Source organism: Camellia sinensis, chromosome 2 (assembly GCF_055761805.1).
Source record: "Camellia sinensis isolate YWXY chromosome 2, ASM5576180v1, whole genome shotgun sequence".
NCBI classification, from domain to species: domain Eukaryota; kingdom Viridiplantae; phylum Streptophyta; class Magnoliopsida; order Ericales; family Theaceae; genus Camellia; species Camellia sinensis.
The window spans coordinates 98203750-98269478 of record NC_138962.1 but is presented as its reverse complement, the minus strand read 5'-3'; the positions used below and the strand labels follow the sequence as shown (position 1 = coordinate 98269478).

The following is a 65729-nucleotide window of genomic DNA, read 5'->3' as shown; positions in this document are numbered from 1 at the left end:
AATTAAAAAATAATACATACACACAACAATATAACACTAAAACATCTACATTATGACCGACTATTTAATTATGAATAATTAATTTCTCATTATTGTCTATATTATATTGTTGTAAAGATTACATATATTACTTTTGTAATATATATATATATATATATATATCAATGTCTACATATATAAATATAAAAAAAATTTATAAATTTAAATTTATATATGTTACATTATTTATACATTGTCAATCTATAATACTATATTACCATCAGATACTTTAATTTTGTAACATGCATCGCTTTAGTAATATAATTATATTTGCTAGGAAAAAATTGCGAAATTGTATATTGTTCTCCTATCAACTTATGTTCAATATATACATACATACATGTCATATAAATAAGTATCCACAATAAACACTTTTAATAACAAACTAAAACTTTGCAAAATACCCCCATCACCCCCAATAATTATACCTTTTTTTCCCTCATAGAAAAAATCACATTATTGAGAAAAATGGATTTTGAAATTCATAACAATATGATATCACTTCAAACTTTTACTCATCAAAATATTTTTATTACAATAAGTTATAATAGTGAGTAAGAAGAAAAATAAGAAGATGATGAAATAAAAACGGCAGAAGATCTATTGCAACATACTCTCTAAGCAAAGTTAGACCAGTTGAAGCATGAATTATCCTATTTCTTGTGAAATTCAAGAAAAATAATATACCTCATGCACATATTTTAGTCAAATTATAAGGAAAAAAATTAAATGATACTCAAATAATATCGCAACAACTCAATGATTAGAAAATAAGTATATCAAATAAAAAATTTTGATCAATTTTTGTCATATGTTGATTACTTACAAATGACAAAATAAATTATGTAACTTGACAGTTTCATGAAAGTGACCCTATAAACACTTATAAGTATGGGTCTATAAATATCATGAAAACAATTATGAAATTCATATATCGATCGAAATATTCGACTACAATATTATTCCATTTCTTAAAAAAATTATTTCACATTTTCTACATAAATGAAAATATACTAATGACTAATGTTATATTTTTCATCATGCAAGATATTTGTGGTATAGGAAACGAGACTTAACAACTTTTGATGTATAAAAATATATTACATATTGATATTAATGGATTCTTACACCAATAGTATGCAAATAATGTGTAATAGGAGATTCAATAAATTTGTATTATGAGATGAACTATTTAACAAAATTGTGTAATTGTGCAATTAATTTTATACATTCAGTTATATTACAGTTATGAATTATGAAAAATTGAAGTGAAAAGTTGATAGAAAAACATTTGTGTAATACTATATATTTAAAAGACATATTTATTGTTTATTATTTAAGATAAGATTGCGATCTCAACAATCTAACTATACATTAGTATTTATGTTTATAAATTTTTTCATTTATTATTTAAATTCTTCAGCCAAATATGTATTCATTTTTTACTTAGTTGTATTTTGGATATAATTAATTTATCCATACAAACTTTCATACTTTAGATACATATCACACACCAATTTAAGAGATGCATAATTACAGTACTAACAGTTGATAAAAAATCACGTGCAATGCACGTGCCCAACCACTAGTATTTATAAAGTTTTTTTTATTGATTTGTAATTTCTTTTTCAACATGCACTGATGTGATATTTTATCAATTTTAATAGATTTTGTACTCTATGATTGAAATCTATTAAATTACACTTTTATCCCTGTAATATGGTTTTTATTTTTTACTTTGCCTTTTAAATAAAAATATTTTCTCATTTTAATCCCCAATTTCCATAAAAATGGTCTAACTCAGTACAGAATCTTTTTCTCTCAATCACAATCTGCTACACATCATCTACTAAAATGTTTAGGGTCGCGTTGTAGTGTGCAACCCTTAAAAGGTTGCACACCATATGCACCTTCATTATTGACCATTAGATTACATAAGTTGATCTTGACGGTTGAATTATTTAATTTTGAAAAATTTGACACCGGAGCAACCGGTTGACAGATCTATATTCTCTTTTCTTGCATAGTATTCTCTCTACTCTCACTTTCATCTCTCTCTGTCGCCCCCTCTCTCTCTCTCTCTGTGTTGCCCCTTCCTTCCATCTCTTCCCCTCGCTCCTCTCGCTCTCTTCTCTCTCTATTGCGCTTATTCCTCTCTCTTTCTCTGGTTCGATTGATTGCAAGCCGAAGTGGTTGTTCTGTTTAAAACCCTAATCTAACCCAGCGAGCCTCTGTTTGGTTTCTAAGAAAATAAAGAATTTTTTTTGGAAGAGCATTCAACAAGGTATGCCTCCCTCTTATTATTTCTGAAACCCTCCCTCTTCTAAAACTCTGTTCTTTTCCAATTTTTACTCTGTTTTCTCTCTCTGAATTTGTATTCCAATCTCTCCTGTTTCACACTCATTCGAAATTTGTACGAATGAGTGTCTGTGTCTGTGTAACTTGATTTTGATTTTCATTCAGTTGGTAAATAGGAGAAATTATTCAATGCTCGTGGAGCAATGGTAAATAGGCAATTCAAGTTGTTCTGAATCAAGTTCCTTCAAGTTGTTCTCAATCGACAGCCGACGATCTTCTGGAGGTGCGAATTGCAAATCTCTCTCTCTCTCTCTCTCATAACGAACAGAGCTTTGTTCCCAATCTCTGTTATTGTACATTTTCGATGTCATCGAAGATGCTTTCAAGATCACACTGATTATCTGTGCGTGAGATGAGTTCTCGTTGATTCATTCAAATTTGTTCGATTTTTATCATTTTGATTGCTGTTAAGAGTTTAATTTTAATTTATATTTTGGTCGATTGATGCTTATTTTATATTAATCTATAAATCTGGAGTGTTCTTGTTCTGTTTCTTTAGGTTTTGTAAGTTGATTTTGTGTGTATGTTTTTTCAAGTGTTTGGTATAGAACACAAAAGTTTCTAGGGATTTGATTTTGGTTTTTTAATTTTGTATAATTTTGAGTTTTGAAAGCTGTTAATTGATGAAGCTAGGGTTTATGAGGTTAATTTGATGAAGCTAGGATTGGGTGGATGTTAATAGGGAAGGTGCATTGATACTTACACAACTATGGCTTTAGTTTTCGAGTTTGAATAAGACTTTTTGACTGGAAAAATAAAGCCCTAAGCAAGTGCATGTGGGTTTTCACACTTTGTTGGGTTGCTTTGACTTCATCCACTAGCATTTTATAATCTCCACCTCTACTTTTATTTTTGGGAAGCCATTCCAAAATGAAAGATAAAATTGAATTCATAAATTAAACTGTATCTAGGACAACTTGATAGTTTCTAACATTGATTGTGCCCTATGATGACGTTGAGGTTGTTCACTTCGTAAGATGACACTGCCTTAATGAAATTCAATTTTTTTTTTTTAATTTTTTGATAAGTACATCTATTAGGATAGATAAACAAGTGCTATAATGACTATGTTTCCTTGGTGGAGGCCCGACCTGCATGCTCTTTGCTTTCCAAACTAAACCTTGGGGAATTGAGCTGGATAGCATCCTGAGTTTAGTGTTGCATGATATACTGTCCTCTGTCTCTATTCTCTTCTTGCTTCATTTTTTTCTTTTTTCTTTTTCTTTTTTTTTTTATAAAATGTTTTGATCATATTTTCTTTTCCTTTGTCATGTTTTTGTTAGGTAAGGAAGAGAGACTCAAACTTTTAGTCTGTTTATTAAGGTAATGCAACCTGCGTAGCTACGGTATCATTTTTCACTCATTATTAGATTGTTTTTAGTGTTTTTCTTTTTTGCGTTGGCACTGGGCAACTTAGTCCAAGTGTTTGTTAACTAGATTATTATTTAACAAATCCATTCATATGTGCATGTGGTGCAATTGATGAATGTATTGTACAACCTAGATGGTGTAGGATATTTTCAATTCCCACATTAAGTATGTATGTCAACTGATGAATGTACTATAACTTTTAAGATTTTTGTTTGTTTTTTCCCTAATCAAAGATACTAGAAGTTTATTCTTCTTGTCTTTCTTCACAAGGAATTCTGATTGAAGCCTGATGGATTAGTTACATGTGGTATAATCTATTTCTAACCATTTGCAATTTATCTCTATGCCTCAGTTACATGGATGTAGTTAGTTATTTTTAACCATGTGAGGAACTATGCTTTTAATCTTTGGAAGAACAAGGGATTGAGGGAGGTACTGTCTACTACCACCAGTTTTATATTTTTCTTATTTGATTGTGTGGAAAGTAGTACTAATGTTGTTAAGGATGGACCCTGGTTTTTTGGGGGGCACTTTCTTGTACTAAAAAAGTTGCACAATATGATGAAATTATCTAAGGAGAGGCTTGATAGAATTTTGATTTGGATTAAGTTGTTTAACATTCGTTTAGAATATTGGGATGATGATGGGCTTAGTAGGATTTCTAGTGCTAGAATTTCATTTGCTAAAATATGTGTGGAAATAGGATTGGATTCTCTTCCTACTGATTTTCTAATCAAATGTGAAGATTAGAGTGTTGAGATTGGGGTTGAATACCTGTGGACTCCATCCAAGTGCTCAAAATGTAAAGTCTTTGGGCATATGGAAGATAAATACATCAAAACTCGAGTGGAGAATTTGTCCAAAGAAAGTATTTCACTGAAGGTGTAAACTTTTGGTGACTAAAAAAAGTTAGTCATTTTATGTTCAATTTTTGCCGACGGCAAAAAAAATTAGTAGCGAAATTATGCTTTTGACTACAAAAGATTAGTCATTATTAATTAATATTTGTTGACAAATAATAATTTAGTCGCTAAAGGGTGAGAAATTTTATTACCGCGTGCCCCTCTTCTCTGTTTCACACAAACACTTTCTTCTCTGTTCTCTCTTACACACATAGAACAATCACCACCAAACCTCACCTCAAGCCGCTGTGCTCGATTATCCGCTTTTACAAAGTAGGAAGTCATATAGCGCAATGTCCTCAACTTGCTATCTCAAAAACTCTTTCTTCCATGTAGCCAGAATGCCTCTTGGCAACACCACTAGTGGTCTAGCATGGGGATACTTGGCCAGAAAACTCTGCATAAAACTAATTGTCATGAAAGCTTTACCAGAGCTTGGAGCGTGGGCCATGATGTAGCCACCTGGATTCTCTGTAACCAAGTTACTCAGTAGAAAATTGAAGCCCTCAACTTGATGGGGTTTCATCTGCTTTTTGTGCCTGGGATGAGTAGCGATTTCAGTGACATCAAAATCCTGTCCACATAATTTAACCCCATCATGAAATATTTCAGTTGCTTCCTTGTCCTTATAGTCCAGCCTCCATAAAAGTATGTACATGTAGACCTTGTGCCCTAAATCAAAAAGAAAATGAAGCAAATTAGTCAAAGAAAATCCAATAGGGAGAAAATCAGTAGCTTCATACCTACAAAAAAAAAGTTACGAAGAAAATTAAGAAACTAGTAAATTAGCAACATTGTAAAGCTACTAAACATATAAAGAAAATTGGTAGCTCCATACCTACTTTACTTATTCTGTCCTATGCACTACAAGTTTCTCTTTCAGTTGTATGATTTATTTTCTTGGAGCTGTTTGCTTAATCAAGAGTTCTTGTTTGCATGGTAGGATTTACAGCTACGCTAGGGCTTATGTTGTATTTGTTGTCACTGTATAGGTCCAAACTTACTTAAAATGGGTAATAGATGGAGAGTATGATTGGCCTCCTAAATGCTGCCTATGTCATCCTGCGATTGAAGAGGGGACCAATCCTCAAACTATTTGATTTGGTTGCTTGCGTATGTGATCCTGCACATTGTTAAACCTCATGCATGCAATTTTTATCTTGAATGAGAGCTGGATGAATTATACCAAATTACTTACATTTTTTTGGGTTCATATTAGATATTATACATACAAGTTGCTTGGATTCACATATTAAGGTTTTTCCTCCACACACTACTCCAGCTGGATATACTTGTCCTGCCTGTCCCAACCCGGCATGACTTTTTATTTTTATTTTTATGGAAGCTGACCAAAGTTTTATTTATTTCCATTCATTTCTTTTGTTTTTTAATGAACTTATCATGGTTGCATTCCTTTATTACTCTCTTGTCATGTACCTTCAAACAGTTAGGTTCATTACTACTTTTTGTTGAAATTTCCTAAGACAAGTATGCATGTATCGTATTTGTGTTTTGTTTTTATTGTATCAGAAGCTTCAGATAAGAAGGGATTCATGCTAGTAGTGAACCAGTGATACTTGTTGATTTACATGTAAGAAAGTATAATCACTGTGAATCTTGAAAAATTGACAATCATATCTGAAAGTAATCACGAGGGAGTATACAATTGTAGATTAACTATGCTCCAGAATCTAAAAAGCCTTGTCTGAGGCAACCCAAGGTATCAGCCCCAAGCCTCATTTTGAGGCTGAATTTAAACCACTCACTGCAATAAATAGTAGCAGATAATCAGATCAATTGTGATGGCTCCATTGCTGTCAATTATTTTTTCATTTACTACGAAGTTTTGAGTTTTTTTGATATATATGACTCAAAATACTTCTTTTTTATGTCTATTTTTTCCCTTTTATTGCTTTAGATTCATACAATTGATGAAAATCAATTTTCATCGTAGATTTCCTTCTTAAATTTATCATATAGCTTTAATTGAGTTGTGAATATTTTTTTAAGCTTTTTACAAAATTTCAGAAAAGTAAAAGATGAGGAATGCCAATTTTCTGTTGACCAAAGTTGATCTGTTGAATAGAAGATGATGCCTTTATTTATGTTTTGGGCAAAAACTTTAAAGCCAGCTCCACCACCCCCTAGTTTTATATAACAGTCTATATTAGAGAATGTGTACAACACTCAGCAAATGGTTGTTACACTTATTTGACATATTTCACTCTGATTAATATCTCAAATATGTAGTAGATATCTGAATGAGACAGTTTTGTGTGTCTTTGATGGTTATGCCTCTTACTTAATGGCTCATATGCTTATTTCTTGAGCTCAACAGGTGCAAGAGAAGAAAGTGAAGAAAATTTCTGACATGAACATTGACCCTTTTAAGGCTGTTGGAAATGGCGGTGTTACCAGTTCAAGTGGCTCTTCTACCCCTACACCATATCTTGCAAATGGAGAAAACGCAGATAAATCTTACCATTCTTTGAGCAATGACTTCTCATTCCCACCAAGGGGCATTTCGTCGCTATATTTACCTGCGGTAGTTGTACTCATCTTTTTTTGGTTATTTTCCTGCAGTAATAATAGTTTTCAAAATAAATAACGTAGTATCAGTGTCTTAGATTATGCCGTCATTTCAATATTTTTTTTTTTGGGGTGAATAAGACATAAATAAAATTAGAAAATATACAAATTTACAAGGGGTATGCCCCAGGCCCTACCATAACTATACAAAGCCACACATCAAGGAACTACTCCTCACTTAAAGCCCTCAAAAAAAAACAAACGTGCCTACAGCCATACATAGTTCATATATATCTAAGATGTTCAACAGCAACCATATCCTAATAGAATAGGGGTCCTGTACATCTTTAGACCAAAAATGGGAAGCATCATATGGGATATAAAGAAATCGCCCCCCCTGAAAACAAGAGCTATAGTGATTAGGCATGGAGAGCTCCACAGTAGTCACCGTAGCTTCATCTAGTAAGACCAAGATGGCAGCAGTTTAACCATAATGTAAATACATTCAGCACACACAAGCTGCTAGCTAATTCCCAAAATATAATAATTCTCCTACACAACCGGTAGGAGTAGGCCACAAACCTCAAAATATGATAGTCTATACCAGTCAACAAAGGTTTATATAAAACATAATTACAACTGTAGAATAAACTAAAACTAAAAGCATGACTAGGCGCAAGCTGCTGCCACCACCAAGCTTTAGTTCCTTTGGATAGGCACAGATTGCAGCCACCTCCAATCCACCAGACCAGGACTTCAGTTATCCAAAAGGTCTCCATATAACTAGCAAAACACAGCTGCAGGATTACATGGAAGAAGTACCATCTCCTGGATGCATATGTAATATGGAATCAATCAACATAACCTGCCAGTAATGAAGAATGAAATAAGTATTAGCAAAAATGGGGTAGTATAGATTACATAATAGCATTAGGCTACAACACACAATATATGGTCTCACAACACTCAACCCACACTTCAGAATCTCAGTACTCTCTGTGATAGCTTCCTTAACCTGCAAATAAAGATGTACTTGATAAATAGAGATTAGTGAACCACTCATATATTGGCTGACTGCACTCAATCCACAGTATATACACTCAAATCTTTGGAGATATTTCATTTTAAGTATGTTTCTTACAACACTCAACCCTCAAAATCTGCTATAGAGCTCCTCAAGCTGCTGCACAAGTTAGCAAACAATTAGAATAACACACATTTTTGCTGACCTTCACTCAACTCTCATTTAGAAAACTCACATCACTCGACAGTCTCCATAACTGATCATATGGGCTTTAAACAGTCACAGGTTGGTTCTAATGAGCAAGAAACCAGCCATCACCTGTGGATCTAGGCAGATTGTTAATAGACAAAAGTCTCCCTCTTATCATATGAATAATAGATTTAATGACCAGGTACTAGATTTAAAGAGTTCATGCTGTGATTGATAAGTTTGCAGAGCGAGGGTTACGATCTCTTGCAGTAGCTTACCAGGTACTATACTATTGTCATTATTTGCTGGCCATTCTCTCTACTACTCTACTCAACACAGATGTCTTTTTGAATTAGCTATTACTCAGTAGGTAATGGGCTATTTTTAACATTTTCAACAGGAAGTTCCTGATGGATGGAAGGAGAGTTCAGGAAGTGCATGGCAATTCATAGGCCTCATGCCTCTCTTTGGCCCACCTCGACATGACAGTGCAGAGACAATTACAAGGGCTTTGAATGTGGGGGTAAATGTTAAAATGATCACTGGTGTGTATATTCTTTTTCTTTTTCATTCTTTTTGATAAATATTTCTTTCTGTTTTGCTGTTGAATACTCCCGGTCAGTGCTTTTAATCGGATCTGTTTAATCATTACAAAAAAAAAAAAATTATGAGATGAAAAGATAGATATTACTCCTACCAGATATTTGTGGCTGCAGAGTTCAAGTTATTGTTAGTGTGGGCGCTTATTATTTTAGTTCATGGCATTATGCCATTAAAAAAGTCTTGTTGCATCTTTTTCTTTTTTTTTTCCAGAATTCTGTTTCTTAAAAATTTCATCTCTTTCTCACTATCTCCAATTATGGGAAATTGGCCTTTTTCATTTATTTTGTTTTTCCCCATTGGCATTGCCCTTTTCAATCTCCACTAGGTGATCAACTGGCAATAGCAAAGGAAACAGGACGGCGATTGGGAATGGGAACCAATATGTATCCTTCATCTGCCTTGTTAGGACAGCACAAGGATGAGTCAATTGCAGCTTTGCCAGTTGACGAGCTGATTGAAAAAGCTGATGGTTTTGCTGGTGTTTTCCCTGGTAATGTTTATTTAATTTTTTTTATCTTTCATTCCTCCTGTAAGTCGAAGATATTTTTTCTACTTTTTGGTTAACTATATCTAAACCTAGACCCTAGGCATAGCTTCCAAGTGAGAAAGGTTTGATACCTTAACTCCTTTAAGGAGGAAGCTAGACCACTTGGCCTAAAGACCAATCTGTTGGTAGTTTTTTTTTTTATGTAATACGTTTCAATTGTTGCATACACAACAGAATACTGAATTACCAGCACTGAATGTTCACCGAGATCTTCTTCTGTGATTCTTGTTTGATTGGCCATGTTTTATTTGTTGGTACAGAGCACAAATATGAGATTGTAAAACGTCTGCAAGCTAGAAAACATATATGCGGAATGACCGGTGATGGAGTTAATGATGCTCCTGCCCTTAAAAAGGCTGACATTGGCATAGCTGTTGCTGATGCAACTGATGCTGCTCGCAGTGCTTCTGACATAGTCCTGACTGAACCTGGACTTAGTGTTATCATCAGCGCTGTACTAACTAGTCGAGCTATCTTCCAGAGGATGAAAAATTACACGGTAAGTAGAGCTGGCTCTAGGCCTAGACAAGGAGGCAGCCATTTGAGAGTCCTGTACATTTTCAAATGGTGAAATGGTAGAGCTTTTATTATCTAGGAGATGTGTGTCTTATTTGTTAACTTTATTTTCTTTTGAAAAAAAAGGAAAAGAAGGGAAATGTTATTCCTACTCCACTTCTTTATAAACGCACTCTAAAATTTGTCTTTTAGTGTGCATTGAGCCATAGGTATCAAACATATCTTTGTTAGCCAACTGTTGCTCGGACTATTCAAGTTACTAATTTTATTTATATCTTGGGTGTTATTGGTACAGATATATGCTGTTTCTATTACAATCCGTATTGTGGTAAGTATTTTAATTTGGGATGACCATTGAAAAACCTCTTTTAAATTTTAATTTTCACTTTTAATATTATTATTATGAAGTATTTGATGGATCCTCTTGTTCATGGCTTGTAGTTTTCCTTTTACTTACTTCCCTTTTATCTCTGCTTTGACAGCTTGGTTTTATGTTACTCACCCTCATATGGAAGTTCGATTTCCCACCCTTATGGTGCTGATCATTGCCATTCTTAATGATGGTTTGTATTTTGTTACACTAAATACACATTCCCTTTTCCAGTTACCACATGCATGCATATTTCTTCTCATTTTCTTCATTATCTTGAAATACTGCTTTTGTGTGTGGTTCTCAATACTTAACTCCCTTTATGGCATGCCAGGTACCATTATGACAATATCAAAAGATAGGGTGAAACCGTCTCCTCAGCCAGACAGCTGGAAGCTGTTAGAGATTTTTGCTACTGAATCATTCTTGGCAGTTACTTGGCCATGATGACTGTCATTTTCTTTTGGGCGGCATACGATACAGACATTTTTCCTGTAAGATAAACTTATAACTAGATTAGATATCAAATGAATTTCACATTTTTTCTTCCTTCTAATTCATAATAAGTAAGCCCATTTCTAGTTCATTTGTTTTTTGTCATCATCATACAATTGGTTTTGTGATCTGCCATTGTGGGATCATCTGCATTGGTTTGCCCTGAGGTGTTTTCTCCACAATTCACTATTAAGTTTGTTGTTTCTTTATGTTAGAAGCCCATATCATGTTTACCTAGGCAGATTATGTTGATTGATATAATCCTTTCCTGGTTGGAGAAAAATCTCCGTAGGAATTTATCTAGTTTACTTGATTTAAGGTGATTTTACCTTTTTGGTTGATTGATAAAGAAGTTGGTTGAACTCTTTAATTTGCCTATGTGGTTAGAAGGTAGTACTTGGTCTTTTGCATGCTTCTATATCCCAACTCTGGAGGTCATGTCGTTAAATTCTTCCAAACCATTATGAAGGAAATTTGTACGACAATGTTTACTGCTATCATGCTTTGCGGACTTATTAATCTGGCCTGACAAAGTTACCTTATTTTATTGAACTAATGTGATTTTTTTGGGTAGCTGTAACCCTTGGTTTTCGTCCTTCTATTCTGTCCGAGTCTCTTAATTTTTTAATTTTTTTTTGTGAATCACTGACATGTTTGATTATCTCAGTTTGTATTTTATCATGATTAGCTGACATGTTGTGTTTTGTGAGGTTTAGATACGAGAGAAGAAATTCAGCTCGGCATATATGCACTTTAAAGAGTTTTTGATTTCCTTCCTTCTGTAGATACATGCTTTGTAAGTTATAATTGTATTTTTGTCTCATATGTTCTGGCAAACTTATTGTGAGTCCTTGGGTGATACTGCAGGTATATTGAATTTTATGATGCAATGTCCATGCCAATGCCTATAGCTCTCTCTGGCCACCTACTTTTCGGACAACCTGTAATGGTTAAACCATCAGAAGCTGAAAAGAACCTTGTTCAAACTAATGCTTCTGGTGGTGGTTCAGTCGTGGGATCCTATGGTGCAGTTGATAGAAAACTGTATGTGGGAAATTTACACTTCAGCATTACAGTATTTCAGCTTAAACAGGTAATATGACTTCCACTACTGAATGTTTTCCATTTTAGCTTGTTTAAATATTACCATTGCTGTTAAAGGAGGAAGAAGGTGTAAGATTTGCTGGAAAATGCCATGTGTGGTGGATGGGAAATTAAATAAATAAACCTCAAAAATGAAAGAAAAAAATGAGCTCTTAGAAGCATCACTAATGGTGAGTGCTTATTAACAGATGATGTAAAAATATAGTAATATGCTGTATTTCCGCGGTAAAACAGAGTATCTTCAAAGACCAGGGGAATACCATCTATGTTCTCGAAGACAACAATAGTCAAGCAAGCTGCTTTATAAAGATAACACAGGTTGAGTTGTGATGGTTGTACTAGATGATGTGTGATGTCTCACAGGGAGCTGTAGATGGGTTAGTGTTCCAGACATTCTGGTGGCCTGTAATGGACAGCAGATGCATCATTTGTCGAAACCTTGTCAGTAATGTTAGGAAAATATTTGGAAGTGGCCATTTATTGAGAAAGGGAGGTAGAGTTTGCTTAAGAATCCAGAGATGTAGGTGGAGGTGGTTGGCTTGTGGTGGGGGAAATGCTCAAGGAGTTCAGTGGGGAGGTTAGAAGCTGAAGGATGGGCTGCCAAAAATCTTTTTGGGAGGGTGAAGAAAGGGCAGCAAAGGACAGAATATGAGTGAAGGTGGATGAGGGATTTTGTAGGTGTACAATGTCTTTCATATGGAATGGTCAAGTGGGTAGGTTTGGCAGAATGGGTTTGCCGTTGCTGAAGAAGGTAGAGCTTTAAAAATGGGTAAACAATGTATGGAGGGTACCATAAGGAGCTAGGGCAACGATGCTCAGTGCTGCATGCCTTTTTTTTGAGTTACCATCACTGTTAGCTAAGAAGCATGAGCATGAACATGGACATGGGCCATATTATAATATTTAATGAGTTTTTTGGTTTGGGTTGACACTGCCCCTACCAGCCCCTTTGTCGGTCCATTTCTGCCCACCACCAAGGTGAGAGGTCTTTTGTCCTCTATGATGCTTGCTTGGTACTATTTGGCCTCCAATTTCCCTAGCCATAGAAGGCAAGTTTCCATGCCTCGGTTTCATGCAGACTTGACACATAGAATGATTGAACAAAACTATTCTCGAAGGTAAATTGAGCTTGTCATGCTGAGGGTGATAGGAGTACTTGCCAAGTGCTGGTAATAAATCAATGGCGTTGGTGGCTGGGGAGAGAACTGCCATCTGTCTATGATGTGCATGAGATACTGCAGGATTGGTAGGAAACCGTTGTCGGAGTTGTAGTATGCTTGTGGGGAACTGTCTGGGTAGTATGATACCAGTATGGTACTGCCCTTATAATACATGCTCTTTGCTTGGTACTTTATAAACCCTATTTACTTGGTACTTATTCTGGATCTTATTATATACTTGTTTGGCCATGTGAGATGCGGGTTCTTGGAGGTTCATACATTTCACAAATAGCTCCTCTAGGTTTCCAGATTTCAAGAAATCCAATGGAAATTCCATCTTTGAGTTAGGTACTACACCAACAAAAATTAATGGTGTACATTATCTTTAGGTGAGTCATTCCACTGGTTGTTTATTGCCATGTAAGCCTTTTTTTTTAATTATTATTTTTATAATAATATGTCACATGAATAATATTTTAAGTGAAGAAAATATCTTAATACTACCACTACTAGAAAAAGGAGCTTTAGACACGGAATTTTTTGTGACAGTTTAAAAATCGTCGTAAAAACCAAGTATAACTTTTTGCGACACCTTGATTTTCGTCGCAAAAGCTACACATTTGAGATGGATAAAATAATTCATCGCTAATAGTATTTGTTGGGACAGAAAATGACTGTTGCTGATAAATGAGCAAAAAGGCGTTATCATTAGCAACAGAAACAAATTATCCGTCGCAAAAGGATCCATCAGTTGTAACAAATACTAAACCGTGGCCAAAATTGCCTTAAACTTAACTGAAAAATTGCATTTCGGGAGGGGAAAACTTGGTAGAAACTTTTTTGGACATGCAACATATGATTACGGCTATAATTATATAATTTTGAAAAGATAATATACATTCGAGTTTTATATAATTTTCTTTTATAATTTGAAATGATGATGTTATCCAATCAATACTAATGGTTAATTTTATTTTTACAGATGGTTTTTGGCGTGAAAAAGTGGATATTCTTTATTTTTGTACAGAGGACATTGTTTTTTTTATAATCCGTTATTATGTTGTCCTTTGTTTTTTTTTTTTGGATTACTATTGTTCATACAGATAACTATTGGCATGGTACAAATTGCTTTTGGCATAGAATATATTACTTTTGGCATGGTATAGATTATCATTTGACATGGTATTGTGGATTTTTTTTTTTTTTTGTGTACGGTACACATGATTTTTGTATGATCCTCTGTTTTGTATAAAATTATTATTTTAGGTTGGATTATGCTTGATTCGTATGGAATTTCTATTATATTTCGAATTTGATGCTAAAAGTTAAATTTTCTTGGATTGTTATTATTTTCTTTATATACAAGGTACAGGTTGCACAAAATAAATACAGGTTGTGGCGAAATAAATATATATGTGTGTATAAAGATAAAAATAAAAATAAAAAAAGTAAAGAAAGTTTTTGATGAATAAACGTTTAGTAGCTAAAAAGAAGTGAAGTTGGTGACTAACCAATTCGTAGCCAAAAAGAAATAAAGGCTTTTTCACGATTAAATATTTGGTAGCCAAAAGAAAGAAAATATTTTTAGTGTCTAAATAATTTGTAGTAAAAAAAAGAAAAAGACGAAAAATAAATTTCTTTTTGTGACTAAATATTTAGTAGCCCAAAAAATTTGAAGTTTTTGCCTACTAAAAATTTAGTCGTAAAAAAATTGTCGATATTTTTTACGACTAAAAATTTAGTCACCAAAAAAGTTACAATTTTGTTGCCTACACAAAAGCTTGGTTGCTAGCTAAAGGAGTCAATTAGATGTTTGGCTACAAAATTAATTTGTCGCTGATAATGGAAAAAAGAATTGGCGACTATATATTTTAATCACTAAATAAAACATAGTAGTGATAAAATTTATCTACGACTAACAATTTAGTCGATTAAAGTTCAAATTAAATTTATAAAAAAAATTATGGCGACTAAATTATTAGTCGACGAATGGTATTCTTTGGCTACTAAAATAATTTTAGTCACCAATATTTTTCCCGACAATTAGTCAATGACCAATTGGGTGATAATTTAATTGGGAATTACATTCGTCAACTAAAAATGATTTTTAACAATTAAAAAATTAATTTTCAAATGTGCAATTTCTTATAGTGTGTAACTACTTTGAAGATAATTCATAGTGTCAAGAAAATTCTAAATGATAATTTTTATATTTTTTTGAAAGTATATATTATTTAAAATTTATTATCATAAATTTGCGGTGTTGGCGTAAGAGGCGGTACCCTTTGTCCAATCCATTTGAATCCAATTATAATTGAGTTTGTAAGATAAAAGTCATTTAAATTATGACAAATTTCTCACATAAAATTACATAATTATTTAATGCTAATTGAATTTGTAAATATTTATACACAAGCATCAACGTACGTCATTATAACCTCACAATTGCTACAATCATCACTAATGTTGCTGCAACCATCATCAGCATCACTGTCACTGTTAGCACCACCACAACCACCACCACCACGATTATGAAGCCACCATTGTTATTTTTATTTATTTATGTATTTTGATTCATAAGAAAAAGAGATAACAGACAAAACAGAGAAATAGGCAAAGCTGCCTTACATAGTAGAAGGAGAAGAAGAAGCCCCAATGACGTCTGCAACAAGCAGATTTGCAATCTCAGTGGGGGGGATCATTAAGAAACACAAAAGGGACTTGGTGATTTACACCCATATTTGCCAAACCATCCGCACTCTTGATTCCCACTCTACGTATATGAGCTATTGTGCAGTTGCATCTTTGTATTAGAAACTTAGCATCTTCAAGCAGAGCCCTATACTGAAAGTGCTGAGATGGTGAATCCTTGATGAGTTTAACAACTTGTTTTGAGTCTGTCTCAATGCATGTGTCCTTCATTCCCTTCTCAAGCATTATTGTGAGGCCTCGGTAAACTGCCCAGAGCTCAGCCTCCATGCTAGTTGCTTCCTCCAATTTTCCATGATATCCATGAAGCCAAGCTCCTCTTTCATCCCTGAAAAGGCCTCCATATCCAGCTGGCCCCGGATGGCCTTTTGAACAACCGTCAACGTTGAGTTTAATTTCCCCTGCAAAAGGCAAAACCCAATTAGTTCTGTGATTTAGAGGTTGGTCTGTAAAGTGATCAGTTTGGAATGCCTCATATGTCTCTGTGGCTCGGTGTTGAATGGATCTAATAATTTCGTAGACATTTTCATCCTCTTGTCTGAAGACCACATTGTTTCTATATTTCTAGATTGCCCAAATAGTGTATAAGAACACAATGCTCCAAGGCATGTGGTAGGTCTTCCTTTCCTGATTCTTCAAATTTAGTTGTAGCCATTAAGCCACCATTGTTATTACCACTACCTTTATAATCCTTGTCATCGTTATCGTAAAACATACCATCATTTCAAGTAATGAAATTTCATTATATTTAAATAGTGAAATTTAACCTTATTATTTAGGTGAAATTATTGAAAAAGTGAAATTTCTACTAAAGAAATAAAAATTACAAAATTAAAGGTAAAGATGAACTAGTGAGTAAATGGAAAACTTATGAGTTAAAGAGAGATGTCATCAATAGATTCGTTGGAAAACAAGTGATTGTCACTATCATTTAAATTAGCTAATGATAATTTAATTTTCTTAATTAATTTGTTGTCTAATTAATCCTATAATGTGTGTAATTACCAAAATTTTACTTTAATTTGAAATTCCCTTTCAAAATTTAAGACCCTTCAAGTTTTGCCCCTAAGCCCTCCTACGTTTCTCATGTCTCTTTCTCTTCCTCTCTCACACACAACTACTTCTTCTCATTCTTCCTCCCTCACGGACGATTTTGTTGCTCCCATTCCACCGTTGTACCGCCCGAAATCCAAAGTCGACACTGCCGATTCACGAATTCAGAGTATTTTATTCTGACCAGGTAAGTTGATTTATGTTTCTTTCTTTAGATCATATTATTTGCCCATAATTTCTCACAAATCAACTCCCTCTCTTACCAATCTCTACCTCACACACCTTCATCGCCCTGTAATCACTACGGCACCATGCCACCGTTGGCACCGTCTCTCTGAATACAGCGGAACCCCCTCAATCGCCACAATCCCCACATTCGCACGACCCATCATTACCACCAGACAATCCTACCAGTAAGCCCGTTTTCCATTGCTTTTGTTGTCCCTCTTCATCCTCTCTTGCTTCCTGCCATCGTGCTCTAATATATTTCTCTCTTTCTCTTAGCCACCATATTTCGTTCTGGGCATATGTTAATTTCCAGATTTGGTAATTCGAATAGTATTTTGTGTTGGTACTTCATATTTATGTTTGTTTGATCGATTGCAAATATATGTTCGTTTATTCGCCTTGCTCACTTTCTTCCTTCATTCTTTAAGGTTTTTACCAAGCTCCCTCTGGACTTATCTATCCAATACAAGAAAATGCACTTTTAGCGACCACTTTGTCTCTCTCGCTTATCACTCTGTCTCTGTCTCTTTCTCTGTTTATCTTCTCTATCTGTCTCTCATTTATCTCTCTCTCTCACCACATATCTTGTCTACCACTTTCACGACTACTGCAAATGTCATTCCACTACCACCACTACTACCACTGTTGCCACTCCACCTCTACGACTATCATTACTACCACAATCACCACCACTCCACCGCCACTACTGCCACTACTACTACCATTACCTCTCCTCCACTATCGCTACTCCATCTCCTCTACCACTACCACAACTTCTATTTACATATCACAAATTTGTCAACGGAGGAATCTTCATCGGAGGACTAGTGATCGGAGGAACAATAATGAGGACTAGTGCTCTACTTCATATAAATCTTGCTGTATAAAGCACTATCAGGAATCTTCATATAAATCGATGATCTTCATCGGCAAAGCTTTATAAATGTTGCTTATGCGAATTCCTCCATCGTAGTCAATGCTAATGAAGCTCTGAACAATGTTGTGAACGAAGAGTAAAGAGAGAGGAGTTGTTTGGTGCAAGAAAAGATAGGAGAGGGAATGAGAGAGTGTGTTATATATATGGGTGTGAGTGAGGGACCTTAGACTACAAAAAAAAAAAAAAATATTGTGGACCTCTCCCATTACTAAAAGTTAGAGAGGGATGTTAGATCAAATTTTCCTAAAAAAAAATCTATGAATACAAAAAATTAAAAAATAAATGTTTTCTTTTTATATTTTTATATTTGGTGTAATTTTATTTTTTTAATGAGATTTATACTTTTAAATGTATCTAAATTTTATACTTTTAAATGTATCTAGATTTATACTTTTACCCCTACTTCTACCAAATAAAAAAAATAATAAATTTTTTTAAGTAAAATAAAAATGAAACAAATAAATTTTCAACCTTAGTAACCTAAAAAAAATTAAAATAAAAATCATTAACCACAAAAATAAAATTAAATAAAATAACAAAAAAAATTTGTTTTTGTTTTCCCGCGCATGAATTCTTCCCCCCCCCCCTCTTTGTTTGTCACCATCCCAAATCCCCAATCCCTAACCTAACACTCCCTCTCACTCTCCTCTCTCTTTTATCTCTTCCGCCTCCTACGTCGTCGCCTCTGGTACCGCCACCGGCGACCACCACCGCCGCCGCCACACCTCCTCCCTCACCGCCCTCTCTCTCTTCTCCTATTCTCTTCACCGGTCGTCTACTTCGTCTTCTCCACTCTCGTCGTCGGATCCAAAACCCTAACCCTACCTTCGATCTTCTCCAATCCCTCCACAAGCCATATGTTCAAATCCAGACCCTACACTCCCCTCAACTGTCTTAGAACCTTTGTCACAAAGGACTATCGTCGGACTCGTCAGAACGGCGATCTCAAACGGGCTGATTGAGATGAGAAAGACCAGGTGGCGAGGCACATTAACGCGTCAGAAACGAAATCAGAAGATGGACAGTTCATCTTTGCCCTAAATTTTCTCTCCATTTCTGCTCAAATGTAAGTATGATATAGTCGTCCTCAATGTGGGTTTCTTGGGTTACTGGTACTAGTCTTGACTGTGCACTTTATGTGTTTGTTTAATTGACTGAATAGTGTGTTTGTTGGAATTACAAAATAAATTTGTCATGTACTGGTTTAAATGTATTATAATATATATTTAGCAAGAAATGCCTGCTTAAAATTAATTATCCAATGCATTGCATAGTCCAACACTAGTTTTTAAGGCTCTGCAAAATGTTTTGTTGATAAAATCTTTTGGCGTGTTCCATAGATTTGTGATCAAATTAGGGGAAAAAGAACATCTTTACACGTTTGTTTTGCATTTCTTAGTGGACCACCATGTGCAGCAGCATAACAATATTTCACCATAGCCGAAGATACTATAACCTCTCTATATGCAGCAGCATAATAATTTTCAGCATAGTACAATGAATTTGAAAAGCATATACTACATGCCACATTATCTGCCGACCTACCTTCATAAAAAAAACATTGTTTATTTTAATTGTTGTTAAAATTATTATAATTTTATTTGGTAAGGTGATTGTTTTGTTGGAAACAACATGCCTATGAGTTCTGCTCACATGGAACCCAACTTGCCTTTTTCTCCAGTTTTTGAGGCCTACGGGATTTCATACTAATTATGTGATACAAAGAATGCTCCAAGCTTTTGCAATATGAATACGAAAAGAAAAAAGAAAGTCCTTTGCATGGAACTTAAAAACTATAGAAAAGTAATAAATAATAATAATCATAGAAAACACAAACAGAGAAAAAAAAAACTTGGGTTTTGGTTAAAGGCAAAAGAGGCTTTTGGAACATATTATCGAATTTAACTTGAATTGAATTGGATGCACATGGCTGATATTAGATAATGATATCCTTAACATTTCCACCCCAGTAATTACAAGGCCCCCTTTTCGCTCCTCCTCTCTATTCCTTTTATAATTTTCATTATCTATATAATTTTGAGTTCAAAATGAGTTTGTTAACATCATTTGGTCGTAATCGTTCCCATCTGCTAGCCATTCAGATATTAATTTTAATTTCTTCATTCGTGTATGAACAATTTCTTCAAGTACTTGTAGTTGTGAATATGCATGACACATAAACCTCAAACAATTGAAAGTTATATGATTTACATTCACCCACAAATTCATCGTTTTCTGACTACTATTACTTTTAATAAAATTCCCCACAATTACTTCTGCATCTATGGACCATTAGTAACAACTTTTCCCATAGGACTGGGCCACATTTGTTGTGTACAAGGTTGGGAATTGGCATCCTGTTGAATTTCCCACAGGACTGGGCCACATTTGTTGTGTACAAAGATGGTAATCCTTTTCTTATGGAATAGGATAGAAAAACATTCAAGAAATTTCTATCCCAACCAGTTTTTTCTTGGTTTTTTATTTTTTATTTTTAGGGAGGGGGGGGGGGGAGCATGGCATGGGGTTAATTTCAAAAGTGTTGTTCTCTCTGTAACTTTGCGGGATTACCATGAAGTGATTTGTTATAGACCTATAAAGGATGATCATTTCCATATATTATTCCCTACCTTGCCGTGGTTCCATTGGTGGTAATAGTTCCACATTAGCCTCTTATATTGCTGCTATTGTGAGTTGAGAAAAGTTCACATCTATGTTTGAGATTTACAGGCGTGGTGTGAGCACTTTGAGGTTGATGAATGAGTTATAGCTATAAAAGGCAAATTTATTAGTTGACTATGGCTGCATTTTTTTATTTTGTTTTTACGAACCAGTAACTAAGTTTAGTGATAACATCTTTTATGGTACGAACTAGTAACTAAGTTTTGTCATAACATCTTTTATGGTATTGATTTTTTGATTTAAAAAAAAAAAGGAGTTTGACTATAACTTTTGTTTTTTCTCTATAAAGGAGTGCCTGTGCATGACTACATTGCCGGGGCAGCCTCCTTATGGTCAGCTGGTGCCATAGCACCATTATGTATTGTGAAGAAGTCACACTAATGTGATTGTTCCAATGTTAAAAGTCTGACGTATGAATTTGAGTATTTTGTTCGGACAAAAAAAAGCAGTCTTTTGCTAAAGTCTTTGAATTTTGAATACTTTGTTTGTTTGAAAACTCTAACTACTAACGTTTATGTTGCTGAAAGAAAGGTCACAATATTAGGCCAAGTTTGAGAAGACTAAGGGCTCGTTTGGTTTGATTTTCTGAAAAAATTTTGGGAAATTTTCTCTACAAATAAGTTTTCAAAAATAATCAAACCAAACAAATTTTCCCAAAAAAATTTCTCAAAACTTGTAAACCAAACAAGTTTTCCAAACAAATCTCTCTCTCACACATATCAAATCAATCACTTTTTCCAAAACTCTATCTCAAAATAATTTTCCAAAACATCTTTTAAAAAAAACTAAACCAAACATGTTTTCGTACTTTTTATCTCTAAAACACATCTCTCAAACACAAACCAAACATACCCTAAATAAGTGTACTTTTTGTCTTTTTGGACTAAAAAATTGAGGTTGAAAATATGGATGTTTGGGTTAACTTTTTGACTTTTTATTGAAAAATGTGTAATAAAAAATTGTAAAAATTGATTTGTAGGGAAAAATTTGAATTGGGAGTTGTGCAGCCGTAATTGTTGACTTTTGGTGAATAGTGTTAACTTTTTAACTTTTTGAGTAACTTTTTGGCTTTTTGACTTTTGTGGAACATCCCAAACTTGGCCTTACTATATATGTTGGTTGGCACATGCTATTGTGTTGGTTATATGATACTTTTTGTAGTTTCTTCTTCCTTTTTATTTTTTTTCTAGCTCAATCTTTGATAATATGTAATGGGCATTCTGGTTGAGACCACACAGCCCCCCCCCCCTCACCACACACATACACACACACACCAAAAGAAAGATACACATTTTGTTGCCTTCTTTTCTTCTATTAGTAAACCTTGATCTAATGTGTTCTGATTTTGTTATTTGCAGATGCTGGAAGGGCTTCTTAAATTGCCAGAGAACAGGGAGTGCGCTGACTGCAAATGCAAGTATGTTATCTGGAAATTGTCAATGTTGATGACATTGATTGAAATTGTGAAAAAATAATGACATGGATAGAGTCACAGAACCAGATTCGAAAGCAATGGATCTTTGTGCATTATACCATAAAGTAGCTACATGTTATTAGTTATTAATAATTTTTATTTATTTAAGTTGCTGGTAGTGACTCATTTTTCATGCAGAGGTCCTCGATGGGCTAGTGTGAATCTGGGCATCTTTATATGCATGCAATGTTCTGGAATCCACAGAAGTCTTGGAGTGCACATATCAAAGGTGATATTTTGTTCATTGGTTATTGTAAATCAACAATAGAAATTGAAATATACATGATGTATTTATTTATTTTATAAATGTTTCAAAACATATTTAAAGTGCATAAGTTGTATTTCGAATAATGCATAACATTGATACTACGAAGAGATTCTTCGCATGGTCTGTTTACATGTTTTCAGATCCAGACCTGACTTAGAAATTGGATTAGGAGAGAAATTAATTATTGTCTTCATGCAGCATGTTCGTACAATTAATGATGATGGCCGCTCTATAAGCAGAGACCTTGACGGGTTTCCAGTGACCTGCAGGTAATTGAGGCTTTTAGTGATCCTATCTTCAAATTAACTGACAAACTGATTCAAACTTCTCTGTGAATTACCTGTTGTACAGTGGCAGTTATGAGGACAATATGGTAGTACTGAAGCAGGAGTCTCAATTTGCAAAGGCAAATGATTGTAGTTTCAGTCGAGTAATATATCTTTAATTACCAAACTAAATCTAAATATTGTTATTGCCAATGTGATTCAAAAACTTAAAAGTGCTATATTTTTTACTTTGAATTTGTTTTATATGCAGTTTAGTCTGCAAATAGAACAACGAATTCCCGTTCTATCCAGGTGGCTGATCTTCAACCGATTCAAATTTACTGCATCACAGGGAGTTAAACTTGGGCCAGCATTTCTCTTGACAAGGTGAGCATAATAAGAAGAATCATGCAGGAAGTAAGGAAGCATAAAAAACACTCTTTAGAATTCTTTTGATTAAACTTTATAACCGAGGTATAGTAGCTACTAGCTACTAGCTAGGGACTTGGAAGTTAAGAAGTAAAAGAAAAGAAAGGATTATGCCATGAGAAACACAACTAAAGTGGAAGATATTGTTATTCTCAAAATAGGATTCAATATCAAACTAAACAATTTTCTTTTGCAATAGATAAATTTGCTAAAAAGAGAAAGCACAAGTTAACTGCTGGGGTATGCTTTTGAAGGGTGATTCCTGACCCTTTTTCGAACTTCACAGAGCCCGTTATGAAACATAGTGCTTTACTTGCATTTCCAATATGTTTCCTGTAATTAGTAAATGATCTGAAAAGTGTTTTTTTTTTTTGGTGCAAAATTTACATCTTTTCCTTTGACAGCTTGACAGGTGGCTTAATGATGAAGCAAACAAAATCTCCACCTTTTCCTTCTATTTACTTTATTGTTTTGGGTGATCTAAGAAGCACAAATACATCTAAAAAAGTGCTGTGCCTGTGTTGAATACATGTTGGACACGTGTCCAAACATGTTATATTATTATTATTATTTAAATTTTTTTAGATACAGATAGTTGGACACGCTTTCGACACTTGGGGAACACGCTCATCCATCACTATGAAACACCTTACAAGTTTGATGAAAGTAACTTGGGATTTAATGATAAAGAAAAACAACAGAGATTTATACATATTAATCCTTACTCCTTTAGATTTTAAGAAGTGATGTTAAATCTCTGAATGAAATATTCATATATAACATATGATAAATATATAAAACTATATATTTTTTGGGCTTGCCCGTGTCATGTCGTGTCGTGTCGTGTGTCTATGCTTCTTAGTGGCTAATAATGAGGCTTTTCTTCACGGAACAAGGAGAAAGGACAATTTCCTGTGCAGCATCCTTGGTGGGTGCATGCTTTACTTTGTTTCTAGTTGAAATTTATGCTGAAAATCTTCTTACATGGATTAGATTTCTGACAAGAATTTTGGATGACTTCGTTTGGGCATTACTGCACCTCCTTCAGTGAGAAAGCGACATTCTTTATTTGTTAAAGTCCTCTACGAACTAAAAAAAATCAATGTTAAATAGTTTCTTGTAGAATGTATGCTAAATTTTGTTTCTTCTTGTTTGTGATGTGTAATTTTAAATTTTGAATGAGGCAAGTTGAAGTGAATGTATGTGGATGCATGTGGTTGTTATTACCAAAAATATAATTACAAAATAGTTAGGAACACTCTTATAAAATTTCACGTCACTCAACTCTTAACTTTTGTTTAATTGGTTGTTGAGTTTTTGAATATGGGTTAAATTTATCTAGCGAATATTGCTCCAATAGTGTACTAACATGCCATCTCAACTTAATGTTTCTAGGATGATTTCTTACCAAGAATGTCAACCCCTTGGAACATATATTTAAATTTCTCTTCAGGTGAGTTGTGTTCCTTTTATACGATGACTTTGAGAAGCCTTTGAATCTTTGAACCTAATCCTGACATGTGCAAGGTATATGAGTTTAATTGACAAAAATAGAATGATTGTTGCTATATGATAATTCAGCACATCAACTGGTATTTATTTTCTATATATTTTTTTGTAGCTGTTGAAGCCAGCTCATCTATGGCTATATATTGTATATTGTATAAGATTCAAAGTGTTGTGATTGCTGTCAATATGTAGTTGAAAAATAGTTTAATGTAGTTTTATTTCTGTTGGGAGCTCTTCAAATGGCTTGTGTGTGTTGCTTACCATTGTCTGATTAGTTTGTATGCTGATACATCCAATTTAGACGAGGTCCATCGAGTTTGGAACTCCCTGAAGTCGGGTTTTCCAAAGACGATTAATGTGAGTTATCATGTTATGCTTCATGCTCTTGACAGATTGAACAATATCGATGGCCCAAAGAGATGCTTTGAGGAATGGGAGTCGAGTTACTCCAGCTATGATATCAGGTTAGCAAATGTTGCTATAAGTGCTTACCTAAAAAATGACATGATCGTAGAAGCTGAATCGGTCCTTGATGAGGCCATCAAGAGATCAGAAGGACCTTTTTTTAAGGCTTGGGATATGTTCATGATGTTTTTCTTGAAGCAACATCGAGTGGATTCCGCTTTGAAGTACATGGAGGCAGCTTTGGGGCATCCAAAATCTGAAAGTGTTGATAAAGTTCTGAAGTATTTTGAGGAAGAGAAAAATGTTGATGGTGCTGAAGAGTTATGCAAGATGTTGAAGAAGGTTAATCGTCTTGATTCCAAGGCCTATGATTCTTTGCTTCGAACATATATTGCTGCTGGAAAACCAGCACCTGATATGCGGATGAGGATAAAGGCAGATGGTATTGAAGTGAACAGCGAGTTTGAGAATTTGCTTGAAACGGTTTGCCCCAAATGAGTTGGGGAGTCCTCTAGTATCCCTGACAAATCAAACAGTTTTTAGTAGTTTCATTCAATGCGGATGCTAAAAGTTTCTGTCATGTATAACAGTTACATTGTGATACATTATTTTTTCAAAAATGCTTCGGACCCTAGAGCAGCAGCTCTAGAGCAGCACTAATGACGTGGCTCAGAGCTGGCAACCACGTTCGCTAACTCGCTTTTCTCTCTTTCTCATTCTTGATTTCAAAATTTCAAACTTATTTTCCAAATTTCTCTCTCTATATTCAAAACCTACTCTTATCTCTATCTGTATTTGCGATCTTCCCGTCTCTACTCCAACCCTCGCTGGACGATCGACTCTGTCCCTCAATCCCAAAGGCGACCGACTGCGTCTGTCTCCCTCGATTCTCTCGTTTCTCGCTGTCTTCGACTTCTCACTCCTCGACGGAGCGTAGTTCCACTCTAACCCCGCCAATGATCTACTCGCACAGCGAGGAGTTTCTGTCTTCTGTGGACTCTCTGTCAGTCTGTCTTCTCTCGACTCTCTGTTTGATCAGCGACTCCAATCTACAGGTATATAACTTACAAATTGGTTTAGGGTTAGGGCATGTATATATAACAGTATAACTTAGAGGTTTGATTTAGGATTTGTAATATAGAAATTAATTAGGGTTTGTATATATAACAGTATAACTTATATGTAATTTAGAAATCGATTTAGGGTTTGTGTGTATATATGACTTAGAGATTGATTTAGGGATTCTATTTAATTTTCTTTTGAAGCAAAAATAATAATAATAATAATAATAATAATAATAATATGTTGTTGTTGTTGTTGTTGATATATATTGAAAAGGGTATGAGCATTCTGAAAACCTTCTTCTTCTTGTTGAGGTTGAGGTCCAGTCTAAGCATTATTAATAGTACAAATGAAAATCAGTTTCGGATCAAACTGTAGTTAGGTTATATAAGCTACTTCATTAAAGATGGAAACAAAATGTTACTTTTTTGAACTCCTGAGCCCACCTGATCCATAACATAGAAGTGCTGAAAAAGAAATTGTAATCCAGCTGATCCATAACATATGCCATTGCAAGAGACCGAGAAATGTTTATGGCATTTAATCTCTGCTCAGCAGTGAACCTGTACATTTCCAATTGGTTATCCTTGAATGCTTGAACTTCCCATGATTTCATATCCATATATGGAGGCAAAGCATAAGATTCCTCAGGCAAATGGCAGTGTTTTATATCATGCTCTTCTCTTTCAAATTCCATCTTTGGAAGTTCAGCAACCAAAAAACCACCACAAATGGATGTTTCACCATAGGAAAAACCACGGCTCTGCACTCGGGAATAAATTCTGCCTACAATTCAAATCAACATCGTCCCTAAATTTAAATTAATGAAGAGTGATCAGGAACGACAAAGAATGGAGGTTCAACTTATATAGGCACAGAGTCAGAAAAATATCATGCTTGTTGATTTGAAATGGCAGCTTCTGCCACTCTTAACCCTGTTGGAACACTAAAATTACTGATTAATATCACAATATCAGTTGCATTAACTCTTTCCGTAGACAATCTTTGGCCTCCCATGAGAATTGAACTTAGTCCATTTCATATATTTCCTTCTCTTAGTATTGTTCCAATTCCAAGCTGCTAGTTCTACTAATTTATTTATTGGAGCTCAGTAATTGCTTAGATATTTGTAAAATATTTGTAAACAAAAGTCTACGTGTCTGTATGTATATTAGATACAGAAAGAACTTCACCATGGTGAAACCTTAGACAATTGAGTGTCCCTATGCTTTAGGTGCCTTTTCCTGGATTAGAGTTGTACACTGTTTTTTTTTTTTTTTTGATAGAATTATATGGCCGTGCTTTTTAGACTGGGTATGCTTGTTCAAACTTCATTAGTCAGGCTGCTAGTTATCATGATGGTATAATATCAGATGTTCAATATTCTGCTATTTGAACTGAGTTATTTTGCTTTTGTTGATGTTGGTATAATATCATAAACCATTTGTTGTTCATGTTGGGATGGTATAATACCAAAGTGTAGCTCTTGTTTGCTTCCATTTAATTCATACCTTTCCTACTTTTTAAACAGTTTTGAGACTAATACACTAACTGATTGAGATTTGACTTCATATTTTTGTAGATGTCAACTTCAAATGCTAGCGGCAGTACCTCAAATCATTTGAAGAACAAAGTGTAAATGGAAAACATACCAACCGTCACCGAACAACTTCGAAGTATGGGTGAACACTTGTAATTTCAAAGCGAACAACTTCAAATTCAAAGCACGCAGATGCAAAAATTTCAGACAGACTTAAGTCGAAGTTGGTGTTGCATTTATGAGATCTTTTTCTTCCTTGTAATTATTGTTGTATTAGTTACGAATATGTAATAATTTAAATAACAGTTACAAGTTGAAATAGATGATATGTATGAAAATTTATGATATATGACAGTTATTTTGGAGGAGTATAAACATGTAATCTGTTATCTGTTTGTTTGTTTGAAGAATGTTTGAACACAGGTTGTTAAAATTATGTTTGTTTGTTTGTTTGAGGAATGCTTGAACACAGGTTGTTATATGTTTGTTTGTTTGAGGAATGCTTCAACACAGGTTGTTACATGTTTAATGAATGCTTGTTTGTTTGAAAAATATTTTGACACAGGTTGTTATGTGTGTTTGTTTGAAAAATGATTGCATAGGTTTTTTGTTTGAAGAATGATTGCACAGGTTTTCTAACACAATTTTCTGCACAGATATTTTAAACACAGAATTTGAACACTAGTTTTTCAACACAGATTTTGAAGAGATATTTTGAACATAGCTTGTTCAAGACAGATTTTTTCACACAGGTTTTTGAAGACAGATTTTTTTACACAGGTTTTTTAGCACAGTTTTGAAGACAGATTTTTTTACACAGGTTTTTAGAGACAGATTTGAAGACTGATTTTTTTAACACAATTTTGAAGACAGATTTTTTCACACAGGTTTTTGAAGACTGATTTTTTTTCACAGGTTTTTGAGCACAGTTTTGAAGACAGATTTTATGACACAGGTTTTTGCAAACGGATTTGAAGACAGATTTTTTCAACACAGTTTTGAAGATAGATTTTTTCAGAGAGGTTTTTTAACACAGTTTTTTGCAACAGGTGTTTTGACACAGGTTTTTGAAGACTGATTTTTTTGCACAGGTTTTTGAAGACTGGTTTTTTTGCACAGGTTTTGAACACAGTTTTTATCACAGGTTTTTGCAGACAGATTTTTTCACACAGGTTTTTTAACACAATTTTCTGCAGCAGATTTTTTCACAGGTTTTTGCAGACAGATTTAAAGACAGATTTTTTGAACACAGTTTTGAGGACAGTTTTTTTAACACAGATTTTTCAACACAGCTTTTTGAAGACAGATTTTTTCACACAGATATTGAAAAAGTTTTTGGAGCACAGATTTTGTAACACATTAAATCCATTTCTGTATAGAGCAAGATAGCATATAACAACAAAACAATATCAAATTTTTATAAATTTCATAAATTATGCTCCATCAAATATAACAACAAAGCAACATTAAATTACTCCAACCACAAAATAAACTCCAACTTAAAATTACAAGTTTCCAACTAATGAAAACGAGACTCATTTCCGTCCAGTTGTACATTGAAGTCAACAAAAGAAGACGGTTGCACTCCATAAATTTGATTCAAACCAATCTCCATTTCTGCTCATTCAAAAAGAAGTCACCACTATTCGAACCAATCTCCATTTCTGCTCATTCAAAAATACCATATGAAATCAATGATTTAATATATTAATAGAATAACCTGTTTCATTACAATAGAATAACCTGTTTAATAGAATAATAGAATAAAAGAATAACCTATTTCATTACCAGTTACCCTTTCAATGATGCAAGCTCTTGTATGTTTCATTACAATAGATTATTCAAAAATTAACAATAGATTATAACATATGCCATTGAAAGAAGCTTTAAACTGATAAAACCTCCTTCAAACCTTCTCTTTCAGAGTCACGTTGATGATTCCTATTGGAGATTTAGGTCGATAATGTTCATTCGTATCCACCTCTTCAATTTCCTGGTAAGCACATTGCAGGACATGCGTTCAAACATCAATAAGGAATATGATTTAATGACTTGAAAACTAAAAGCATGACATATCTTTTCCCCCATTAACTTAACATGATCCAACTGGCTTGATATAGTGCCATTTGACTATATTAACGACGAATGCAAGCATCTTCTTTTTTTTTTTTTTTTTTGGCCCAATGTAATGGGCTAAGACGATTGGGGAGCCACCACCACACCACCAAAAAAAACTTTATTAGTTTATCGAGATAACCCATCTAGATATAATGTTTGACTAATTAGCAGTCAAACTAATAGATGGTAACACCAATTCAACTGAAGAATGATGATATTGGATCATTAAATGTTTTTAAAATATGACAATGCATAAAGTAGCGGCCTAAAAGGAACATTTTGCAGAACCAGCAATTTCATGTAAAAAAAATGAATTGAGTGAAAAAATGTGTTCGTTCAATAACAGAAATCGATTATACTGCAATGTCACACTAAGAGAGAGAGAGAGAGAGAGAGAGAGCATGCAGGCACTTTTTTTATTATAGGAATTGTTCGTGTGTGGGGTGCAAGTCAGGTATACATAAAGGTAAAACTTTAGGCTGAAATATTAGAAAAGTTGATGAGCACCTTCTATCAATATATTAAGAGCATAACTAAGAGTTTCACTAGGACGTAATGCTAACAAATGACCATGTGCTTCTCCAACTTCACTTTTCCATGTACCTAAAGGGAGGCTACCGACCGGTTGTCGTAGAATAGGTAGACAACCAGGATGGTTTTTAAAGTGCCTGCATATATCTAAGTTTTACGAGAAAAAGAGAGAAGAGAAGGTAAGCTATTAACAACATACACAATATTACTAGAGAATGGATCTTTAAATAACTTGACAAAGCCACCCACATTTTAGTATTCCACCGAGGCATGCTATGTGTAACAACAGTGGGCAAGATTCCTCTATTGTTGAGTATATAATGGGAACAGTTGATATCTTATTTTGCAAAATCATCAGAGCCATATCTTTTAGAGACTCATCGGGACCAGCCTGTGGGTTACAGTAAAAGGGCAAAGAACTACAATATTAAAATCTATGAAACGCTACCATATGAGAATATAACCATATATCTCATCAATTGAAAAAATGAAAAATTGAAACATTTATTAAGAAATCTACCACCAAGAAATTCAAGTTTCCTTTACGAAGTTTCATGTGTGTGTTTTGCAAAAAGATGGGGGAGGGGGGATTAGATGATGGGAACATGAATAAAAGCAAAAAGGCCCAAATCCCCTGAATATTCTGTGGGCAAGAGCACTCACCCATATTAAAGGCCTACCAAACATCAGCTGTGCAGCCCTAAACGCTTCTCCATATTGTTGGGATTTCCCTTCTTTGCAGGCAGATATTGTATGCACTTCCAGTTGTTCATCAGTCAGTGTTGCACGATTTCTATGAAGCTGCAGAAATTAACAAGCAAACATAAATTGATTATCCAAAAAACAAATATCTCAAGAAGAGAGCATGACATACATTGAATTACAAGGGATGCAAACAACAACATAATAATGAAGTCATATCTCCAAAAGATAAGCAATGAGTTGCTAGTAACTGATTGTAGAAGTCAAATTGTCAAAATTGAACTATTGACCAGCTAACCAAATGCATGCACCATCAAGAAAGATGGGAGCCCACAGAAAGAATGTGCAGTGTAAAAGCTGTCTGCAACTTACAGGTTTATGCTAGAATAAGCACCTAATTCTGGCTAGCAGATAAGAACATGCATTAATACCTCCATCAATATCAAAATGAAATCAGAAGCAGTCAGCATCCCCGAAATTTGTCTACGATTGCTATCCTAGATTGGCACAACAGCAAGTCCTTGGGAAAAAAAGAAAAAAAAAAAAGAAAGAAGAAATAATCAACATGGTTAACATAAAAGAAAAATGAAAGCATTGATGCAAACAAGTTGAATTCCTTGAGGGAGAAGAAAAAAGAAAAGGAAAGAGAGCATATATATAACCTTATATACCCTATAGTTGGGTCAAATATTGTTGGGTCAAATATTGTACTAAATTCAGTAACTGCCAAACATATTTCAAATCGAGGATAATGAGCATTCTGACACCTCCGGGTGGATTTGCTTGCCAGTGGCCATCCATCGATTACTAGAACATAGATAATTATAGACACGTTGCATGTACAATATCTCATTAGCTGTTTGGTGACTCCTCTTGTATTAAATGCCTCTATTCTTGGATTAAGTTGGGTGTTGCAGAGATCAGCAGATAATTTCGAAAGGATAGTAGTTGAAGGTCTGTAATCGTCCCTTTTCACAAGCTTCAGAAGCAATACTTTTTTTCTTTTCTAATGTACCTGAGGAGAAGAATCTAAAAACTTTGAAGACAACAAGATCTGTACAGTCTTAAAATTGCATTTTCCAGATATCGTCTCTCTTAGATCTAAGTCAAAGCAGAACAAGATAATTTGTCTGTGATTTTGAATCAATTTGGTAATGGTATGGGTGGAACCATGAAGCGAGAGGCATGCCTAGCTTGATCTCTAGCCAATCCAGTGTTGTTTCTTTCTAATCAATACATTTTCCACCATAAATTATCAAATGATCAAGTTCTCTACATTTTGGACAACACAAACTTCATCTAAATAACAATGGTCTCCTGCTTAGATTCTTAAAGTAGCTAATTTTGATCCCTTCCTTTGTGGTTGGTGTGAAGACTAAATAAAAGGTATGCCGAAGAGAAAAACCATTTTCCACTGCACAGATCTAACATACAGGGGCATGCTGGGTACAGAGTGTCAGGACCTTCAAGTCGTATGTATTCAAGATATACAAAATTCAAAAGCAACAGACTTCTAGGACAAAGTAGGCATGCTCAAAGAAGATCAACAAGCTTCCACATAATATGGCCCCCAAAATGATATCTTAGAATCTACTAAATGGGATTGGGAAAAAAATAATGATTCATATTGGTAGCAAAAGAAATATGTAACCATATTATAGAGTAACTAGCAATAACTATTTTAAATACCCACCTAAGAAGGAGCGGATAACAAGACAGCTTCCAATGAGGCATTTCCCTTCTTTACACTGCTCAAATCATGCATAAAACCCCTAGCGATGCCTATGCAAATTCTGATATTTGAGAATGAATCCTCGGGTATTCTGAAAGAGATGTAATCAACAAGCCTTTGTTCACGTGTTTTATAAGTTGTGACAGCCTCAGAAGCTTCCTATAGAGGAAAAGAAAACTGTTAAGAGTAATTTACTTGTAGGGGCTAAACATAAATTACTAGGCAGGCATCACCAAGGCACAATTATGATAAAATCTAATCTCGTACCATATCGCAAATTGAACATATGGACATGCCTCTGTCATTCGAAAACTATTCATCATCACACAAAAAAAGGGTATTGGACCAAAAGTTTCTTCTCAGATAGCATAAACAGGCAGTAACACAATTTCAATGAATTTGCACTCTTATTAGTTATTAGTGTTTGTACAGAGAACATATGAAAGACTCATAAAACATATCGAGAAACCATCATAAAAAATGAACCAGAGATGTAAATTAGCAACCAATCCAAATATGGTTCCCCTTTCTCCAAGTTAATATCCTGTCCTTCAGAGAAAATGTTCCAGTTATGAGATTCTCCTGTATTAAGTGGTGGTCAACTAAAATGTGCTTGAAGCTGCTACAATTGCGATAATAAAGAAGCCGGATCATCACGCTCTATATTAATGATTTAAATTTACTAATCGTCATGCCAATCAACATCTCATAAACATAAATGGCAAAATGGGTGGATTGGGGCCCACACCAATTGAGGATGTGAGCCCCACTCCCATTGTTATGCATTAATCTCTACATTAATGTGACCAGGCCAGGAGTTCTCCAATGGACTTAACTCCATATTTGCTAAAAAAGACCAGTGCCTTTTAGTTGTCAATAGCCAGTACTACCTATGAAGAAGGGTTCGACCAACTAACCTCTTCTAAACAACAAGAAGTCGACCAATTATTCCTACTGCTTAGCCATTTTTTTGAAGATCTTGCCCTCACCAGGGTTGAAGAACTTTCTGGCAGCTTTCAAAGTTTTCTACCACTAGCAGCAAGAATTTTAGATCTTGACCAGCTTCAAATCCTCCAAGACTTCATGGGTCAACTTCTCCAATACCTTTCTTTCATGACATAATTTAAAGTTCAGATTGAGGTTGCTAATGCACAAATGGCCTTTGTAAGGCAAGTTTCTCACACATTGGCCAGTGCTGCTGCTTTGCAAAGAAAGTGCCTTCATCAATGAGAAGAAGGCTTCCAATATTGCACAAATACAACAGTTGCAAGCAGAACTTACTGTAGCTGATACCTAGCAAACTCTCTTAATGAAGGAGCAGAGTAATATTAATCAACAAATGGACCAATTGTTGGCAAAAGATGGCCCCACTGCCCTTAGAGATGTCCAAGTGAAGGCCAAAAGAAGGGCAATCCTCTCAGCTTGGGCTAGCTTTGTAATTGTTCTTCAAAGGGACTGAGATTTTTGTATTTATTTTTTCTCTTTTTTAGAATAGACATTAGAACTTTTTTTGTGTTTAAATTTTATAACGAAAAGAAAAAATTTTTATGCATGTCTTCTTACTTTATGCTTGTCTAACATTTTCCTACATGGTTGGTTAATATTTATTTAAATATTTACTATTTATAACTTTCCTATGTGGGACCCCTTCCAAGGATGCAAGGTGATAGGCTCCTCCTCTAAGGACCTTAAACACTTTAAATGGTCTTTCCCAATTTGGGGACCACTTTCCAAATTTTGGATCCTTACTGCCTATAGGTAAGATAGTCTTCCACACCAAATCCCCCTCTGAAAGTATCTTAACTTTTATCCTCATATTGTAGACTCTCTCCACTCTTCTTTTTTGGGCAACAAGATAGTTATAAGCCATAACTCTTTTTCCTCTAAATCTTGTAACTCAACCATCATGGCCTCAGTATATTCATCAATTGGAATATCATAGTGTAAGGCCACTCAACTAGATTGGACAATCACCTCTCAAGGCAACATTGCATCATGGCCATATACCAATTCATAAGGTGTAGTACCAGTACTGTTTCTCTTGGAATTTCAATAGGCCCACAATACATTAGACAATAAATTGTGCCAATATCTAGGGTTCTCCTCAATCACCCTTTCCAAATTATTCTTTATTATTCTATTACTCAGCTTGCCCATTAGGCTGAGCATAATAAGGTGATGAATTGAGGATTGAAATGTTATATTCCTTGGCAGATTCACTAATCTCTTTCCCATTAAACATAGTTTCCTGATCAACAGTAATCGATTGGAGTAGACCAAATGTATGGATTATATGCTTTTTCACCAAGTCAATTACATGCCCTTGGGTTGCTACCATCAACGGCACTGCTTCCACCTACTTGGTGAAGTAATTAGCTACCACCAAAAGGTAAGAACGCTGTTTTGAAGAAGGAGAAAAAATTTGCCCAATCAAGTCCATTGCCCATCCTTTGAAAGGCTATGGCTTTATCACTGAATGCAAACCAATTGCAAGGACTCTTTGAAGGCTATCATGCTTTTGGCATGCCTGACATCTCTTAGCATAGGCCATACAACCCTTCCTTACTGTAGGCCAAAATAAACCGTACCTGTTGATCATTCACCTCATTTTTTCTCTAGCTTGATAGGCACCACATATGCTTTCATACACTTCATCCATTACTTTCATCTGTTCATTTTGGCTAATGTATAATAAGGTCATACCATCATGGGCTCTATTGAATAAGTCATATCCCATGATGACATAATTCAAGGTTTGATACTTAATCTGTCTACTAACCTTCTCATTGGCATTTATAAAATATTTGATCAAAGGATGTCTCCAATCCTCTTTTGCCACTTCCAAATTCATTACTATCACGAAATTTCTCTTTTGGATCCTAATTATTCTTTATTGGAATCCTTTAGGAATCTTTAAACAAGAAGCCACTTGAGCCATTTCATTAGCCTCATTATTCTCCAATCGAAACATGTGCTAAAATGTCACATGGCTGAAGAAACTCACCAACCATTTAACCTCAACTAAATACTCTTCTAAGGCCTTGTTAGTGCACTTGTATTCACCTTTAACTTGCTTGATAACCAAATGTGAATCACCAAAAACTTGCAAACTAGTGATTATGAATTCTATAGCCAATTCTAAACCTATAATCAAGGCCTCATACCTAGCTTGATTATTTGATAAGACATGTCGTTCATCTAACTAGTAAGAAAATTGATGTACTTGCTCATTAGGGGCAACAAACACAACACCAGCTCCAACCCCTTCCTTAGTTCTAGAGTCATCAAACATTAGTCTACAAGGGGTGTTTTCTATACAATTAATTTCAAATAAGTCCTCATTAATAGATGAACAAGGGTGTTTAGCTAAGAAATCAACCAAAGTTTGGCCTTTTACGACTTTTTGAGGGACATACTTGAAACAATACTCTATTAGAGCCAACAACCATTTGTCTTGTCTTCCCCTCATTATGGGTTTAGACAACATGTACTTGATCACATTAGTTTGTGCCACCACAAATACTTCTAAGGGGAACATGTAATGCCTTAACTTAATGGCAGCAAAGTATAATGGCAAGCATAATTTCTCCATTGACTTGCTAATTCAAATGATAGAGCAAGCAACAACGAGGTGGAAAAAAGGCATGTTTCCAATCATATGCAAAGAAAAATACTGCAAATGGCTACCAGTTATGCTCTTGTCTCTTAGAAACATCAACAAATTATAGAGAAGGAAACAAGGAAAGTAAAAAAGAAAAAATGTTAGTGGTAAATTGTACTTACAATTTTTTTTTTTTTTTTCTTTTCAAACTTGTTCCAGTTTTTCTTTTTAAATTTTTAGGATGTAGACCTAGAAAGCAAACTATTTTTACTCAAAATTGGAAAAAATTTAAAATAAAATAACGTATTCAGGGTTGGTTTGAGTAAAGTGTAGAAAATTCATATTTGAGAAAACAAAAAGAGAACAAGAGCATAGCTGCGAAGCAAAGAACAAGAGAGAAGGGCATTGAAATTGATTTCTGTCCGACTGTCTCTGTATCAATAGAATTTGGGTAAAGTAGATAGAGAGATAGAGAGAGATACCCAGCGAGAACATCGAAGTTGTTAGCAACGACCTTGAGGAAGCTTCCAGCTCCAGATCCCATCTCCACCACTCCACGATCTCACTCTTTCTGAATCAGAAGAAGACGATAGAAACTGTTAAGAGTGAGTGAGGGTTTCGATCGTCGGTTTGTGAAAGTGGTTCTTTTCTGATTAATTATGAGAAAAGAAAATGATCTTCCAGGAATTTTAGCATTTGGATTGGCGAAATGTTAGTGGTAAATTGCTATAAGATTTTAGGGGTTTGTAATGGCAGTAAGACAGCCTTGGATTAACCAATCCAAGTCCAAATCCAACCAGGTATCTCAAGGTAAAAGAGGACCTGTTTTTAATATAGAGGAAGGGAGAGAGAGAGACCGAGATCGACAGAGACAGAGAGACCGAGATAGACGGATCGACAGAGAGATCGGCAGAGAGAGAGAGACCGAAATCGACGGAGATCGACAGAGAGAGACCGAGGTCGACGGAGATCGACAGAGAGACACCGAGATCGACAGAGAAGAGACAGATCGACAGAGATAGACCGAGATCGACGGAGATCGACAGAGAAGTGACACAGATCGACAGAGAGAGACCAAGATCGAGAGAGAGAGAGAGAGAAAAAAACCTGCAACAGCGGCAGTGGTGATTTGCGGCGGTGGCGTGCGACGGTGGCCAGCGATGGTTGGGTGGTGAGCGGGAGTGAGGTTTGGTGGTAACTGTTCTGTGTGTGTGGGTGAGAGACGGAACACAGAAACCGTTGGTGGTAACGGTTAAGTGGTTGTCCAAAATGTTTACTCCTTCTGTGTTTATGAACCTTGAAATGAAGGCTTACTCCTTTTTATGGTTACGTTGTTCAGTGGTTATTTCAAAATATTTACTCCTTTTGTGTTTATGAACCTTAAAATGAAGACTTACTTTTTTTATGGTTATGTTGGTGGTAACTGTTCAGTAGTTGTCCCAAAATATTTACTCCTTTTGTGTTTATGAACAAGTGGTTGTCCCAAAATGTTTACTCCTTTTGTGTTTATGAACCTTGAAATGAAGACTTACTCCTTTTATGGTTATGTTGGTGGTAACTGTTCAGTGGTTGTCCCAAAATGTTTACTCCTTTTGTGTTTATGAATCTTGAAATGAAGACTTACTCCTTTTATGGTTAGTGAAACTTACACGTTTTGTAAAAATAAAACTTACACATTTTGTGAAGTTATTTACATCTTTTTTGAAATAACTTACATTATTTTTGAAAAGTTATTCATTTTGTGTAAGAATTTTTGACATAACATTTATACTTTTTCTTCGAACTTACACCTTTTATGGAAGCCCAACTTAAAACTTTTTCAGAAGTCACTTATACCTTTTGTGAAAAAATAAATTCATCAAATTTATACATTTTGCTTAAGCTTATACATTTTCGTGGAAGTGCTTATATTTTTTTTGAAAAGTTACTCCTTTTGTGTAAGAATTTTTGGCATAACATTTATACTTTTTCTTCGAACTTACACCTTTTGTGGAAGCCCAGCTTAAAACTTTTTTAGAAGTCACTTATACCTTTTGTGAAAAAATAAATTCATCAAATTTATACATTTTTCTTAAGCTTATACATTTTCGTGGAAGTGCTTATATTTTTTTTGAAAAGTTACTCCTTTTGTGTAAGAATTTTTGGCATAACATTTATACTTTTTCTTTGAACTTACACCTTTTGTGGAAGCCCAACTTAAAACTTTTTCGGAAGTCACTTATACCTTTTGTGAAAAAATAAATTTATCAAATTTACACCTTTTGCTTAAGCTTATACCTTTTCGTGAAAGTACTTATATTTTTTTTGAAAAGTTACTCCTTTTGTGTAAGAATTTTTGGCATAACATTTATACTTTTTCTTCGAACTTACACCTTTTGTGGAAGCCCAACTTAAAGTTTTTTCGGAAGTCACTTATACCTTTTGTGAAAAAATAAATTCATCAAATTTACACCTTTTGCTTAAGCTTATACCTTTTCGTGGAAGTGCTTATATTTTTTTTGAAAAGTTACTCCTTTTGTGTAAGAATTTTTGGCATAACATTTATACTTTTTCTTCGAACTTACACCTTTTGTGGAAGCCCAACTTAAAACTTTTTCGGAAGTCACTTATACCTTTTGTGAAAAAATAAATTCATCAAATTTATATCTTTTGCTTAAGCTTATACCTTTTTGTGGAAGTGCTTATATTTTTTTTGAAAAGTTACTCATTTTGTGTAAGAATTTTTGGCATAACATTTATACTTTTTCTTCGAACTTACACCTTTTGTGGAAGCCTAACTTCCGAAAAAACTTTAAGTTGAGCTTCCACAAAAGGTGTAAGTTCGAAGAAAAAGTATAAATGTTATGCCAAAAATTCTTACACAAAAGGAGTAATTTTTCAAAAAAAATATAAGCACTTCCACGAAAAGGTATAAGCTTAAGCAAAAGGTGTAAATTTGATGAATTTATTTTTTCACAAAAGGTATAAGTGACTTCCGAAAAAACTTTAAGTTGGGCTTCCACAAAAGGTGTAAGTTCGAAGAAAAAGTATAAATGTTATGCCAAAAATTCTTACACAAAAGGAGTAACTTTTCAAAAAAAATATAAGTACTTTCACGAAAAGGTATAAGCTTAAGCAAAAGGTGTAAATTTGATAAATTTATTTTTTCACAAAAGGTATAAGTGACTTCCGAAAAAGTTTTAAGTTGGGCTTCCACAAAAGGTGTAAGTTCAAAGAAAAAGTATAAATGTTATGCCAAAAATTCTTACACAAAAGGAGTAACTTTTTAAAAAAAATATAAGCACTTCCACGAAAATGTATAAGCTTAAGAAAAATGTGTAAGTTTTCGTTTGTTTACACATTTGGTAAGTCAACTCACAAAAGGAGTAAGTGTTCATAAAAGGTGTAAATAATTTCACAGAAGGCGTAAGTTTTCAGAAAAAGGTGTAAGTTTTCAGAAAAAGTATAAGTTTTTACAAAAGGCGTAAGTTTTCACAAAAAATGTAAGTTTTCAGAAATCAGTTACGCCTTTTTCTGAAATTACTTATGCCTTTCGTGAAAATATATGCATTTTGTGAAAATTTATACATTTTTTGTGACCATCTACATCTTTAGTTATATAATATATTATTTTATTAATTTACCTGGAAAGTGACCTGCTTAGCAGGTCACCAATGTGTAAATTTTCAAATATTTTGATATAACCCAATACATATAAATGTGTAAATATAAAATAAAAGAGTGTAAGTGCCTTGCACACCATATGCAAGGCACACATGAGAAAAGTCCAAATGTTTATTGCACAACATTTTAAGCATTAGCTTCTCTTTCACTTTATTACTCTATCCTTTACGTACATTTTCACACCACTCCACAACAAACCAGCTTCTATTTCTCATCCTAACCTCACAAACTAACCACCTCATTCTGGTCTCCAGATTTCGATTCACAATCTCTATACTCTTCAAATGACGCATATCTATTGTAGTTTGTTTTTATTTTAGTCCATTCAATATAAAAGTCAATTTTAAAATCGGGCAAGTTTCTAATGTTGTGTTTGATTGGGGGATTTGGAGAGGGATTTGGAAAGGGAAATGGAAAAGGTAGGTGAAATGTGAATAAATCATGCCTATATTTCACATAGTTTCACACACTTTTTCCATTTCCCTTTCCAAATCCCTCCCCAAATCCCTCAACCAAACACACCATAAAGGTTTTGAGATTAGGTTGTGTTTGGATGTATGAACCGGGAGTAAAGTGAAAAAAAATATTTTTTAGAAATCAAAGTGAAAAACTTAATTTTTAAAATTCTTATATTGCCGCCTTAATTATGATAGGAGTTGACAATTGAGCATAGTGAAAAACAATAAATAGCTTAAAGACTAAAGTAGGAGAATTTTTTTTTTTTTTCAAGAATCAAAGTGAGAAATAGCACATCCTTTAAAGGGTAAAAATATAATGTACCCTAAATAAAATAATCCCAGCATTTTTTAATGCAATAAACTAAAATTTAAGTTCATTTTATTTTTATCAATTTAAAATCTTAAACTTTTAACGTTTAATGACAATTGCAACTACGATTTACTCATGTCAATATTTCTCTCTTCTTGCTTCTTGTCATTTCTCTTACACTCCATTTGCTTAAGCATAATTTTTTTTTTTTTGTATTTTTTAATATTTAATATGATAAAAAATAAAAATTAATAGAAAATACTTTTTATGATGAATGGAAAACAAATATCTTTGAAAAGAAAATGTTTTACACTTTTAGAAAGTAATGTTTTACACTTTTAGAAAGTAAAAAATATTTTTCAAATTAAAATCTTATCAATGTCACCACGTTATTACCTCTACTGTTACCTCCACCACCACACCACCATTACCATGGTCAGTGCCAGCATCAACATCGTCATCACCATCATTGTCGCCGCCAACCCACCTCTACCTTTGTCCTATCACCACCACCACTAAATATAAAAAAATATTTTATCGAAAAAATATTTTTTGTTAAATTTTATTTTTTTTCCGAAACAAACTGCAATTTTAGGGTAAATTACACTGACACCCCCCTGAGATTTTTGTTTAATATAGATCTCCTCATATTTGAAAAATTACATTTACCCCTTGTTAGATTAAAATTATATATTTTCTCCTTAGCCTTTATGCATATAAAATAATAATATAATACAGATATTTTGTTCATTTCATTTTAAGGGAAATAAGAATAATTTTCTTTGGTTTAACTCACAAAAAATAAAAAAATAAAAAAAATCTAGTTTTTTTATCTATTTATTTTTTTATTTTTATTAAATTTTTTTAATATTTTAAGCAATTTTTATTTTTTTATTTTTTAGATACACCTAATGTAGATATACTTAAGAAATATAATATTTTATGATTTTTTTTAAGAATAAAAAATGCAAAAAAAATATAAAAATTCAATACATTATTTTATTTTCTTGTGTTCAATGATTTTTTTTAAAAAAAATTTGTACAAATTTTATACTTTTTAAATATATCTAAATTAAATTGATATAGTTTAGATATAATGGTAGAAATAAAAATGAAAAATTATATTCATATATAAAAATTTATACAAAAAATATTATAAAAATATTGTGATAGTGATATTATTGTAAATATAAATCATGCTTATAGGTGTTTTGTTTTAAAGTGAAAGGTCATCATTAAGTTATATCATTATATTTTATATAAAATTTATGTTTGTATAACATTACTTTATAAAAATATGTTCAGGTAAGATTTTAAGTCTCATGTATTACCTGATTCTCGCAACACCCCTATTTGTTAAAACATGATACTGAAAGAGGTGACAAATGATTACTTATTTTTAAAATTTTATTACTTTCATGATTGGTTTGGGATGTTCTAAAAAAATATATTTTTTGACTTATTGGCTTATATGAGTTGGGTTTGGGTTGGGTTTGATATGATGTGTTAGAGAGGTAATGTGATTTAAATAAGATGATGTGACTTAAATAGGATAGTGACTTTTTGACTTTTTGTATTATTTAGGTCATGCCAAACTTAACCTCAATTTGCATATTTATTCTTCATAAAATTTATTTTTTGGGGGATCTATTTGAGGAGATCTATCAATGTATTCAATGTGAAATTTTAATTTTAAATGGTGCACATTTCATAGTTCTACCATGAAATAATTCTGTTTTTAAAAATCTGAGAGATTTCACAATTTTCATATAATATCATAATTCCTCCGCAAAAATTTTGAAATTTTACAGTTTTTCAAAAAAAAAAAAAAACTATAAAACCTTTATTCTTTTTTTCACAAATTTGTTTTTGATAGATATCGACTAGTACAATATAGAAATATAAAAATTATCAAAAACAAATTTATACTAAGAAAGTTATATGATATTTTCAAGTTTGAAATCATAAAATAAGTAGTTTGACAGCTCAAAAACTCAACCAATGTAAGTGGTAATACTAAGCGCTCAACTAAACAGTGAAATCAGCCCAAATATCTACTAGATTTTTTTTGAAAAAAAAAACATGTAAGCTACCAAAAATCAAATTCAATGGGATCAAATGGGTTAGTGAAAAAGTAATGCAACTTAACAGCAATTCCAATGGTAAAAGTCAAAATGATTTTGTTGTCATTTTTTTCTTGCTACAGTGCACACTTTTATGAACACACTAACACAAAATGGGGAAGAAAAAAAAAAAAAAAATCATTTTTTAACTATAACATTCTAATAGTTTCATGTTATTTTGGCAGAGTTAAGTCCCATAACAATTTTTGACTATTAGATCTATGAGCATTGATAGAGACCCCCTCCAATCACCACTCCCCCTACAGACACGTGGCGGGTGATGATTGGAGGAGAAGGAAAATCAAAAAAAAAGAAAAGAAAATCTGACTAATGAGAGGCAGAGGGGTCAAGGGGGTGGGGGAAAAGGGAGTCTAAGGCCAAGTTTGGGATGTTCCAAAAAAGCCAAAAAGCCAAAAAGTTACTCAAAAAGTTAAAAAGTTAACACTATTCACCAAAAGTCAACAATTACGGCTGCACAACTCCCAATTCAAATTTTTCCCTACAAATCAATTTTTACAATTTTTTATTACACATTTTTCAATAAAAAGTCAAAAAGTTAACCCAAACATCCATATTTTCAACCTCAATTTTTTAGTCCAAAAAGACAAAAAGTGCACTTATTTAGTCTTCCCAAACTTGGCCTAAGTCTTTTTCCTATATCTATTTATCAAAAAGCATAATGATCAAGATTACCCTTTACTGATGTGGCAAATTTGGCAAACCATTGAAGGGTGTTTTCTATGAAACTATAGCTAAAAATGATTGTGGCTCAATGATTTGGCACATCATTAGAGTTGCTCGAATCTATTACAAGTCTCATTTTTAGGACTTCTTACCTATTATATCACCAAAAAAAAAAAAAAAAAGAAAAAATAAAAACTGAAGTTAAAGAAGCAAACAGACGGATGATTTAATAAATAAAATTAAAAAAACAAAAACAAAAGAACAATCAATACGGGTGTAGTCACATGTTGAGAGTACAGAAGGACAAAAGAACGTGGTGATATTAACAAAAGAAAGTTAACATGGAGTTGTCGAGTATAGAGTCGTCCGTTGATCACTCAAAATACTAGAATTTAGATCTCAAATTGCGGGGCAACTCATAATGGAAAATGGCATCTACACTATTTTCTACACTAAGGTCAAGTTTGGAAAGACTGAATAAGTGCACTTTTTGACTTTTTTATTAATTATGATTCATAATGATATTAATTATTATTATTATTAGTTACACTTTATGATGACCATAGCCCAATCTAACCACAGGCCCAACCCACCGTTCAACCATTGGACCATCAGGAAATTGACTTACATCACTTTATTTAATATTTAATTATGATTTATTTTTTTTTAATTATAACTAAAAATAATTTAATTATAATATAGTATACACTTAAAAGGAATGTGTATAGTGGCAGAATTGCCTTTGGTGTGAACCTGATTTTGAAGTTGTGTAAATTTTCACTTTCCCATCATTGTCAAATTAAAATCATTCAGGCCAATTATGAAAACTCACACATCTGCAACTACAAACTCCCCCAAAAAACACCAATATCTGTCAACAACACTAACTTTTTCTTCTTCTTTTTAACCTATTATTGATGACAAATAAATGCATTTATTCTGTGTTTGATTGGGAGATTTAAAGAGGGATTTGGAAAGAGAAAGGGAAAAGTAAGGTGAAATGTGAATAAAATATACCTACATTTCACCTAGTTTCACACACTTTTTCCATTTCCTTTTCTAAATCCCTAACCAAATCTCTCAATCAAACATGATTTCATAATTTGTGTAACATAGTTTTGTTTTCTTGCTCATACATGATTTCTGAAGTAACACCAATTTAATAATCTGATGTATACCCACGCAAAAAAAAAAAAAAGAAAAAAAAAAAAAAAAACTGATGTATATGAATGTTGTTTACAGCTTGCATTCGCATTGCAGCACAATGGCAAGCCACTACCAAGTTATTTTTAAGGTTGCTATAAATTGTACCTTAATTCTAATTGCAGCTGCATGCTCTCTTCCTAAAATGACAATTCTTTTTATATATATATATATATATATAATAATTCCCTGTTTAGTGTACTCCCTTAACATGTGTAGGGGGTTTGAAATGAACAGAGCTTATGAGAATAATCGGAGAAGAAAAACTTTGTTAATGAGTCAACAAGTTTGGAAAAGTTGGAGAATGAGTAGTTAGGTGAGAATGAAGCAAGTGACTCAAGAAGAAGTGCACAAATAGGCATCATATCCCCCAAATATCAAGAAGTTTCTTCCTTGGCCTTGGGAAATGCGTCCTATTTATAGACTTTTTCTTGGTATCACATAGCCTCCGTTTGGGAAGTGGGTTGGCTTTTTGACTTTTTGGCTTTTTTGGCTATTTTAACCTGGGCTAAAAAGCTTGGTTTGGGAAGAGCTTTTTGGTTTTTTGACTTTTTTGACTTTTTTTGTGAGAGAAGAGTGTAATGATTATGGGTTGGATGTGATGTTTTGTTTTTTGTGGCTAAAATAGCCTATTTTGTCTTTTGTAGCTAAAATAGCCAAAAAAGCCCCAAACTCTTCTTGCCAAACGATATTCTGTTTTGGACCACCAGGTTGAGGTTGCCACATGTTCCTTTGCATGTACTATATAATATCTGTTTGGCATAGGTGCCTTAGCATGTGCACTGTACTATCTGTTTGCCACATACCTCAACAACTTCTTTTTTGAACCTTAGCAAATGCACTTGCAATGGTAATACCTGCAGATGCACTTGCCTTCTCAGTTCAGTTTGGCCAAGATATGTATTATCAGGACTTCATAGCCTGCTATCTGTCATGTTTATGTTTACTTTAGCAACTCCTTCACCTTTAGCCACCTAACCATAAACTCTCCAATTTATTAGGGCGAAGCCCACAGCTAGGGTTGTGCTTTGTACCAAGCCCAAGGGGGCTTCCTTGGTCCTGCCAGTGCAACCAAGACAGGTTTATGACATAGGTAAATGGGATAGGAGTCCCTTGCGTTTGGGTTACCCTAAGCCCATCTTCCCTGTGTCACCGTAGTACAATGGTATCTTTGGGCTTGCTATCAGCTCCAACCAGTAAGCTTTGATGCTTGCTATCAGCGCCAAGCTAGTGAGCTTCGGGGCCTGTTATTAGCGCCGAGCTAATAATGACTTTGAGCCCTGCTATCAACCCCAGGCTAATAATGCTTTGAGGCCTGCTATCAACGCCAAGCACTAGCCTCTACTTGTGGAGGGGAAGCCTTTTTCAAAGGCTGCTATCACCTTAGTGGAGCCTTCCCTCTGCAAGTTAGTTGCGATGATTGTAGTTATTGCGGCTGCTATTTCCCTCAGGAAGTTCAAATGGCGGCGTCGACAATACTAGAGATGGTGGCACTGATAAAGCACCTTAGCAACTTGACTGCTACAAGTGTTGCCTCAGTAAGTTAGTTGATGCAGTTTTCTTTTTCCCTTAGCAAGTTCAAATGGCGGCGTTGACAATATTAGGAATGGTGGCGCTGAGACAAAGTGCCTCAGTAACTTGACTGCTACAAGTGTTGCCTCCACAATTTGACTTAGCCTTTTTTTTTTCATGGAGCTTGTTCGAACCTTTGGCAAGTCAGACTTGTTCTGGCCCTCTGTTGACCCACTTCCCTTGGGTTTTAGCCCATGTTCCTTTAATTATTCTTGCTTGCCTAACAGAGGTAATCTCAGCACTTAGGTCCGTACTTAATTTCTCCTTTAATTTCTATCCCTCTACAACATGCTAGATAATCATGTGCCATTATTCAATTCTTAAGTTTTCATTATTCTGATTTAAATCACTAACTAAAAAAATTGATAAATTACACTGGCACCTCAACTAGATCTAGAGAATTTGCAGAGAGGCTTTGAACACAAAAGGGCAAGTGTAACAACCCTCACCACTGTCTACCAATAAACTACCGATTACTGCTAAACTGAGACTGATTATGAAAAGTAATTGAACTGATTGGAATACTGAACTGACTGACTGAAATCTGAAATTGATTGATTAACTGTATCTGTTTAAATGCATTATCTATCTGTTTGACTGTTTGATTATCTGTTTATGTTTTTATGTTTAAACTGCAAATTGAAGGCCTTATCGGCGGTCGAACCAGAAATTGATTAGTGTTTCATGATCAGTAGAATTTATGTGATTTTATGCCATATTTATCTGAAATGTGTTTTGGTATGATTAAATTAGTTGAAATAAAGCTAAATTACATGAATTAGACTTAATTACATTGGTGCCACTTAGTGGCCCACCACATTGAACATATGTGAGCCTTATTATACTTTTAAACACAACTTTTCTTCAGCCAAACTCCTTGTTCTTGCCGACTAAGAGAGTGAGGGAGAGAAATTGAGTTCCTTATTGTGATTGCTTTGAGAACCTAAAGAAATTGAAGGTTGATTTCAAAATTGTGCTTCCATTCTTGAACTACAAGACCTAAGGTAGTGTAACTACCCTCTTGTTTATGAATTCAATTGATTCTTGCATGGTTTTAGAGCAGGTTGAAGTCTAGAGCCAAGTTATGGCTCTTAATTGTTGAATTATAGCTTAATTCATGCATGCATGCCTATATTATTGAATTTCGAGTTGATTCCATGGAAAATTGTCACATGCATGCTCATAGTTATGTTAAGTCCATGTTTTCATCTTGTTTTTGGAACAGTTGGCTCATTGAAGCTAGCATTGAAGCTTTGAAGTGGTTTTAACTCATGTATGTCATCCTTGGATTATGTTCTTGAAATTTGGTTTGAAAATGAGTTTAATTGATCTTCCTTTGGGCTTTGATTTTATAAATTGAGCCTTGAATCCTGTTTAACTATGAGTTTTGAAGTGCTTTCCAGGAAATGGGCCCAAAGGAATCGAATTTGATACATTTGAACTTGATTTTGAGCTTGAGGTTCGAATCTGGGAATTCCAGATTTTGAACTCACGCTCGAGCAGGGTGACTGGCGCTCGAGCGTGGAAATCGTGCTCCCAGCATTTTGTTCTATTTTTTAGTCAGCTCGAGCGGGGTAATTTACGCTCGAGCGGGACCTTGTGTATTACGCTCGAGCGGGTGTCGAGCGCCCAATCGAGCGTGAATTTCACCTATCAAGCACTTTTGACTGTTTTGCATTACACTCGAGCGGGTAAGTCTGCGCTCGAGCGAAAATATTTGTCTACATGTCCGCTCGAGTAGAGTAATCGACGCTCAAGCGGGACCCCTGTTTTTTGAAAATTCTGAAAATGCTTTCAAAGTGTATCTTTGCATCCTCATTTCATCCTAGGCATTCTTAGGCCTAGTTTAAGGCATCTTAATGAGGATATAGATGTAGAACCACATCGAGGCAAATTAGGGATTAAGTTATTATTTTTTCCCAACTGTGTAGCTTAGTGTGTGTGTTCAACCTGTATACTGTGTAGGGTTGGCGACTGGGAACGCGCTCTAACTTTACTGTAGCCCAGAACGCCGTGAGCAACAACTGTGTAAAGATATGTTCAAAAATGATTATCTTCTGAACAATTGAACTGTACTGTTTTTGAATCGACACTGTTAATAGGATGAATGCATGTCCTCTATTCTGAACTGTATTGTGGCATCCTTAGCAACTACTGTTACTGACTGTTACTGTTATAAAGATCTCTGTCGGTTCCCTTGTTGGAACCACTACTGTTTACTGATTGATGGCCATCATTGACTGTTTGGTCTTTCAAGACTTACTGTTTACTGTACTGTTATGCTAATTGATGTACCACATATGACTGTACTGACTGAACGACTGAAATACTGATTTAATGAACTGTTTTCACTACTGTAAGGACATTTATTCTAAACCTCTTTACGCATTATGTTATTCACTGGACTTTAGCTCACTGCTCATATATATATGTAGGTGTACAAGCACCAGACCGTGGCTAGAAGCGTCGGGATAAGCTCCAGTTTTGTTAAGCCAACCACTGTGCCTCACTGCGAGGTTCCGAGCCTGTCAAACTACGACTTAAGGATGTTTTAATTTTCCCCCGTCTGTCTCTGTAACTGTTTTGTAGACTGTATAGACTGTTACTGTACTGTTTAATAGGGATTAGGTCCCTGGTCTGGATGATTATAAATGTTGTACATATTGTTCTACACTTTGTATATATATATATATATGAAAAGTCTTTTTGGCATACAGACTGTCACAGCTCATTGGACATTGTTTATTTACTGTATTGGCTTCCGCCAGGCCCCTGTACTATGTTTTACTGTCTTACTGTTAAGTAGGCCTTCGGTAATCTCGGATTACTGGTCGGTTACGGTGCTAAACCCATAGGGACGGGTTTGGGTCGTGACAGAATGGTATCAGAGCGATACTTACCACGAGTTATACCGCACACACGTGTTCAAATGAGCTATAGGATGTCCTAGAAAAGCGATTAGGGCATTACATGAGCATGATAAGTGTGTGGCTATGACATGACTGAATATATGCTAACGTGTTAATCTGTTTAAACAAATGACTGCCTATGTTGATAACTGTTATAACTGCTTATAGTGAAATGGATAATGCAAGAACTGCAAATGAATCTGAATCCTCATCTTCTGAGGCAAGAATGACAAGACTAGAAAGAATTATGGAACTAATAACTGAAAGACTAGATCAACAACAGAATCAACAGCCCCCACCTCCTCCTCCGGTACAGCTGGAACAGAATGTGAATGTTAATGATGGGGACATAATTGCTCTCACCCAAAAGTTCAGTAAAATGAATCCGCCATCCTTTCAGGGAGGCCTTGAACTGTTAAAAGCTGAAGCATGGGTTCTTGAGACTGAAAAGTTATTTGAGGTGTTTCCGTGCTCTGAAGCACATAAAGTACTGTTAGCTACCTTCACCTTACAAGAAGAGGCTAGAAGGTGGTGGATGCTTATCCGTGGTGATAACACTATTATGGCTTGGGCTCAATTCAAAGGAGCCTTCTTCAAAAAGTATTTTCCTCAGTGTGTTAGGGACAGAAAGGTAACTGAATTTGAACAGCTGAGACAGGGCACAATGTCCGTTGCTGAATATGAGACAAAATTTACTGAACTTGTCCGTTATGCACCGCACATGGTGGACACTGATTATTAGAAGGCCAGAAAGTTTGAAAGCGGCCTTAATGTTGTAATACTGGACAGAATTAATGTTTTGAAGCTACCGAATTATGTAAATGTTCTTGACCGAGCTTTGATGGCTGAATCGAACATCGAGGCACTGAAAACTGAAACACCAGCGTTTGAATGGCGTGGTAAAAGGCAGGGTTTCAAATTCAAGAAAGGCAAGCATAACCCATTGAACAAGAAACAGAATACAGGGTCAACAACTAGCCCCAGCCAAGGGAGTGGTTTCATACCACCCTGTTCTGAGTGTGGCAAGAAGCACAAAGGGGTTTGTTACAAAATATCTGGAGCCTGTTACAGGTGTGGCAAGGTGGGCCACATGGTGAAAGACTGCGCCTCTGCTCCACAAGCCAATAGTAAAGCTGCACCAAGCGTGGCAGCATCAACTGTTGCACCAAAATCGAACCCCAAAGCTACCGGGAAAGAGCCCATGAGGCAGGGCCGAGTGTTCGCCCTAATACCGGGAGATGTGCAGAATACCGAGACCGTTGTGTCAGCTATTCTCTCTATTTGTACTCAAAATGCTTATGTACTGATTGATTCGGGGTCTACGCATTCATATGTGTCGCATGTTTTTTCGCGAAAACTAAATAGACCATTAGAACCCATGAATTATCTATTAGCTGTATCATCACCCGTTGGGGGATCCATGACCTCTGCATATATGTACCCTTCTTGTGAAATTATTGTTGGAGATGCACATTTGTTTATTGACTTACTGCCATTGAACATTGATCATTTTGATGTAATATTGGGAATGGACTGGTTAATGAAATACCATGCTACCATAGACTGTGTAACGAAACAAGTAGTTTTTCGTCCACCTGGTTTACCCGAATTTGTGTTTAATGGGGTTGGAGTAGTACCTCCTCCGTATTTGATTTCATCTGTGAAAGCTGTTAAATTGATTAGAAAGGGGTGTAAAGGATATTTGTGTTTTGTATTGACTGTATCTACTGATGATAATGCTAACGTGAACAGTATTCCTATAGTCAGAGAATTCCCAGATGTTTTTCTAGATAATCTGCCAAGGGATTTGATTGACAGGGAGATTGAATTTACCATTGGTGTGATTCCGGGAACACAGCCAGTATCTAAAGCTCCTTACCGAATGGCTCCAACTGAACTGAAAGAATTGAAAGTGCAACTGCAAGAACTGTTAGACAAAAAGTTCATCAGGCCTAGTACTTCACCGTGGGGCGCACCTGTTTTGTTTGTGAAAAAGAAAGACGGCTCACTGAGACTGTGTATCGACTACCGTGAACTGAACAAAGTAACTATGAAAAATAAATACCTATTGCCACGTATTGATGACTTATTTGATCAGTTACAGGGTGCTCAAGTGTTCTCTAAGATTGACCTCAGATCAGGATACCATCAGTTGAAAGTTAAACTAGAAGACATTGATAAAACTGCTTTTCGAACGAGGTATGGACATTACGAATTTTTAGTTATGCCTTTCGGAGTTACCAATGCACCTGCTGCATTTATGGACCTCATGAACAAAATCTTTAAACCATACCTTGATGACTTTATTGTTGTATTCATTAATGACATACTGATTTACTCCAAAAGTATAGAAGAACATGAACATCATCTGAGACTTGCCCTGCAGACCCTAGGAGAACAGAAACTTTATACTAAACTGTCTAAATGCGAATTTTGACTTGATCATGTTATGTTTTTGGGGCATGTTGTTAGCAAAGATGGAATTTTTGTTGATCCGCAGAAAATTGAAGTTGTAGTAAACTGGCCTAGACCAACAAATGTAACAGAAGTCCGAAACTTTTTGGGTTTGGCCGGATATTACAGAAGATTTGTCAAAGATTTCTCCAAAATTGCCTTACCGTTGACTCAGTTAACTCAGAAGGGGATATCATTTGACTGGACTGACCAAGGGGAATCAGCATTCCAAGAGTTGAAAACTCGACTTGTAACTGCACCGATTCTTACCCTACCTTCAGGTACAGATGGTTTTATTGTATTTAGTGATGCTTCTCATAAGGGTTTGAGATGTGTTTTAATGCAGAATGGGAGAGTTATTGCTTATGCTTCCCGACAACTGAGACCGCACGAATAGAATTACCCAACCCATGATCTGGAACTTGCTGCAGTAGTATTTGCACTGAAAATCTGGCGTCACTACCTATATGGGGCGACATGTGAAGTATATATTGATTACAAAAGTTTGAAATATTTCTTTACATAGAAAGAACTGAACATGAGACAGCGGAGATGGCTAGAACTGATTAAAGACTATGACCTACAGATTTTGTACCATCCGGGAAAAGCCAACACCGTTGCCGATGCACTGAGTCGGAAATCGATTGGAAATTTAGCCTGTTTGCTTACCGGGCAGAAGGAATTGCTTTGTGACCTTAAAAACTTTGAAATTGAAATCGTTTTGCGAGAACAAGGTGGAACCTTAGCTGCTATTTCTGCTCAACCAGCACTAATTGAAGAGATTAAAGAGAAATGGCAACTGGATGACTTCTTGAAGAAGATCATCAAAGAAAGGGAATCTAAACCAAGACCGGGTTTCAAATTTGAAAATAATTTACTGAAATTTCAAAAAAGATTGTGTGTACCGAATGATTCTGAATTGAAAAGAAGAGTTCTGTAAGAAGGCCACAATTCAAAACTGTCTATCCACCCAAGGAACACGAAAATGTACCAAGATTTGAAATTGAATTTCTGGTGGCCGGGAATGAAGAAAGAAATTGCTGATTTTGTATCGAAATGTCTTCATTGCCAACAAGTTAAAGCCGAACATTAATGACCCGCAGGCTTATTGCAGCCCTTACCCATACCGGAGTGGAAATGGGAACATATCACCATGGATTTTATTGTGGGATTGCCTCACTCCAGTAAAGGTATGGACTAAATCTGCTCACTTCTTACCTGTCAAAACAATTTATAATGCGGAAAAATTGGCTGTAATTTATATTGATGAAATTGTTAGACTGCATGGAGTGCCTGTGTCCATTGTTTCTGACAGAGATTCGAAGTTTACATTGAGATTTTGGCAAAGCCTACAGACTGCATTGGGTACTGAATAGAGACTAAGTAGTGCTTATCATCCTCAGACAGATGGCCAGTCAGAAAGGACCATCTAGACTCTGGAGGATTTACTGAGAATGTGTGTTCTTGATTTTCAGGGAAATTGAGAAAGCCATTTGCCATTAGCCGAATTCGCCTACAACAACAGTTATCATTCAAGTATTGGTATTGCGCCTTTCGAGGCATTGTATGGCAGAAAATGTAGGTCTCCGATTTGCTGGACAGAAGTTGGAGATAGGCCTTTGCTTGGGCCCGAGATTGTATATGAAACGACTGAGAAAGTGAAACTGATACAACAGAGACTGAAAACTGCACAGAGCAGGCAGAAAAGTTATGTTGATGTCAAAAGACGAGACAGATAATATGAAGTGGGTGATCACGTGTTTGTGAAAGTGACACCGATGAAAGGCCAGACTTGTTTTGGAGTCAAAGGCAAGTTAGCGCCAAGATATGTCGGACCGTATGAGATTATTGAGAAAATCAATCCGGTGTTGTATCAAGTTGCGCTTCCTCCTGAAATGGAGCATATGCACAACGTCTTCCACATTTCTATGCTGAGGGATTACCTCCGGGATCCTTTCCATGTGATAGAGCCTACTCATGTAGTGCTGAGTGATGACTATACTTACGAGGAATGGCCTATTCAGATTGTAAACAGACGGATCAAGAAGTTGAGAAACAAAGAGATCCTGTTAGTGAAAGTCGACTGGCAAAACCATGGTGGCGTGTATGTCACTTGGGAAAGGGAAGATGACATGGCTAAAAGATATCCTGAACTGTTTCCACTGAATCTTGTTTTCTTCCAAAACGAAGGTAACTCGAGTTTAGAGGACTAAACTCTTTTTAAGGAGGGGAGACTGTAACAACTCTCACCACTGTCTACCGATAAACTACCGATTACTGCTAAACTGAGACTGATTATGAAAAGTAATTGAACTGATTGAAATACTGAATTGACTGACTGAAATCTGAAACTGATTGATTGACTGTATCTGTTTAAATGCATTATCTATCTGTTTGACTGTTTGATTATCTGTTTATGTTTTTATGTTTAAACTGCAAATTGAAGGCCTTATCGGCGGCCGAACCATAAATTGATTAGTGTTTCATGATCAGTAGAAGTTTTGTGATTTTATGGCATATTTATCTGAAATGTGTTTTGGTATGATTAAATTAGTTAAAATAAAGCTAAATTACATGAATTAGACTTAATTACATTGGTGCCACTTAGTGGCCCACTACATTGAACATATGTGAGCCTTATTATACTTTTAAACACAACTTTTTATCAACCAAACTCCTTGTTCTTGCCGACTAAGAGAGTGAGGGAGAGAAATTGAGTTCCTTCATGTGATTGCTTTGAGAACCTAAAGAAATTGAAGGTTGATTTCAAAATTGTGCTTCCATTCTTGAACTACAAGACCTAAGGTAGTGTAACTACCCTCTTGTTTATGAATTCAATTGATTCTTGCATGGTTTTAGAGCAAGTTGAAGTCTAGAGCCAAGTTATGGCTCTTAATTGTTGAATTATAGCTTAATTCATGCATGCATGCTTATATTATTGAATTTCGAGTTGATTCCATGGAAAATTGTCACATGCATGCTCATAGTTATGTTAAGTCCATGTTTTCATTTTGTTTTTGGAACAGTTGGCTCATTGGAGCTAGTATTGAAGCTTTGAAGTGGTTTTAACTCATGCATGTCATCCTTGGATTATGTTCTTGAAATTTGGTTTGAAAATGAGTTTAATTGATCTTCCTTTGGGCTTTGATTTTACAAATTGAGCCTTGAATCCTGTTTAACTATGAGTTTTGAAGTGTTTTCCAGGAAATTGGCCCAAAGGAATCGAATTTGATACATTTGAACTTGATTTTGAGCTTAAGGTTCGAATCTGGGAATTCCAGATTTTGAACTCACGTTCAAGCGGGGTGACTGGCGCTCAAGCGTGGAAATCGTGTTCCCAGCATTTTGTTCTGTTTTTGAGTAAGCTCGAGCGGGGTAATTTACGCTCAAGCGAGACCTTGTGTATTACGCTCGAGCGGGTGTCGAGCGCCCAATCGAGCGTGAATTTCACATATCCAGCACTTTTGACTGTTTTGCATTACGCTCGAGCGAGTAAGTCTGCGCTCAAGCAGAAATATTTGTCTGCATGTTCGCTTGAGCGGAGTAATCGACGCTCGAGCGGGACCCCTGTTTTCTGAAAATTCTGAAAATACTTTTAAAGTGCATCTTTGCATCCTCATTTCTTCTTAGGCATTCTTAGGCCTAGTTTAAGGCATCTTAATGAGGATATAGATGTAGAACCACACTGAGGCAAATTTGGGATTAAGTTATTATTTTTTCCCAACTGTGTAACTTAGTGTGTGTGTTCAACCTGTATACTGTGTAGGGTTGGCGACTGGGGATGCGCTCTAGCTTTACTGTAGCCCAGAACTCTGTGAGTAACAACTGTGTAAAGATATGTTCAAAAATGATTATCTTCTGAACAATTGAACTGTACTGTTTATGAATCGATACTGTTAATATAATGAATGTATGTCTTCTATTCTGAACTGTATTGTGGCATCCTTAGCAACTACTGTTAATGACTGTTACTGTTACAGAGATCTCTGTCGGTTCCCTTGTTGGAACCACTACTGTTTACTGATTGATGGCCATCATTGACTGTTCGGTCTTTCAAGACCTACTGTTTACTGTACTGTTATGCTAATGGATGTACCACATATGACTGTACTGACTGAACGACTGAAATACTGATTTAATGAACTATTTTCACTACTGTAAGGACATTTATTCTAAACCTCTTTATGCATTATGTTATTCACTGGGCTTTAGCTCACTGCTCATATATATATGTAGGTGTACAGGCACCAAACCGTGGCTAGAAGCGTTGGGGTAAGCTCCAGTTTTGTCAAGCCAACCACTGTGCCTCACTGCGAGGTTCCGAGCCTGTCAAGCTACGGCTTAGGGGTGTTTTAATTTTCCCCCGTCTGTCTCTGTAACTGTTTTGTAGACTGTATAGACTGTTACTGTACTGTTTAATAGGGATTAGGTCCCTGGTCTGGATGATTATAAATGTTGTACATACTGCTCTGCACTGTGTATATATATATATATATATATATGAAAAGTCTTTTTGGCATACAGACTGTCACAGCTCATTGGACATTGTTTATTTACTGTATTGGCTTCCGCCAGGCCCCTGTACTATGTTTTACTGTCTTACTGTTAAGCAGGCCTTCGGTAATCTCGGATTACTGGCCGGTTGTGGTGCTAAACCCATAGGGGCGGGTTTGGGTCGTGACAGCAAGCATGCAATGGTGATGAAAAAAAAGAAAAAGAAAAATAGTGGGTTAAGATTAATGTTAGGGTTAGGGTTGTATTTTCTCCAACCTCAAAGAGATATAAGTGTAATTTAACCTAGATATTCATAAAAATGGCCCATATCACTCTCATAATGCAATCTCATGATTAGCAAAACTAATTATCTATAGAATGAAGGGAAAATTGCATATAAATTGAAAATATAGAAAAAAAGAAAATTATAAAAATATGGGGAGTTAAAAATATAAAATAAAATAAAATAAAAGGGAGTGGAGTGGAGTGGAATCCATCAAAAAAAAGATGCCTCTTGGCCCCTCTCGTGTCGTCATCCTTCTCTTTTTTCTCTCTTTCAACTCCTCCTCTAATGGCCACCCCTCCTCCACTACCTCCCCACTAGTCATCTCTTTTTCACTAGCTGCAACCACTACCACCTTTAGCCTCAACCCCACTTTTCCTTACACTCTCCCAACTTCCCTAGTCCCTCCTTACCCCTCCCTCACTACCTATTACCCTCCTAACACAACGAAACCAAAACCCTTCCAAGATTTATAAAGCACCACTCCCTTTTAGCAAATCGGCACCCCCTTCCCCACCAATAGTCCATTCTTATTCTCTCATCTCTCTTCCTCTTTCCTCCCTTAACCCCTTCCCTTATCGATCACTCATTCTTTAACCTTTTCGATCACCAACTACCCCTCCCCCATCCAACCCTATTAATACCAAATCCATTACTACCTTCTCTAAACCTACGCCTATCCTTCCCATTCTTCTTGACCTCCTCTGTCACTCTTCCACTCTCTTTTGACCCTCTTGTCCTTTCTCTATACTCTCCTACATACGAGTTGATTCGTCAACACCAGAGATGAAACTAGGAGTAGGGATGGCCACAGGGCAAGTTTGGGACGGGTTTGTTATCCCCTGCCCCCGTCCCCGTCCCCGTCCCTGCCCTCACCCCAGCCCCAACCGCGCTACGGGTGGAATTTTTCAACCACATCCCTGTCCCCACAGATACCTACAGATACTCGACCACATTTCAAAAAGTCAAAAAAATTGAGAACTATTTGAATCCTTAACACACTAAATAATTTCTCTTGTTTTCATATATATAAATAGTGAAACTTTTAGGATTATTATTTATTTATTTAAACATATCTACAAAATTTTAATATTCCTTTCTTATATCTAATTTATATTATATATATACATATATATATATATATTATTAATTATATTAGGTCGGATTTGGATCGGAAAAGGCAATACATGCCCCTGCCCCACCCCCGTTGCGGGTGACCAAAATATAATCCACTCTCGCCTCACATAATTGTCGGGTTTGGTAAAATCCGCCTCATTTGGGTGGGTATGACCGAGCCCCCTGCGGATCGACTTAAAATGGTCATCCCTAACCAAGAAAAGACTATAGGGGGCCATGACACCCTTGTTTGTGGGAAAAATTCTATTTGCCATAGCACTTTTAAAAATATATATCTTATTTTATAAATAAAATGACCTTTTAGAATAAAAGATATAAATCATATTTTTCTCCCATCTTGTATAATGAAAAAATATTTTTTGTTGTTTAGCCCTTTCGATGATGAAATCATGGTCCTATCCTAGGTCAACACCAAAATGGAGGGAATAGAGATGGGGGGCTTAGCGGATTTGAGATTGTGAAAGCCATCAAAAAGAAGCTCTTTGAGTGAAGGTGTGTCACAGTGGATGACAAGCGAGAAAGAAGAGGGCTGGAAGTGGCAATGAAGTTGAGAGAGGCTTAGGGATGTTGTAAGTGGTAGGGAAGGGCTAAGGATGATATGAGGCGATGATAGAGATAGATGGCAAGGAATGCTAAGGGTAGGGTTGCAAAGGGATGAAATGATGGATGAAGAAGAAGAGAAGAGAAACGAATCATGTTTGTGTAATTTTTTCTCAGGTTTATTACATTTTATACTTTTAAATTATTTCTAAATTGTCTACTTAGTTTATGAAGATTGAATCTGTTAAATTCCTAAAATATATAAATCAAAACTCATTTAGTCTTTATACTATCGATTGAATCTGTTAAGTTTTTAAAGTATTTAATTCAAATATATTTAGTTCTTGAAAAGATTAAAAAATAAAGTATAAACCCATAAAAATTATAAATTAGTAAAAATCTTATCTAGTTAAATTTTTTTTAAAAAAAAAATCTTCTTCTTCTTTTTTTTTCTTTGAAAAGTGAACATAAGTTCTTATGGTGAATTTTCTTCATAAGACTAAGGGTAATTATTTATAGTATTTTCTTACTTATATTCTACAATGGCTACATGCTTGTCTTTATCTAATATTATATACCAGATTTGGTTTTTAATTTATAATTTATTGTTTTTAAGCTTTTCGCTAAGTTATTTTTATAACTTAATTAATCTATTATTTTGTTCGATTATTATTTGTAGTGAAGAGTTATTATTTAAATTATCTGATTCTACTTCTTTAATATATCTAGTACTCATATAATTTATTGGCAAGATTGGGAAATCAAATTCTAATATTAAATTTAAACACACAATGAAATAAAACACTTTTTAAAGAAAAGATAAAAATTTAAGATTTTTTTAATAAAATCTTAATTAGGTAGGCTCTTTTACTAATTTATAATACTTTTGGGTACATATTTTAGTTTTGTAATCGTTTCATTAACTAAATAAATTTGAATTAAATACTTTAAGGACTTAATAAATTCAATTGATAGTTTAAGAATTAAATAAATTTTGCTCAGTCAATAATTTAGGGACAAAATAGATAATTTGACAATAGTTTAGGGGTATAAAGTGTAATAAACCCTTTTTCTAACTTTCCACCCCTATAATTAAACAACTATGCTATATCCCTAATATAGCACCACTATTTTAATTCCTAATAAGATGGAAGAGAGAGAGAATAGAGACAGAAAGGATGAGAAGTGGAGGCTCATCCCTTCAAATTCTCCATTCCACATCATTAGGAGTAGATTGGAAATGCTCAATTAGTGCTCCTAACATTTTTCATAATCAAAATTGATTACCAATATTTTTGTAATGTTTCCCTCTAATTTCCTTTTATCTGTCATTTCTCCTAAAATAAATGAAAGAAGAATTTGTGCATTTGGGAATTGGGAAGATATAGGAAAAGATTCATCAAGCATCCCATTACAATGCAAAGACCTAGGAAGCACGGATACAGATACGGGATACGGATATGATACGATACGGATACGATGATACGACAAAATTTGAAAAACTACGATACAGGTACGGCGGGGATACGTTCGTAAAAAATATTATTTTAACAATTTTTAGTAATGCAGTATGCATAAAAATAAAACCTAAAGTAAAAGACAACTTGATAAAGAAGAAAGATTCCTATAAAACTAAGAGTCTTCAAGGTCAATAGTTTCAACTTGTTCCCCTTCATCAGTGAATATCACAAGACCTTAGCTAAAGCCAAAAAACCATTCTTAAATAAAAATTTCAACAAATCTACTTTTTAAAGTCATCAATGATAGCCTAGGAAGCACGGATACGGATATGGTGATATGGGGATGTGGATATGGCGATATGTCAAAATTTGAAAAAGTATGATACGGGTACAGCGGGGATACATTCGTAATTTTTTTTTTTATAATTTTAATAATGTAATATGCATAAAAATAAAACTTAAAGTAAATTAATAAATAAAAAGAGAGATTCCTATTAACCTAAAAGTGCTCAAATATTCATAAAATATCCAAAACTAAAAGCAAATGCAAATACAAATTAAACATCATCCTTACATGCCAACACCAAAAAAAGAATGAGAGCAGAGAGAAGAAACGTGAGAGAGTGAGAAAGCGAAAGAGAAGTGAGAGAGACAACAAGGATACATTAATTTGACAAATTCTATTACTTTAACTCTCACTATATTCCTCTTATCAAAGAACTAAACAAAATATTATAAGTAATATGTAACTTCTAGTATTTGATACTTCAAAATTAATAAAAAATTAATTAAGAAGTATCTGATACTTTTAAGAAGTATCCGATATGTATCTGCGAGTATCCGGGGAGTATCGGTATCCGATAAGTATCCGATACGGATACGTCACCCTTTTTGAAGTATCCGTGCTTCATAGGCAAAGACTACATGCGATTAAAAAAAAACAAAAAACAAAAAAATAAAAAAAATAGAATAAGAATAAAAAATAAAAACAAAAATCAATTTTCAAAGAAAAGGTTCAACACAAGCAAAGATCATCAACCTGGGGACCCATGGAATTATGGTGGCTATCTATATAACATAATTCCTTTCACTTTGCAAGTACATTAGATTATGAATAGAAAAGTCACCTTACTAATCTGTCTGAAGCCATTTTAAGTAATAGGACAAAGTAGGATCATTCCAAACTCCCTACTATTAGAATGAATAATGAAAAGGGATCATAAAAAAGATTAAATAATGATATTCGCATTTGGCTTTTTAGTTTCTCAATGAATGGTTAAAAGACCAAAATTAAAAAGCAAGAGGTTTAAAAGTACATAATCATATACCTAAAATGTTCCCACAAAAAAAAAAAAAAAATATATATATATATATTTAAAATGATGTGGATTTAAATTCATCTTGGACTGATATGTAAAATGAATCTACACTGCACAATAATTTTTTTGGGTGAAAGTTGTGTAAAATGAATCTTCACTACACAATAATTTTTTTGGGTGAAAGTTGTGCATGACATAGCCTTATTTGATTTAAAATGGAGTGCAAATATCATAATGTCTTAATAAATAACCAATCGAAGTCCAACATGCTGAAGTTTCATGATGATACTTCATGCCACACGGTCTTAACAAATACTACAGACCCCATTCTGGATTACAAGTATCCTGTAAAATATATATATATATATATATATTTTTTTCTCACTCAAATACATAAAACCAAAACAAACCATGTTAGTTGCAAGGATCCTGTAAACAAATAACTGACAGGTCCCAACCAGCTTTATCAAACCACACACCCTATCAAAGATACATGATGCCAGAATACTCACTCCATTGAAAACTCTGGATCAAAAACAAAAAACAAAAAACAAAATCACATTTTACAAGAAGCACACAAGACCACTTATCAGTATTCTTTTACCTCAGATCAGATCAGACATTCTTCTTCTGTGACGACTAAGTGTAGTTTTCAAGTTTGGATCTGAACAACTGACCATCTTAGCCCGTGGTGTAGTGGATGGTTTGGAATCCGAGACATTGCATTTGTTACTCTCACTGAGGGGAGCATTTATATATCCATGTCGGGTTTTTTTGTTCGAATTTCGTAAAAGTGCTTTGAAATGAGGATCTGAATAACTGAGTGAATGTGAACCCGAAATTTGGATTGAACTTCTAGTCGCTGATCTCAACATTCTTGCCCTGGCATCAACTTCTCTTTCTGCGGCACTCTGCCTTTGGCGACTGGCCATGGTGGGATTCATGAAACGAGGCACGGATGTGTTAACTTTCCTTTTAATTACTTTATCAGACATTCTAGGGGTTTCCAAAACTTCAACAAACTCTTTGCCACTTGTGGGAGTCTTACTCTCATCTTCAAGAAGCTGAAACTTGGCTGCGAAGTGACTTTTTTTTTCACTTAACAACAACTCAGCGTTTTGTGTTTGATTCCAAACCTTTTCATATTCTTCCTCAGCGTCCCTGAACTCTTCCTCAAGCTCGGCAATCCTCTTTTCCTTTTGCTTCTTCAGGTCCTGAAATGATGCACATGATAAATAACAGTTGATGAATTTGAAACATTAGCATCTATTCAATTACAGTTCTTCTACTTGCACAAAACCAAACACAACCATCTCACATTGGTGTAGGACCCAGAAAAAATTGAGACCCCCCTCATGTAAGAGAGTTGTGTCCAATTCTGTGATCAGATTTTGTGTTCCTACACCGTTTCATTCAATTACAAAGAAATAAGAGAAGAGTACCTCTGTGAGTTCTCTGGTGGATTCAACGGCTCTTGCTCTCTGTGCAAATGCCAGTGAACAGGTTGTCTCTAGAACATCATTTTCACATTGGCTTATGTGCACTAACATCAATACCTTTGATCTATCACCTAAATCAATCATCAAGGAAAAGGAGGCGTAAGAGATTTTGCAATTCCAACAGTTGATAGGCATTAATAGAGGTATTTTAAACATCATAATTAACTGAATTTCATGTCTTGCAAATGCACAAAAATGAGCTTGTTGAAAATGTCAATGAAAACGAATGAACTCCAAGTTTTATGCAAGTTAAAACAGAAATGTTCTAAATTCGTTCTAGATATCCACAGTCCACAACACACTGTCTAATTAAAGGAAACAGACATAAAGAAAAATGGAAATGAAATACTCTACCAAGGGAATCTTTGAGAATTTGAGTTAGCTTGCTATTTCTGCAACAACCACACATTATAGTTTTAATCAGAAGAAGAAATATTAACTACTTAATCTACAGCCCATAATTCATTTAAACATATATAAACATTTCTGGGCTTAAAATCACCTGTATGGAACATGACCTTGCTTTCGTTTGAGGGCTGCAATAACATCACCTAGAGCTGAAAGAGAGAGATTTATGGCCCTTCCCTCATCGAGTGTTTGGCCCGTCGCTCCTGTTTTTAACAGTCGCTCACTTCCTCCGAGATCAACCATCCACAATTTGCTTACTTCTACTTTTCCTCCTGAAGCATCCTCGTGTCGGAAAATGTTGATCCTCATTAAGCTAGATATATAGAACTAAAGAGATAATGTAAGTCCAATTAATCCACCTAAAAAGTGAATATTTCGAAATTGACTAAGAACCCACCAATGAGATCTGCTTGATGTCTCGTTGACATTAGTCCATGAAGTAGATCTAATCCGCCTACCCTTGGCGTACCACCAACTTGCTTTTGTAAAATTTGAGATCTCCACTTCTGTTAGACCTTCAATTTCCACAAATCCCTTAACATCTGTTTGAATGTTGAGATTGCTGTAGTAGAGTTAGCCAAATCATAGTAAGCAATGTAACAAATGACCTAACAATCATTACTCAGTTTGTGTATGTGAGGTGGGATTAGTTACCATCTTGAGACAGGTCCATATGATCTACATGGTTTTGGAGCTAGTAGGTCTCTTAGATTACCCAAGTAAACTTCCAACATGCTCATTGAAAAAGAATATGTAGCAGAGCTATCCAGAGAGGCTTGGTGAAACAGCTCTTGAAGAGCTCGAAGAACAAGCCCTGGTGAAGCATTTGTCCCATCCTAGAGAACAATTCAAACCAACAAGTGTTGATAACCAAATAGTATATTTTTCAACAGCAATTGTGAAAGAATGATAAAATTTAAACATCTACCACTGACCATTGTGAAGGTCTTGCCAGTGCCTGTTTGCCCATAAGCTAAAATACATACATTGTGCCCATGTAGTGCAGATCTGAGGATTGGTTCAACCTCAACAAAAACATCCTCTACACAAATATTAAAGCATTACAAAATCTATTACTACAATTGGGGGGGGGGGGGGGGGGGGGGGGGGGGGGGAAATAACATTTTACAAAAACACAAGAAAGCTGGATGCCAACCTTGGGTTGCTTCCTGAAGGAACACTTTATCAAACCCGAATTCTTTCCTATTTCCAGCAGATCCAACCACAATCCTTTCTGATCCAACCACAATAGGTTGGTGAATTCTCTTCTTGGTTGATAAAAAGGGCCGAATTCGACAAAATACTCTAATGCAGCCTACAAATTGAAATAAATTTTTCATAAATACAGTTCAAATAGATGAATGATCGAATCAATTTTATTGCATTTTATTACCTTTGGTGTCTAATATCTTATTCAATGCTTCTCTTCTCTTCTCATCCAAAGATTTCTGCTTCAGCCTCAACCCCATAATTTCTCCTAAATTACCAAATCAACAAAACACATTCAAATTCAAATAATAAAAAATTAACAGCAACCCATATTAGGAACCAACGTCCAGATAATTTTACCTTCTAGATTTGATATTGTCCTTTCAAGCTCATCCTTTTCATGCTCAGGAACCACATTTACATCAGTGGAAATGGCGGGAACCGGAGGAGGATTGGGTATTTCAGAAGGCGGTAGTAGGGCATCAGGGGAATCTGGGTTTGAGCCCAAAGGGGATGATTTGGGAGACTCCATCCCATTTTCTGAAGGCTGTGAGATCTGTACTTCTTTCTCAGCAGAAATGAACATCTCTCAACCCTACAATCCGAAAAAAATTGAAGATTGATGCACAAAATGGTACACAATTTTCCCAGTAAAATTGAAAAAAAAAAAAAAAATGAGATAAAACCAAATCCCTACTACTCAAAGAGACCCAAAAGATTCCAAACCCTAAATAAAAAAAGGCATAGCTTTGATCTGATACCAATACCACCTCCACTGTGAGAAATGTTCTTTCTCAGTTGCAATGAGGACTTGTTAGCATGAAAACACACATACCCAGTTGTTTAAATTGCAAGATTCAGTCACAAAACAGTCTTTCTTCAATTATATAACAAAATCATTACAATGGAGTAAAACTGAAGCCAGATCTCCTCAATACAATAAAGAAATATAAAAAATTAAAAAAAAAAGAAAGTCAGAAACCTTAGGCAGAAAAACTCTAAGAAATTCAAGATTTCATGTAAGAAATGAGTGTGAAATTTCAAAGCCCCTACAAGTTTTAGAGACCCTAGACCCAGAAAACAGCAATCATGAACTACTTACGAAGATTATATTTTATTATAAATTATAATACACTCATGCAAATAGAACAAGACGTGCAGATTTCAACAAAAACCTTGAAAATGCAGAAGAGAGGTGCGAAAACCGATTTTTTTGGCTCAATGATTGATCACTCTAAACAAACAAAGACCCTGAATAACAGGTGGGACGGTGAAGGTTAGGAGGGAATGAAGGAGGGGCCTCAAGGGGAGGATCCCAATTCGAAGGTTAGGACAGTTAGGGGTCAAACTGACCAATGGAAAAATAGTAAAAAAATTAAATAAATGGAATCTCTCTGGGTTGCTTTGCTTGTAGATCTACAATAAAAACCCTCCAACCCCCAAAAAAAAAAAAAAAAAAAAAAAACTCTTTTTCAGGAACGAGCGTGATGAGCGGAAATTTGAATGTAAATACTTTTTATCCAATAATTTTATTTTTAGTACAGAATCTAA

General features: G+C 34.9%; 3 protein-coding genes, 1 long non-coding RNA gene and 2 pseudogenes across 12 annotated transcripts; 4 read left to right on the top strand and 2 right to left on the bottom strand.

Annotated features, from left to right (window-relative positions):
* The first annotated feature begins 5690 nt into the window (after positions 1 to 5690).
* LOC114262020 (plasma membrane ATPase 2-like) lies at positions 5691 to 10871 on the top strand (annotated as a pseudogene). The gene is made up of 9 exons (XR_014358550.1): positions 5691 to 5783; positions 7009 to 7215; positions 8628 to 8693; positions 8813 to 8957; positions 9341 to 9505; positions 9823 to 10061; positions 10374 to 10406; positions 10561 to 10641; positions 10783 to 10871. The product of XR_014358550.1 is annotated as a plasma membrane ATPase 2-like (transcript).
* On the top strand, positions 10872 to 14410 carry LOC114302399 (uncharacterized). Its single transcript, XR_014361386.1, has 3 exons — positions 10872 to 10942; positions 11811 to 12036; positions 14190 to 14410. It is a non-coding gene; the product is annotated as an uncharacterized LOC114302399 (long non-coding RNA).
* A 4258-nt stretch (positions 14411 to 18668) lies between these two features.
* LOC145820214 (protein SUPPRESSOR OF PPI1 LOCUS 2, chloroplastic-like) lies at positions 18669 to 28144 on the top strand. Of its 2 annotated transcripts, none has more exons than XR_014361385.1 (8): positions 18669 to 19200; positions 22175 to 22233; positions 22429 to 22519; positions 22757 to 22827; positions 22910 to 22988; positions 23101 to 23211; positions 24649 to 24706; positions 27812 to 28144. XR_014361385.1 is itself a non-coding variant. In XM_082915227.1 (8 exons), the coding sequence occupies exons 2-7, from the start codon at positions 22175 to 22177 to the stop codon at positions 24692 to 24694; spliced, it is 462 nt and encodes a 153-aa protein (XP_082771353.1). In that variant the 5' UTR covers positions 18713 to 19200; the 3' UTR covers positions 24695 to 24706; positions 27812 to 28144. The 2 variants fall into 2 exon arrangements, 1 of the variants encoding a protein (XP_082771353.1); XM_082915227.1 differs by having other exon boundaries at positions 18713 to 19200; positions 23096 to 23211.
* LOC145816066 (pentatricopeptide repeat-containing protein At4g01990, mitochondrial pseudogene) lies at positions 24772 to 25688 on the top strand (annotated as a pseudogene). Its single transcript, XR_014358549.1, has 2 exons — positions 24772 to 24780; positions 24976 to 25688. The product of XR_014358549.1 is annotated as a pentatricopeptide repeat-containing protein At4g01990, mitochondrial pseudogene (transcript).
* Positions 28145 to 29455: 1311 nt separating the features above from the next.
* On the bottom strand, positions 29456 to 37675 carry LOC145820213 (sucrose nonfermenting 4-like protein). Of its 3 annotated transcripts, XM_082915223.1 has the most exons (6): positions 37561 to 37675; positions 36936 to 37024; positions 31552 to 33011; positions 31082 to 31219; positions 30668 to 30809; positions 30330 to 30565 (listed from the first exon to the last, which is right to left on the bottom strand). In XM_082915223.1, the coding sequence occupies exons 3-6, from the start codon at positions 31588 to 31590 to the stop codon at positions 30375 to 30377; spliced, it is 510 nt and encodes a 169-aa protein (XP_082771349.1). In that variant the 5' UTR covers positions 31591 to 33011; positions 36936 to 37024; positions 37561 to 37675; the 3' UTR covers positions 30330 to 30374. The 3 variants fall into 3 exon arrangements, with proteins under 3 accessions (XP_082771352.1, XP_082771349.1, XP_082771350.1); XM_082915226.1 differs by lacking the exons at positions 30330 to 30565; positions 30668 to 30809 and adding an exon at positions 29456 to 29762; XM_082915224.1 differs by lacking the exon at positions 37561 to 37675 and having other exon boundaries at positions 36936 to 37520.
* Positions 37676 to 61400: 23725 nt separating this feature from the next.
* LOC114322657 (P-loop containing nucleoside triphosphate hydrolases superfamily protein) lies at positions 61401 to 65507 on the bottom strand. 4 transcript variants are annotated; one of them, XM_028270007.2, is made up of 11 exons: positions 65354 to 65507; positions 64539 to 64773; positions 64363 to 64446; positions 64126 to 64284; positions 63905 to 64011; positions 63624 to 63805; positions 63367 to 63531; positions 63064 to 63282; positions 62916 to 62953; positions 62505 to 62632; positions 61401 to 62276 (listed from the first exon to the last, which is right to left on the bottom strand). In XM_028270007.2, exons 2-11 carry the CDS (start codon positions 64762 to 64764, stop codon positions 61668 to 61670), a joined length of 1917 nt encoding a protein of 638 aa, XP_028125808.2. In that variant the 5' UTR covers positions 64765 to 64773; positions 65354 to 65507; the 3' UTR covers positions 61401 to 61667. The 4 variants fall into 4 exon arrangements, with proteins under 4 accessions (XP_028125808.2, XP_028125810.2, XP_082771348.1 ...); XM_028270009.2 differs by having other exon boundaries at positions 65281 to 65357; XM_082915222.1 differs by lacking the exon at positions 65354 to 65507 and adding an exon at positions 65161 to 65315.
* Positions 65508 to 65729: the final 222 nt, after the last annotated feature.

Excerpts from the sequence above, each read along its gene's own strand:
- LOC145820213 (XM_082915223.1), bottom strand. The coding sequence starts at position 31,590 with ATGCTGACTGCTTCTGATTTCATTTTGATATTGATGGAG. Across the intron at positions 31,220-31,551 it reads TCATTTTGATATTGATGGAG|CTTCATAGAAATCGTGCAAC; the intron begins GTATTAATGCAT and ends TAATTTCTGCAG. Across the intron at positions 30,566-30,667 it reads CCTCGGTGGAATACTAAAAT|ATATATGCAGGCACTTTAAA; the intron begins GTGGGTGGCTTT and ends CGTAAAACTTAG.
- LOC114322657 (XM_028270007.2), bottom strand. The coding sequence starts at position 64,764 with ATGTTCATTTCTGCTGAGAAAGAAGTACAGATCTCACAGCCTTCAGAA. Across the intron at positions 64,285-64,362 it reads TAAGATATTAGACACCAAAG|GCTGCATTAGAGTATTTTGT; the intron begins GTAATAAAATGC and ends TTCAATTTGTAG. Across the intron at positions 62,633-62,915 it reads AATTCTCAAAGATTCCCTTG|GTGATAGATCAAAGGTATTG; the intron begins GTAGAGTATTTC and ends TGATTGATTTAG.
- LOC145820214 (XM_082915227.1), top strand. The coding sequence starts at position 22,175 with ATGCTGGAAGGGCTTCTTAAATTGCCAGAGAACAGGGAGTGCGCTGAC. Across the intron at positions 22,520-22,756 it reads TTGGAGTGCACATATCAAAG|CATGTTCGTACAATTAATGA; the intron begins GTGATATTTTGT and ends GTCTTCATGCAG. Across the intron at positions 23,212-24,648 it reads CCAGCATTTCTCTTGACAAG|GATGATTTCTTACCAAGAAT; the intron begins GTGAGCATAATA and ends TAATGTTTCTAG.